Source organism: Bufo bufo, chromosome 5 (assembly GCF_905171765.1).
Source record: "Bufo bufo chromosome 5, aBufBuf1.1, whole genome shotgun sequence".
Classification (NCBI taxonomy): domain Eukaryota; kingdom Metazoa; phylum Chordata; class Amphibia; order Anura; family Bufonidae; genus Bufo; species Bufo bufo.
The window spans coordinates 529,314,368-529,375,315 of NC_053393.1; the positions used below are offsets into that span (position 1 = coordinate 529,314,368).

The window sequence follows — 60,948 nt, forward strand, 5'->3', positions numbered from 1 at the left end:
CCCTCTCCAGCTCTGCTATGTCTGCCTTGTTTACAGGAGCCCAGAACTGTACACAGTACTCCATGTGTGGTCTGACTAGCGATTTGTAAAGTGGTAGGACTATGTTCTTATCACGGGCATCTATGCCCCTTCTGATGCAACCCATTATCTTATTGGCCTTGGCAGCAGCTGCCTGACACTGGTTTTTGCAGCTTAGTTTGCTGTTTATTAAAATTCCTAGATCCTTTTCCATGTCAGTGTTACCGAGTGTTTTATCATTTAGTATGTACGGGTGACTTGCATTATTCCTTCCCATGTGCATAACTTTACATTTGTCAGTGTTAAACCTCATCTGCCACTTATCTGCCCAAGCATCCAATCTATCCAGATCGCTCTGTAGTAGTATACTGTCCTCTTCAGTGTTAATTACTTTACACAGTTTAGTGTCATCTGCGAAAATTGATACTTTACTATGCAAGCCTTCACCAAGATCATTAATAAATATATTGAAGAGAATAGGGCACAATACTGACCCCTGAGGTACCCCACTAGTGACAGTGACCCAATCTGAGTGTGTACCGTTAATAACCACCCTCTGTTTTCTATCATTGAGCAAGTTACTTACCCACATATGTTTTCTCCCAGTCCGAGCATTCTCATTCTATATACTAACCTTTTATGTGGTACAGTGTCAAATGCTTTGGAGAAGTCCAGATACACGACATCCATTGATTCGCCGCTGTCAAGTCTAGAACTTACCTCCTCTTAGAAACTGATTAAATTAGTTTGCATGACTGGTCCCTCACGAAGCCATGCTGATATGGCGTTATTGGCTTATTTCCGTTGAGATGCTCTAAGATAGCATCTCTCAGAAAACCTTCAAACAGTTTACCCACGACAGATGTTAAACTTACCTGCCTATAGTTTCCAGGCTCTGTTTTTGGACCCTTTTTGAATATTGGCACCACATTTGCCATGCGCCAATCCTGTGGAACATTCTCTGTCAGTATAGAGTCCGCAAATATCAGAAATAAGGGTCTAGCTATGACATTACTTAATTCCCTTAGGATACGGGGGTGTATGCCATCTGGTCCTGGCGATTTGTCTATTTTAATCTTTTTAAGTCGCTGATGTACTTCTTCCTGGGTCAGACAGGATACTTTTAATGGGCAATTTATTTTTACATTCTGCATGTCATCTGACAGTTTATTTTCCTCAGTGAATACATTGGAGAAAAAAATATTTAACAGCTTTGCTTTCTCCTCGTCGCTCTCTGCGACTCCCCCCTCATTACTCTTTAAAGGGCCGACATCTTCAGATTTATACTTTTTTAACATTTATATAATTGAAGAACATGGTAACATTTAATTCTTTGTGTGTTATTAGTTTAAGCAGACTGTGATTGTCTATTGTTGTGACTTAGATGAAGATCAGATCACATTTTATGACCAATTTGTGCAGAAATCCATATCATTCCAAAGGGTTCACATACTTTTTCTTGCAACTGTATATATATATATATATATATATATATATATATATATATATGTTTAAAGGGGTTCTGTGGGAACATACAAAATCTTAAAACATCATCTAAAGATCATACAATCTGCTAAGAATTATAACCTTGGAACTGTCAAGCAATTTTGTTTCCAAAATTTATACTTCATGCTCCAAGTAAATCCTGTTGTTTACAGCCTGGAGTTCCTGGAGTGGATCAGTTTAGACCAAAACAATTCCCATAGTTCTGTGCGCCTCCAGTTCAAGACAGTTTGTAAACGCCCACTACACCTTTCATGTTAGTAAAGCCTCAGCCACTACACGCTCTGTTCATCAGCCCGGGCTGTTTCTTCCTGTTTCCTCCCACACAGCTTCAGAGAAAGTGGACTCCGCCCACCCCTGCTTCTGGAACCAGAGTAGGGGAAAAAGCAGCGCAATCGCAGAAGTGTCCTATGCGCACTTGCGCTATTCATGCTGAAGTCCGGCCCTCCCACCGCTTGTCACGTCACAACTTATATCCGGTGCCTCCGCATGCCGGGATAGCTAGTCGTAACATCAGAACGTGAAATTCTTCCTGGATGAGGAAGGTCACGTGACCGCTATCTGAATCGGTGGCTAGAGATAAGATTGGCACAGCAAGTAAATTGGTAAGTAGCAGGGCATGGCTGGGAAGAGTGAATGGAACATGAAATAGTGAAAGTGTAGAACCCCTTTAAATTAAATTTAGCCTCTATTTCTGAAATATTTCTGCCAGGATTTGAACTCACAACCTTCTACATTAGAGCCAAGAACCTTAACCACTACGCTATAGAGCTGCATGATAACCTGCAGTTAAATATACAATGATACTTCTGCTATATAGGAATGCTTACTACATGAGAAACTACTATGAGGTTTTTCTGACACAGTGGTTAAGGTTCTTGCCTCTAATGTATAAGGTTGTGAGTTCAAATCCCGGCAGAAACTTTTCAGAAATAGAGGCTAAATTAGATTTAAATACACTGGGTGTCCCCAAGCACTGACTCCATATATGGACATAGCTATATATGGAGTCAGAGCAGGGACTCCTAAGTGCGGACTCACACTGGGGGATTCCCCCACTGTACAGCGATCTTCTGCATAGACCTCAGTGGGACCCGGCACCCTCCCCTCTTCAGAGCAGGGGGTGCCTGATTTGATGCTCGGGTTCTCCAATTAACTTCCATCCCAAAGTGTTCTAATAGAGCACCAGAGCACCTGACCACTTTGGTGCTCGATCAACACTAATGATGATAGAAATCAAAGGAAAATCCTCTCTCTAGCTCTGTGATGAATGTTTGACAAACAGGAAAAGACTGCAGGACACAGGATGTGAAGTTACAGAAGAGGAGACATAATGAATAACAACCATAAAAAACTTAATGGAACCAAAAATAACAATGGGCACAAGGTGGCTGCAAGTATATTAGATAACAGATATAACACAAAATACACTGAAATGAACTCTACTTCAAAGCCATAGCTTGGACAGCACAGCCTTTTGTCCGGAGCCATGTTTGCAACCACCTTGCTATGCTGATATTTTTTTTGAAAGAATAAAATAAAGAATATGCTGTTTTAAGGACTGGTGCCATGTGATATTGCCAAACTGCCAGACAAGTGTTCCACAAAAGCAATGCCAGCCTCCTCAAGGGCGGGCACACCACCTGTACAGCTGCACAGAGTACAGAGGAGAGAGGGGCCCCTCTCTGCCACAGTAGTACTAGTATCAGGACCCAACCGTTGCTGACGGGTGTTGATGTGGCAGAGGGGGCAGGGCATTACTGTATCATGTCTTGGCTTTTTCACTTTAGGAGATGGCACTGATCAGCAGAATGCTTCAATATATAATGCAAGCAATGTCTCCCACAAAAATAGTGCCAACAGAACACCCTCGAATAATACTGCCGAGAGAGTCTCCAAAAAAGATTGTCAGCAGAGTGCTCCCCAAACAATAACACATGAATAGTGCCAGCAGAGCAAACCCTACTGCCAGCCGCATGCCCTGCATAGCCACTGCGCAGATGTCAGCAAATAGAGATGAATGTATAATGAAAAGTTTTAGCAATTTTTTATATTCTTTTTAATAGTAACGTCTCAAGATCTCTGCTTGCTGTCATTCAACAGCATTTTTGTTACTTACTTAGAGTAGATAAAAATCTGTCCTGGTCATGTGTTGGAGTACAGTTATCAGATGTCTAGTAACAAGCCATGGAAATATATATCCATCATATACAGGGACGGATTTTACCAGCATACAAACCAAGCAAATGCCTGGGGCCCCAGAGATCAAGGGGCTCCCTGCTGGTTACAAAAAAATAAAATAAATCAACTAAAGAGGCAGACATAAAACTTTTGCAGTAGGTTTAGCTGCACAGGGGCCCGAGGGTGTCCTGACAAGTTATAGAGCTAAGATCCGTCAAAGTGCAAATATATATATTGGTCACAAAGCAGCCTAAAAAAATACTGACCGATAATTTCAAGCAATACTTTAGACACTGCCAACCTCTGGACAGAATTGGTATAAGGCCTCATGCACACGACCGTTCCGTTTTTTTGCGGTCCGCAAACCGCGGATCCGCAAAAAATGGAAGCCGCTCGCGTGCCTTACGCAATTTGCGTTACGGAACGGGCGGCCCATTGTAGAAATGCCTATTCTTGTCCGCAAAACGAACAAGAATAGGACATGCTATATTTTTTTTGCAGGGTCACGCAATGGAGCAACGGATGCGGACAGTGAATGGGTCCGCATCCGTTGTAAATGGGTCTGCACCCGAGCCGCAAAAAATGCGGCTCGGATACGGACCACAACAACGGTCGTGTGCATGAGGCCTTACTCTGGTTTTGTTTCGTAACCACCCAGTAGATTTGTTTTTAAATGGCACAGATTGGTTATATCATGCACATGTATAGTGATTTATGCCGTTGTTTGCACTTATACTGTTTCATACTGTTGAATTGCATTTTATATCCTACTCATTTGCACTGTTATTGCACTGTATTTGCACAGAATTTATTTCAATGGGTCCGCAAAAAATGCAGACAGCACACCGCGTGCTGTCCGCATCAGTATGTCCGTTCTGTAGCCCCGCAAAGAAAATTTGAACATGTCCTATTTTTGTCCTTTTTGGGCATTGTTACAATGGATCCGCAAAAAAAAAAAATAGATGTCATCTGTTTTTTTTTTTTGCAGATCTGCAAATTGTGGACCGCAAAACACATACAGAGACTTTAGGAATTTCCAGTCTGTGCATCGAGGAGCTAGTAATTTTCCATTGCATAAGGGACATGCGTTTTGTATGGAAAAGCCAAACACAGTGAACTTTCGACCACTTGGTTTAGCTCTATCAGACAGTTGTTTACAACTGAAAACTAATTAGTCATTCCCATTGACTTGTATTGAGGGCCAATACAAGTCTATGGCAGCCTGAAACTGCAACATTGCTTCTGTTAGGATGTGCTTCTCCCACTAGAAGGTTCTATATCAATTAGAAACTGAATAAAAGTAGAGCAGTCAGATCCCCTAACTGTCTGAAAATAGGAACCAGTGTTTAGTAGGAGAGTCTCTGCCAGACTGCACGAGCGATCAGAAGAAGATACTGAGATGGCAACCCTTTGACTGGAGAGCCAGCTGAACCACTGAGTCACACACCCTGTGCCACCAGTCCTTTAGCCAAGGTACCAACCTTATAAGAAAGAAATGGACAGCTAGCTCATGCTTTTCCTGAGCACAGAACCTTCTTCCAGTGTCGGACTGGGGTTCCTAGGGCCCACCAGTAACATTTATTTTGGGGGCCCACCATGTGGATACATTCAAATATAATAAATACTCTAACAAGTTTTTTATATGAACATAGTCTGGTGGAGGTGCTGTACACTAAATATATGTATGTAGTGCAGTAAGTCTACTGTGTTATGTGCCACTTGTGCAGGGGGTGGGAGACTAGGGGCCCACCTTGCTCAGGGGCCCACCGGGGGATTCCCCTGTACCCCTGTGGGCCAGTCCGAGCCTGCCTTCTTCTGCCCGAGAGGAGACTGGAGAAATAAGCCTTATGCCTCGCCTGTATTGTTTTGGACTTGAGCTCCTCCAGTAAAGAAGCACACTGGTTTACTGCAGACTCTGATTCTCTGGACTTATTTCCCATTGGGGTGCATCACGTCTTACCATGCCTTCCGGAGAGCAGCAACACGTGGGGTTACACCTAAATGGTGTTCGGGGACCCAGCATAGCATTTGGGGCCACCTCAAACCGGGCCACTGCAGATCCATAAATTTAGTGCGTGCACCTGAGCTAAACTAACCAGTCACATCTTATGTCCATATTAAAATATTATCTGGACTATGATGTCTCTAGGTCCTTATCATGGTCACATGGGCTGTGTTACTATACATAGAAGAGGATTCTTTACGGTAAGAGCAGTGAGACTATGGAACTCTCTGCCTTAGGGAGGTGGTGATGGTGAGTACAATAAAAGAGTTCAGGAGGGGCCTGGATGTATTTCTGGAGTGTAATAATATTACAGGCTATAGCTACTAGAGAGGGGTCGTTGATCCAGGGAGTTATTATGATGCCTGATTGGAGTCAGGAAGGTTTTTTGTCCCCTAAAGTGGTGGAAATTGGCTTCTACCTCACAGGATTTTTTGCCTTCCTCTGGATCAACGTGCAGGATTACAGGCCAATCTGGATGGACAGAAGGCTTTTTTCAGCCTTATAAACTGTTACTATGTTACTTTTTCATTTGAGTCATGTCCAGTTATTCTTACTTAGAATATAGACTGCTAAGAATGGATGCAAATAAGCTCTTAACAAGCTCTGCCTCTAATCCCTCCAGAGGTAAGGCAGCTGTCCTGTAAGTCAATGTTCGTCCAATTAAAGGAAATCTGTCACCAGGATAATCGCTATTGAAGTAAAGCCATAGCCTAATAGCACTTAGTACCCTATTTCCAGATGTGCCTTTGTTCCAGCAATAGACGTTTTTTTATTCTCTGAAAATCCAGTTTATTTGGTATGCAAATGAGCCAGTAAGGTGCCCAGAGGGGCGTCAGTCTTGCAGGAAGCAGCCCAGGCACGCCTCCTGCCACAATGTGTCCACCCACCCCTTCTACTTCAAGCCATAACTCTGCCCCCCTTTTCCCTGCTCCCATCATGAGGGCGGGCCTGGGCACTAGCATGAGGCGTGCCTGGGCCCCTTCCTGCAAGAGTGACGCCCCTTTGGGCACCTTACTGGCTCATTTGCATACCAAATAAACTGGATTTTCAGAAGATAGAAAGCACCTATTGCTGAAACAAAGTCACATCTAGAAATAAGGTACTAAGTGCTATATTAGGCCATGGCTTTACTTCAATAGCGATTATCTTAAATAGGCCTTGAGACATGACTTGGATAATCACCCTGAAACAGCTGTCTGCAGATGAGATGCTGGCTTATTTATTACCCAAGTCATGTCTCAAGGCTTGTTTAAAGGGCGGAACAATGACTTATAGGATAGCTGCCTTACATGTGGTGGCTTTAGAGGCAGAGCTTGTTAACGGCTCATTTGTATCCCTTTCTTCCCAGAATTTCAGAGGAGCATGTATGGCCTATAAGCCAAACTATAGACTGCCATTAATTCTCCAGCCATTTGCTCATCCATGTACTGAACATAAGAACATTCCAGAATTAGAAATACTGAGTAAATTTTAGCGGCTCACCTGTCTGTAGCTATGTATATGGTGCCCCCCCTCCCTCCCCTGTAGTTAACTCATTGGTGGCCAGTGGGCCCCCCCTCCCTCCCCTGTAGTTAACTCTTTGTTGTCCAGTGCGGCCGCCCCCCCCCTCCCTCCCCTGTAGTTAACTCGTTGGTGGCCAGTGGGCCCTCCCCCCTCCCTCCCCCTCCTAATTAAAATCTCCCCCCCGATCATTGGTGGCAGCGGAGAGTACCGATTGGAGTCCCAGTTTAATCTCTGGGGCTCCGATCGGTAACCATGGCAACCAGGACGCTACTGCAGTCCCGGTTGCCATGGTTACTTAGCAATTTGTAGAAGCATTATACTTACCTGCGAGCTGCGATGTCTGTGTCCGGCCGGGAGCTCCTCCTACTGGTAAGTGACAGATCATTAAGCAATGCGCCGCACAGACCTGTCACTTACCAGTAGGAGGAGCTCCCGGCCGGACACAAACATCGCAGCTCGCAGGTAAGTATAATGCTTCTACAAATTGCTAAGTAACCATGGCAACCGGGACTGCAGTAGCGTCCTGGTTGCCATGGTTACCGATCGGAGCCCCAGAGATTAAACTGGGACTCTGATCGGTAATCTCCGCTGCCACCAATGATAGGGGGGGGGATTTTAATTAGGAGGGGGAGGGCCCACTGGCCACCAACGAGTTAGTTACAGGGGAGGGAGGGGGGGCCGGCCGCACTGGACAACAAAGAGTTAACTACAGGGGGGGAGGGGGGGGCGGCCGCACTGGCCACCAATGAGTTAAAAACAGTCGTGTGCATGAGGCCTAATGATTATGCATCACTTTCTATCTGGTAAGTGCATCCACCATTAGATATCGCTATAGTCATTCAGATGTAGATTAGGCCTCCTGCACACGACCGTTTTTTTTTTTACGGTCTGCAAAAACGGGGTCTGTAGGTCCGTGATCCGTGACCGTTTTTTCGTCCGTGGGTCTTCCTTGATTTTTGGAGGATCCACGGACATGAAAAAAAAGTCGTTTTGGTGTCCGCCAGGCCGTGCGGAGCCAAACGGATCCGTCCTGAATTACAATGCAAGTCAATGAGGACGGATCCGTTTGACGTTGACATAATATGGTGCAATTGCAAACGGATCCGTCCCCCGTTGACTTTCAATGTAAAGTCAGGAGTCCCTTTTATACCATCGGATCAGAGTTTTCTCCAATCCGATGGTATATTTTAACTTGAAGCGTCCCCATCACCATGGGAACACCTCTATGTTAGAATATACTGTCGGATATGAGTTAGATCGTGAAACTCAAATCCAACAGTATATTCTAACACAGAGGCGTTCCCATGGTGATGGGTGCGCTTCAGGTTAGAATATACTAAAAGAACTGTGTACATGACTGCCCCCTGCTGCCTGGCAGGTGCTGCCAGGCAGCAGGGGGCAGACCCCCCCTGTTTTTAACTCATTGGTGGCCAGTGCGGCCGGCCCCCCCTCCCCCCTGTAGTGCACTCTTTGTTGTCCAGTGCGGCCAGCCCCCCTCCTTCCCCTGTAGTTAACTCGTAGGTGGCCAGTGGGCCCCCCTCCCTCCCCTGTAGTTAACTCTTTGTTGTCCAGTGCAGCCGGCCCCCCTCCCTCCCCTGTAGTTAACTCATTGGTGGCCAGTGGGCCCCCCCTCCCCTGTAGTTAACTCATTGGTGGCCAGTGGGCCCCCCTCCCTCTCCTGTAGTTAACTCATTGGTGGCCAGTCGGCCCCCCCTCCCTCCCCTGTAGTTAACTCATTGGTGGCCAGTCGGCCCTCCCCCCTCCCTCCCCCTCCTAATTAAAATCTCCCCCCTTATCATTGGTGGCAGCGGAGAGTACCGATCGGAGTCCCAGTTTAATCGATGGGGCTCCGATCGGTAACCATGGCAACCAGGACGCTACTGCAGTCCCGGTTGCCATGGTTACTTAGCAATTTGTAGAAGCATTATACTTACCTGCGAGCTGCGATGTCTGTGTCCGGCCGGGAGCTCCTCCTACTGGTAAGTGACAGATCATTAAGCAATGCGCCGCACAGACCTGTCACTTACCAGTAGGAGGAGCTCCCGGCCGGACAGAGACATCGCAGCTCGCAGGTAAGTATAATGCTTCTACAAATTGCTAAGTAACCATGGCAACCGGGACTGCAGTAGCGTCCTGGTTGCCATGGTTACCGATCGGAGCCCCAGCGATTAAACTGGGACTCCGATCAGTACTCTCCGCTGCCACCAATAATAGGGGGGGAGATTTTAATTAGGAGGGGGAGGGAGGGGGGAGGGCCCACTGGCCACCAACGAGTTAACTACAGGGGAGGGAGGGGGGGCCGGCCGCACTGGACAACAAAGAGTTAATTACAGGGGAGAGAGGGGGGGCCGGCCACACTGGACAACAAAGAGTTAACTACAGGGGAGGGAGTGGGGGGCGGCCGCACTGGCCACCAATGAGTTAACTACAGGGGAGGGAGGGGGGGGGGCGGCCGCACTGGCCACCAATGTGTTAACTACAGGGGCGGGGGCCTGCCCCCTGCTGCCCCCTGCCTGGCAGCAGGGGGCAGTCATGTACACAGTTCTTTTAGTATATTCTAACTAGAAGCGTCCCCATCACTATGGGAACGCTTCTGTGTTAGAATATACTGTCGGATCTGAGTTTTCACGAAGTGAAAACTCAGCTCTGAAAAAGCTTTTATGCAGACGGATCTTCGGATCCGTCTGTATGAAAGTAACCTACGGCCACGGATCACGGACGCGGATGCCAATCTTGTGTGCATCCGTGTTCTTTCACGGACCCATTGACTTGAATGGGTCCGTGAACCGTTGTCCGTCAAAAAAATAGGACAGGTCATATTTTTTTGACAAAACGGCACAACGGCCACGGGTGCACACAACGGTCGTGTGCAGGAGGCCTTATAGTGATAATATCACTTACTTACTATTAGTAGATATCTTCCATAAGACGTGGCGTCCCACGTAATGGATATTAAAGTAGAAACACCGCTCGTTGGTGGTAGAGCAGGTATTGATACCTATCTGGCACGGTCCGATCTCTGCGTCTCACGTGTTCCTGGTGTGTCACGTGGTCAGACCCGCTGATATTAATCCATCAGAGTCTTCATGAAGTGCGGATTTACAATGTGTATGGAGCGCTCCACCTTTCTTTCACAGGAATAATCTTCTTGTGTGGGTAGTAGATTCTGTAAACATGTTTTAATATTATCCAGACGCGTTTCGGAGTAAACATAACTCCTTCTTCAGTGGCCATGTTTGTCAGAGTCTCTTACCCACTTGTATATACACCCCCACGGCTATTACAAAACACCGGTTCTGGATTCTTACTAAATATTATTAAAAAATCATTCTATTTCACATTATTGATGAGGTTATAACAATTCTTCTTCGTTAGGCATAATCATTTTTGTTCTATCCCCTTATTGGGCATTCTTATTTCTTCAAAAATCGCAGTGCGATTGCAATGCGTTTCCCATGCGGTTTTGTATGTGCTTATGCGTTTTTTTTGCCTGTAGTGCTCTTCGATGCTATATTACAACAAACCAAGTTTAGTTTTTGAAAAAAAACTTGCAATCCTTCAAAAAGCAACATATAATCGCAAAAACTAAAATAATTCAATAGATCTAAAAGCACATTCCATCAGATCATACGAGAGAATATAACTATAATTAATAAACTGCTATAAAAACTTCTACAAATAGCTACTTATATACCTTATGTTCATAAGTATAGATATCCCCCTATGATGTATATAATTTTCAATGTTTACTTTTATTTTATGATTTTGTACAATTTTCCTTTCTCGGCGCCACTAGGGGTTATTTTTACCTTGTTACATTTATTTTTATTATATTTTATATTTTGCCTTGATTTTTATTAATCAATATGTAAATGGTTGCAATGGTTGCACAATAAATGTTTGTATAGAAAGCGTGTGTGTTCTGGACATTTTCAGATGAGGAGTGCCTGTCTTTGTTATACAGGGTGGGCCATTTATATGGATACACCTTAATAAAATGGGAATGGTTGGTGATATTAACTTCCTGTTTGTGGCACATTAGTATATGTGAGGGGGGAAACTTTTCAAGATGGGTGGTGACCATGGCGACCATTTTGAAGTCGGCCATTTTGAATCCAACTTTTGTTTTTTCAATAGGAAGAGGGTCATGTGACACATCAAACTTATTTGGAATTTCACACGAAAAACAATGGTGTGCTTGGTTTTAACGTAACTTTATTCTTTCACGAGTTATTTACAAGTTTCTCTTTGTTTACAGCCATTGACATGTCGCCGAGGTTAACACGTGAGGAGCGGATAGAAATTGTGTTGATGTCTGGTGAACGCAGTAACCGGGTCATTGCAGCAGATTTCAATGCAAGACACCCTACGAGACCACCCATCTCCCATGCTACAGTTAGCAAACTGCTTGCTAAGTTTCGTGAAACTGGTTCAGTGTTGGATTTGCCAAAATGTGGACGCATGAAATCTGTCTCTAATGAAGAAACATCAGTGACTGTCCTAGCTTCATTCAGCAAGAGCCCACAGCGTAGCACTCGCCGCATGTCACTGGAGAGTGGCATTAGTCGAACATCCCTTCGGCGGATATTAGCTACTCACAAATGGCACCCTTACAAACTCCAGCTTCTGCAGCATCTCAACGAGGATGACCCAGATCGGCGCACTGAATTTTCAGAATGGGCAAAACAAAAATTGCAACAGGACCCTCAGTTTACGCAGAAGATTTTGTTCAGTGATAAGGCAAACTTTTATGTGAATGGTGAAGTTAACAAACAAACCCACCGCTATTGGTCTGACACTAACCCATATTGGATAGATCCCTTCAAGACTGTTGGAACAAAAAAATTGATGGTATGGTGTGGTATATGGGGTACAAAGATAGTGGGGCCATTCTTCATCAATGGAAACCTCAAGGCCACTGGATATGTGAAATTGCTACATGATGTGTTTCCCTCTTTATGCACTGAAGCTGGAACGTTCCCTGAGTTTTTCCAGCAAGATGGTGCATCACCACATTATGGGTGTCAGGTCCGAGCATTCGTAGATGAACAGTTTCCTGGAAAGTGGATTGGTCATCGTGGGCCAGTTGAATGGCCCCCAAGGTCTCCCGATCTGACCCCCTTAGACTTTTATCTTTGGGGTCATCTGAAGGCAATTGTCTATGCTGTGAAGATACGAGATGTGCAGCACCTGAAACTACGGATACTGGAAGCCTGTGCTAGCATTTCTCCTGCGGTGTTGCTATCAGTGTGTGAAGAGTGGGAGAAGAGGGTTGCATTGACAATCCAACACAATGGGCAGCACATTGAACACATTTTATAAGTGGTCAGAAACTTGTAAATAACTCATGAAAGAATAAAGTTACGTTAAAACCAAGCACACCATTGTTTTTCGTGTGAAATTCCCAATAAGTTTGATGTGTCACATGACCCTCTTCCTATTGAAAAAACAAAAGTTGGATTCAAAATGGCCGACTTCAAAATGGCCGCCATGGTCACCACCCATCTTGAAAAGTTTCCCCCTCACATATACTAATGTACCACAAACAGGAAGTTAATATCACCAACCATTCCCATTTTATTAAGGTGTATCCATATAAATGGCCCACACTGTATATGCAGAATTAGAGATGTCACAGGATAATTTGGGAGCCGCTGGACGAAACCAATCCTGGCCCTAAGGCCTCTTTCACACAGGCGTCGTGGATTTGGGCCGGATAAGATCCGGGTGCGTCGTGGGAAAATGTGCGATTTTTCTGCGCGAGTGCAAAACATTTTAATGCGTCTTACACGCGCGTGAGAAAAATCGTCATGTTTGGACCCAATCATTATTATTTTCCCTTGTAACTTGGTTATAAGGGAAAAAAATAGCATTCTTAATACAGAATGCTTAGTACAATAGGGCTGGAGGGGTTAAAATTATTTTTAAAATAATTTAACTCACCTTAATCCACTTGTTCGCGCAGCCCGGCTTCTCTTCTTTCTTCTTTCTTCAGGACCTGGGTAAAGGACCTTTGATGACATCACTGCACTCATCACATGATCCATCACCATGGTGATGGATCATGTGACGGACCATGTGATGAGCGCAGTGATGTCACCACAGGTCCTTTTCCTCCTGCACAGCAAAGAAGAAGAAAGAAGAGAAGCCAGGCTGCGCGATCAAGTGGATTAAGGTGAGTTAAAAATGTATTTTATTTTTTTTAACCCCTCCAGCCCTATTTTACTAAGCATTCTGTATTAAGAATGCTATTATTTTCCCTTATAACCATGTTACAAGGGAAAATAATAATGATCGGGTCCCCATCCCGATCATCTCCTAGCAACCACTTGCTTGCGGATGCTTGCGATTTTCACGCAGCCCCATTCACTTGTATGGGGCCTGTGTTGTGTGAAAAACGCACAACATAGAGCATGCTGTGATTTTCACGCAACGCACAAGTGATGCGTGAAAATCACTGCTTATGTGCACAGCCCCATAGAAATGAATGGGTCCGGATTCAGTGCGGGTGCAGTGTGTTCACCTCACGCATTGCACCCGCACAGAAATCTCCCCCATGCGCGATTTTTCAGCGCGAGTGCAAAACATTGTAATGCGTTTTGCACTTGCGTGAGAAAAATCACGCATGTTTGGTACCCAAACCCGAACTTCTTCACAGAAGTTCGGGCTTGGGATCGGTGTTCTGTAGATTGTATTATTTTCCCTTATAACATGGTTATAAGGGAAAATAATAGCATTCTGAATACAGAATGCATAGTACAATAGCGCTGGAGGGGTTAAAAAAAATTAAAAATATTTGAACTCACCTTAATCCACTTGCTCGCGCAGCCGGCATCTCTTCTGTCTTCATCTGTGCTGTGAGCAATAGGACCTTTGATGACGTCACTGCGTTCATCACATGGTCCGTCACATGATCCATCACCATGGTGATGGATCATGTGATGAGCGTAGTGACGTCATCAAAGGTCCTATTGCTCACAGATGAAGACAGAAGAGATGCCGGCTGCGCGAAAAAGTGGATTAAGGTGAGTTAATTTTTTATTTTTATTTATTTTTTTAACCCCTCCAGCGCTGTTTTACTATGCATTCTGTATTCAGAATGCTATTATTTTCCCTTATAACCATGTTATAAGGGAAAATAATAATGATCGGGTCTCCATCCCGATCGTCTCCTAGCAACCGTGCGTAAAAATCGCACCGCATCCGCACTTGCTTGCGGATGCTTGTGATTTTCACGCAACCCTATTCATTTATATGGGGCCTGCGTCACGTGAAAAATGCACAAAGAGGAGCATGCTGCGATTTTCACGCAACGCTCAAGTGATGCGTGAAAATCACCGCTCGTGTGCACAGCCCCATAGAAATGAATGGGTCGGGATTCAGTGCGGGTGCAATGCGTTCAACTCACGCATCGCATCCGCGCGGAATACTCGCCCGTGTGAAAGGGGCCTAAGAGTCTGATTATCTGCAAAAGAAAGTCCTTTAGAGGCCCCTCATACCCTTTATGCCCTCTACTGCAGCAGCTCTCCACTTTGTAGCAGTGGAGAGCCGCTGCAAAGAGCAGGACCCACATCAACAGTGGTGCAAATAGTGAGGATCCAGAAAAAGCAGTTGCACCTGAAGTGACCAAATGGCACAATATAAGGACGGGGTCCTACTATAGATTTTTCCACCGGGAATATGTTTCTGCACAGCAATCAGGCAATCAATTTGCAGAAGGTCCTCATTTAGTACGGTCCGGATAGAAAATAACCACCGATTCCTATTTGCAAAACTGCAAAAATGTTACACCTAGGTTTCTCACAGCATAGTGCACCACTACTTTCTATTAGCCATTTAGTATACTTCAGAGCAGCATTCACAATTCTGCTGATTGTTATTGGAAACAGTCAGCCAGCTTGTTGTCAGACACACCCATAAATGCTTAGCAAATCTCCGTTAACAGCTAACTTTCCTACGCCACATTCTCCTGTGTAAAGAGGAATGCAAATCAGCAGAACTGTCGGGTGTCTGGCATAGATGATATAAGATTGTATTACAGGATCTAATATTTAATAATGACATTAGTGTTTGTTCTACTTCTCTCTGTAAATTGAATCTGGAACAATCCCGAGCAGATGACAAAGGCAGACAGGCTTCTTTCCATTATCATTTATTTAGAAGAATTGCGAACCCTCGGGAGAAACCAAATCATACCTCAGACTGAAATGACAATGGCAGACGCTGCGGAGAGAAGGAAGGGTACGTTCAGAAACCAGTGTATCGCCGCTCCTGCTAATTGATGTGACAGTGCATGGACCATGGAGAGGAGGAACACTCCAGAAGACGGGCACGCTACGTGAAGTGCATTCAGTCAATGTTTTCTAAAGACAGACAGTTACATAAACCATATGAAAGACGATTTCCTAAAATTAGGACCTATGAACACAAGTTCCAGGGAGCTGCCAGTGTCTTACGAGGCTACGTGACTTATTTTGCTTCTGTCAGCCACGTTCTTCCCATACCTGTCCACCAATGGAATCAATTACCAAATAGCTAGAGATGAGTGAATTGTTCAAAAATTCTATTAGACTGCTTCACCGAATTTTACAAGAAAAATTTGCTTTGTGACAAATTACTTCATCACGAAGCGTATTTCATTGTAAGTAGTGGGTGCAATGAGCCGCGTTCATATATTGACGCAGCATCTGATATAAATGAATAAAAAAACTGAAAAAAAAATCATACCTACCTCACCCATTTGCTCGCAACGGGCCGGTCACCGCCGTCTTGCTTGAAGATCTGGCGCAAAATCTTGCGCAGCCTGTGATAACATCATCGTGCAGGCAGGGTGACGTCCTACATCACAGCGCACGGGATTTCGTGCAAGACCTTCAACCAAGATGGCGACAGCCGGTCCATCGTGAGCAAATGGAAAAGGTAAGTATGACTTTTTTTTTTACACTATTTCAGGTTAAATTGATCCTAACTCAAGCCCCACCCTAGATCTGCCCAGAAACACCATGAACACGCTCCCAGAAACACCTACTTTAGGGTACATTTTCCTAAACCCTACCCAAAATCCCAAATCATGGGAGAAGGGGTGAAATGTGCAACTCAGTTTCATTCTTTGTGCTTATAATAAAATTCTTATTTTGGGCAAATGATGAACCCCAGCTAATTAGCATATTAAACAGGTGCAGGCTAAACTACAGAGGTCTCCTCCGTTACCCTTCCCCTTGGCTGGACATATTCCGAAAAGTGCAGTGCGAGAGGAACAACTTTGGAAAAAATCATGATACTCTGTCAGGAGTTATTTATGCTGTGTGTCTATGTGCTGCCACCCAGTGGCTGTATTGTGAATTGCAATAGTCTGTCAAAGGTTTTGCTTGTATGTCAATGTATTGAATTTGCAATGTGAGAAATTAGGGTCCTTAAAAGGTTTGTCCCACAAACAATATTCTACAGTTTTCAAACCAGCACCTGGATCTGAATACTTTTGTAATTGCATGTAATTAAAAATGTATTATAGCTAATGAGTTATTCAATGAAATCTATCTGTATAGCGCCACCTGCTGTTTGCTCTTTTTCAAATTTTTGCTCATGGAGATGTAAGCACATGCTCAGTTCCATTTATCAACTGCCACCAGCGGCAGCATACAGGACAGGCCCCTTGAGAAAGGACATGCCATCTGTGCTGCCAGCTTAAAATTAATTGGAGCAATGAATAGGGAGTAGTGTTGATCGAGCACCGTAGTGCTCGGGGGCTCGGGCCGAACACCCGAGTATAATAGAAGTCAATGGGAGAACCCGAGCATTAAACCAGGTACCGCCTGCTCTGAAGAGGGGAGGGAGCCTGGTTCATAATAAAAATTATGATTGATGGCCTGCTGGTGACCCTCAAAAACATTAGGAGCAAGGGCCTGCTGATCTGACCATCTAAAACATTATGGGTGGTGGCCTGCTGCCGCTTTGGTGACTCTAGTTAACCTGGGACCGATGGCACGTCCCCGTGACGGCGACGATCCATTCGGATGTCTGGCCTATCAACTTTCGATGTAATTGTCAGCTCAAAACCATTGTAAACTAGGGATAACGGGGAATCAGTGTTTGATTGCGGAGAGGGAGCCTGAGAAACGGCTACCACATCCAAGGAAGGCAAGCGGGTGGCACGCAGATCACAGACTCCCGACTCTTGGAGGTAGTGATGATAAATAACAATACAGGACTCTTAAGATGCCCTGTTATTGGAATGAGTAATAAAAAATTACAGGGAATGTCACTGCGGTATTTTGGTTGAGGAAACATTATACAGGAGAGGCCCTGCTGCCGCTTTGTTGAATCTAGATAACTTCTGCCTGATCGCACGTCCCCGTGACATCCACGATCCATTTGGATATCTTCCCTATCAACTTTCGATGTAACAGTCAGCTCAAAACCATTGTAACTATGGGTAATGGGGAATTAGTGTTTGATTCCGGAGGGGGAGCCTGAGAAACGGCTACGGTTACCACATCCAAGCAAGGCAGCATGCGCTCAAATTACCTATTAAGTATAATTAGCTGAGGGCCTGCAGGTGAGCTGACCCTCAAAAAGATTGTAGGTGAGGGCCTGCAGGTGAGCTGACCCTTTAAAAGATTTGAGTTGCGGGCCTGCTGGTGAGCTAAGGTGGAACTGACAAACTGCAATTATCTGCAGGTGACCGTCATACAGCTCTACAGATTTGTTTCCATCTGCATCTTTCTCAACAATCTGTGGCCTCAGTCTTTTATCCAGACTGTCTTTGTGCCACTATGTGGCCTCCTCATGCTGCTATCTCCACACCATGTCACCTTGCCACTCATTTTTATCACCATACTGCTGCTGCTGCTTAAAAGGCCTTAAACTGATCACCAGGCCCACAATTTAATTAAAGTTTTGGAATCGATAAACCCAACTTGCTTTTGTGGGCGGCATCAGTGGCGTAGCTAGAAATGACTGGGCCCCACAGCAAATTTTTGAATGGGGCTCCATCCCACAGTAATTTTTTAGTGACTCATACCTTTCATGCCACCCCCATTCCTGTGGCTAGTAAAGATCGCTCTCTTAGACCAGGCCCGGCAGCTGTTCCATCCGTTTTATACACTGTCTATACTGTCACTGTATATCATTTCATTGTGTAATACTGTTGAGGGGGCCCTGACCAAATGCTTTAATCCTCCTCCTCCTGGATGGGCCCCTTCTGAGTCAGGGACCCAAAGCTGCAGCTTCCCCTGCTTCCCTATAGCTACACCCCTGGTCTGCATTAATCTGCAGGTGATCGTGATACAGCTCCACAGATTGTTTCCATCTGCATCTTTCTAAACAATCTGTGGCCTTAGTCTTTTATCCAGACTCAGTCATTGTGCCACAATGTGGCCTCCTCGTGCTGCCATCTCCACAGTATGTCACCTTGCTGACCCTGTAAAAGATTTGACCCTGTAAAAGATTTGAGTTGCTGGCCTGCAGATAAGCTGACCCTGTAAAAGATTTGAGTTGCGGGCCTGCAGATGAGATGACCCTGTAAAAGATTTTAGGTTTGGGCCTGCAGATAAGCTGACCCTGTAAAAGATTTGAGTTGCTGGCCTGCAGGTGAGTGGACCCTGTAAAAAATTATATGTGAGGGCCTGCTGGTGAGCGGACCCTGTAAAAAATAATATGTGAGGGCCTGTTGGTGAGCGGACCCTGTAAAAAATTATATGTGAGGGCCTGCTGGTGAGCGGACCCTCTAAAAAATTTGATGTGAGGGCCTGCTGGTGAGCGGACCCTCTAAAAAATTATATTCGAAGGCCATATATGCGAGGGCATTATATGTGACGAATAAGCAATGCATGTTGATATGACAGAAGAGGAGGATGAGAAAAGGAAGATTCAACCAGGTCTTTTAATGTTAATTACTTCTCCACACACCTGTGTGGGCACTATATAGGGGAGGTGTTGTCTCATGATTCCATATCCCCGGAAGAAGCCAGGTTACTGGCAAAACGGCGTTGGGTCAGGAGGTGGCTGAGAGATCGACACACCATTCAGGGTATGCTTATTCTGTTCATTCACCAAGCCTTATTGTCCTCACATTTGCCTCCATTGCAGCCTGTCTGGGGCTTTTCGTCTAGAGGCGCCTTGGTGTTTTTTATTTTCTATACTCCTTCCCTGTTTTCTGGTGTGCTGACCTCCCGGCCCCTCCTTGGGTCCTGTTTCTTATCTGTGTGTCCCACCTTTGTGCTGCCTTTTATTATTATGTATGTATTGTATATCATTAATAAAGATTTTTGATTTTCATAACCGTGAAAGTCATGGTCCATTTTTTGGCGACAGTAATCCGTGTTGTTTAAAATGCATATAATGCGCGGGTCGTGGGAAAGGCAGCCTAAGATGAAGTCAGCCATGTGTGCCAGGGTACCAACAGGCGAGACATCGCTGTCATCATCAAGAGGATCACTCCCAATCTCCTCTTCCTCCTCTTCTGCCCACCCACGCAGAACATATGGAATTAAACTTCGATGGGTACTACCCTCTGTAGCGGAGGCAACCGTCTTCTGCTCCTCCTCCTCTTCAGCCTCCAATTCGCGCTGAGAAGACAAACTGAGGGTGGTCTGGCTATCATCAACCTGTGTAATGTCTTCCCCCATTTCCACCTCTTCCACATGCAAAGCGTTGTCCTTAATTGTGAGCAGCTAGCATTTGAGAAGACACAGAAGTGGGATGGTAACGCTGATAATAGCGTTAACGACCCTCACCATCTGTGTTGATTCCTCAAAGTTGCGTAAAACCTCACAGAGGTCAGACATCCATGCCCACTAGTCGCTTGTGAAGAGCGGAAGCTGACTGGAAAGGCGACAATTAGGTTGCAGCTGGTATTCCACAACTGCCCTCTGCTGCTCACAAAGTCTGGCCAACATGTGGAACTTGGTGTTCCAGCGCGTGCTCACGTCGCATAACAGCCGGTGAGTTGGCAATTTCAAGCACTGCTGCAGCGCTGACAGACCGGCTGAAGCTGTTGGTGACTTGTGGAAATGTGCACACACGCGGCACTCCTTCACCAGTAGCTCAGGCATATTCGGGTAGGTTTCTAGAAACCGCTGAACCACAAGGTTGAATATGTGAGCAAGGCATTGGATGTGTCTAAGGTTGCCGAGCTCCAAAGCCGCCACCAAGTTACGGCCATTATCAGACACAACCATGCCTGGTTCTCAGTCTGGTCCCTTATCCCCTGCCACAGCTCTGCGGCGGTGTGCTGTATGTCCCCTAAGCAGATCAGCTTCAGCACGACCTGTTGCCGCCTTCCCACTGCATTGCTACACTGCTTCCAGCTACCGACTGATGACTGACTAGTGCTGCACGCGGATAATTCAGAGGTGGAAGTGGAGGAGGAGGCAGAGGAGGAGAAGTGGGGGTTGGAGCCACTAACGTAGGTGGTGGCGGAAACCCTGATGGAATTGGGGACCGCAATCCTTGGCGTCGGTAGCACCTGTGCCATCCCAGAGTATGAGTCGCTCCTGGCCTCCACAACATTCACCCAGTGTGCCATCAGGAAAATGTAGCATCCCTGGCCGAAATCACTTCTCCATGTGTCAGTGGTTAAGTGGACCTTCCCAGTAACTGAGTTGGTCAGGGCACGTGTGATGTTATGGGACACATGTTGGTGTAAGGCTGGCATGGCACACCTTGAAAAATAGTGGCGGCTTGGAACTGCGTAAAGAGGGACAGCCGCCGACATCAGGCTGCGGAAGGCCTCAGTGTCCACAAGCCTAAATGGCAACATTTCCAGGGCCAGTAATTTGGAAAGCTGCGCATTTAGTGCTATGGCCTGAGGGTGGGTGGCTGGGTATTTGCGCTTGCGTTCAAATGCCTGGGGTAAGGACATTTGGATGCTGCCCTGGGACAGGAAAGTGGATGTGGTCGCTGATGGTGCTTGCGAAGGTCCAGGTGCAGGGCGGGAGGAATCTGAGCCTGCGTCTTGGACAGGGGATTGGCCAGCACATAACACAGGGGAAGAGGAGGCAGCGGTGTGACCCGCAGACACAGATTGTGGACCCAGGCGTTCGGCCCATCTATTACGGTGCTTTGATGCCATGTGGCGGATCATGCTGGTGGTGGTGAAGTGGCATTACAGTGATGGCAGTACTTACCTGCACATTTATTGGCTGCTTAGCAGCCGCGAAACGTGCGGGAAGGAGACTCGAGCATGGCGCTCGAGCACATGAGTTACTTGGCCGAGTACAGCCATGTGCCAAGCATAGCGACCAGGGGAGCACCCAGGAATTTTCTTTAGGGGGGGTCCGAAAGGCAAAAAAATACGGCATGTGTAGTGCGCTATGTGAATTGAATTTTTCAAAGCCCCCTTTATATTTAAAAATGCAGGGAAAGGGTGTAGTGTGTTGTGCTGATTCTTTTACTTGGCGATTCTAAAAGGCCCGTATGAAAATAACAATGTGGCGCGCGAAGCGCGCCGCAAATTTTTTGGCCCCGCCCATTATTAAAAGCCCCTCCTACATATAATAGGCCACTCCCAACAAACACTGTACAGCTGACATTCTATAGTTGAGGCCTCTACACATCATACGGAGAGGGGGGTCTGTCCTGGCTGCACTGCCTGCTTATATAACAAGCTACAGCCAGGAAGCTCCTCCGCTCTCCTCCCTCCCCAGATCCTGCTCATTGCCTGTGGTTCCCCCCCACCATCTGCCACCCGCCCGTGGCCTGCTGCCCCCCTTGACCGTCCTCACCCAGCTCTGAATCCTCCTTCTGCAAATGGCAGGGGGAGGAGCCGGAGCATCTCCTCTCCTACATAGCGCCCCATACCTCTTCCATCCAGTGATGTCACCTTTGTTGTAGACGTTCTCTTTCCTCATCTTCTCCATTCAGACCAGACCGCCATGATGATTTTTCAGCCATCTCCCATCTCTGCAGAGATTAACAAACAGACATTAGTTTCCCACATTTCCATCATCTTCACATCTTCTGAACACCCTTTCCTGCCACCCCCAATACTGTGCCCGCTGTGCCCCCAATACTATACTACAGAAACAGTCCCCCTGGAAATACTACTACCACACAGATAGTGCCCCCCTCAACAATTATTGGCACACAGTGCTCTAAAAAAATAACTGCGCCCAGACACTAATAGTATAAAGATAATGTCCCCCAAAAATTATTGTGCTAAGCTGATACTGTGGCAGGGTGCCCCCCAAAATAACAGGGCTCCCCAAAATAGAAATAATTCTCTGCCAGAGCACACTTAGTAGTAATAACGCCCCTATAGTGCCCATACTAGTAATCATGTTCCTCATAGCCCCCCAGTATTAGCAAAGCTCCGCATAATACCTCCTAGTACTAATAATTCTCCCTACAATATGACAGTACATGAAATACCCCCGCTTAGTGCCCGCTGTTGAGCTAATGTCCCCATAATGTATGCCAGTATAAAATACCCCTATATAGTGCCACCATATGCCCCAATAGTGCTCCACTCCCCCATAGTGCCGCTCTCCCCTATAGTGCCTACCATAATGTGCCAGTAAAAAAATGCCCCCTTAGTGACACCAGATGCCATAATGCCCCCATAATGTGCCAATAAGAATAAAGGCCCCTTTAGAGCCCCCACTTCCCCTTAGTGCCCCCAAATAATGCCCCTATAGTGCCATTCTCCCCTATAGTGCCCCCATAATATGTCAATTAAAAAAAAGCCCCTTTAGACCCCCCAGATGCCCCCATAGTGCTCCTCTCCCCCATGGTGCCGCCCCATAAAGTTCCACCATATGCCCCAATAGTGCTCCACTCCTCCATAGTGCCGCCCTCCCCTATAGTGCCTCCCATAATGTGCCAGTAAAAAATGCCCCCTTAGTGCCACCAGATGCCATAATGCCCCCATGTGCCAATAAGAAAAAAAGGCCCTTTTAGTACCCCCACTTCCCCATAGTGCCCCCAAATAATGCCCCTATAGTGCCACCAGATGCCCCATAGTGCTGTTCTCCCCTGTAGTGCCTCCCATAATGTGTAAAAAAAAAAAAGCCCCTTTAGAGCCCCCATAGTGCTCCTCTCCCCCATGGTGCCCCCCAAATAATGCCCCTATAGTGCCACCAGATGCCCCCTTGTGCCGTTCTCCCCATAATGTGTAAAAAAAAAAAGCCCCTTTAGAACCCCCATAGTGCTCCTCTCCCCCATGCCCCCCCCCCCCCCCCCCATAATGTGCCAGTAAGAAGTGCCACCTAAAAAAAAAAGTACCACCAGATGCCCCAGAGTGCCGTTCTCCCCTTTAGTCTCCCCTTTAGTGCCCCCATAGTGCCAGCTCCACCCCTCCAAAAAAAACAAAACAACAAAAATAAAGCAAAAAATACACTGATACTTACCTCCATCAGCAGCGATGCGATGCAGGCTCTTCCGGCCTGTGTCCCTGCTCTGCTGTGTGCTGCCCGGCTCAGGCGCGTGATGATGACGTCATCTTGCCTGAGCCGGCCTCTGATAGGCTGCAGGCATTAGTGCCTGCGGCCTATCAGAAGAACAGGGGAGGGACACGCCCCTCCCTCCCCTGCCACAGCACAGCACAGGCATCTGTATCGCTGTCCTAAGGACGGCGATACAGATGGATTAGATATGGAGATGAAGCGCTCATCTCCTAGTACTCCCACTGTCCCCCCGGCCCCCCCCCACCGCCGCGGCCGAAATTACATCCAGGGCCGCGCCGCCTGTGGTGATCGGCGGTGCGGCCCTGAAGGATTAAAAAAAAAAAAATTCGGTTGGTTGTTCTAGGGGGGGTCCGGACCCCCCCTGTAGGTGCGCCACTGATAGCGACGCTCGAGCCGAACTGATATTTATGCTCGCTCAACACTAATGGGGAGATCTTTGGATCCATGTGAGGCACAGGACTGGTTCTGGCTTTCTTAAAAAGAGATTATTCTGTATTAGACTATGTATGATTTAAATTTGTCATGGGATGACCCTGTCAGCAACTTTGACAGTTGGCAAATATTAAGTATTTTTTTTTGCTATTGCCCAGAAATAACAAATAACTTACACTGGATCGAGTGCTGCCCAGTTTGCCGTATGTTGTCAGATCACAGCAGATTTTTATCAGACGCACTCCCAATGTAATGGCTTCTGTTTATTCACCATCCAACAGGTGAGACGTCTCTTTCCAGCTAAAACATATTTCATTATTTCAACTTCCTTATGACTGCTTTCCCTTTAAATCAGGAATGCTGAAAACCATTGGGAAGAAACACTGCCCTCTTTTGGACACAAGCTGCAACTTCATACAAATATATATGCTAATCTTATGGACAGTATTACTATGTAATGAATAGGGCATTTCAAATGAAGTATTGTTGTCATATACATGAGATTAAACATAATCAGTTTTTTTATGCATGTTATTTTTTTTTCCATAGAGCCCCATGCTGTCTATCCCTATAGTCCACCTTCTCCTACATGTACAGGTGGACTGACATGCTCAGTAGATTCTCTCTTCTTAGTGCCGAGGTAGAGATCTCATAGTGAATGGGCCAATATATCTTTTATTCATTCATCTAAATTCCCAGAAATACTGTGTATAGCTCTATGTTTCTCTAGACAGTGGAGAAGGAGATTGATGGGGAAGTCATTACTAGTGTTGATCACGAATATTCTAATCGTGAATTATTATCGCGAATATTAGCACTTTGAGAATTCGCGAATATCTAGAATATAGTGCTATATCTTCGTAATGGCGAATATTCTAGTTTTTTTTTCATCAGTACCCATGATCCCTCACTGCTTCTTGCTTGTAGGCCAATGAGAAGGCTGCAATATCCTTGACTTTAGGAGTAATGTTGATTGCGAATTTCCGTATTGTGAATTTCTATCACAAATTTAACGATTGCCGATTTGCGCATTCAAGAAAATAATGACCGGAGATCATGAATTCTCGAATTCGCGAATATATAACAAATATTCGCCCAAATTTTTGCAAAATATTGCAAATTTGAATATTTCCCCTGCCGCTCATCACTGGTCATTACATAGCATAGTGCTATTTCATTCCTCCCAACCGTCCCAGATCTGACGAAACAGTCACAGATTTCAGTGTCCTGCGGTCCCGGTAGAGGGGAGATATGTCCCGCTCTCTGGTAGCTGTCCCTGCTTCCATAGGAATGTATGACACGTTGTGCTATGGGGGGGAGAGACTCACAGTATAATGCTACTGCAGTATTCACCGCTAAGGCTACTTTCACACTTGCGGCAGGACAGATCCGACAGGCTGTTCACCGTGTCGGATCCGTCCTGCGGCTATTTCGCCGTGCCGCCGGACCGCCGCTCCGTCCCCATTGACTATAATGGGGGCGGAGCTCCGACGCAGCACGGCGGGGCACGGCGAAAGGCCGCCGGACTAAAATTACTGCATGTCAGGCTTTTTAGTCCGGGCGGCTTTCGCCGTGCACCGCCGTGCTGCGCCGGAGCTCCGCCCCCGTCCCCATTATAGTCAATGGGGACGGAGCGGCGGTCCGGCGGCACGGCGAAATAGCCGCAGGACGGATCCGACTTGGTGAACAGCCTGTCGGATCCGTCCTGCCGCAAGTGTGCTGTTACACGCGCACTGATCGTACACTCTGCTCGTTCACATGTGGATTGTGATTTCGAGCACTGAGCGGATTGGTCACATACCCAGTTCACTACACACACAACAGTCTATCCATCCAAATTTTCCCTATCAATTCCAATTGGTGCCCTCTGCTATTCCCTGTCTAAAATACAACAGCAAACACTAGCCCTGCTGACATGTTTCACCGCTGCTTGCAGCTTCGTCAGGGGAGTGGGGTAATAGCGTTTGCGCGCCTTTTGATGCGCCCTATTAAATAGCCTACCTCCCCTCCCTCTTAGACATTCTCCTCCGATGTGCGCTCCCCATTGGTGTTAGATACGGGCCGTGCATCATCAATGCTCGCGCACCCTGTCTCCTCCCCCCTGTGTCACTCCACTTCTCTCCCGCGCCTGTCTCCTTCCCTCTCAGCGGGCTAGACGCGCCGTATATTCGTGAGAGGGGAGAGAGATCGCGATCACATGACCAAGCATGCTATAAACATTGCATTGTCGCCTGTATGCCCTATGTCATTAGATGCTTTGTAACAGTTGGCCATGTCATTATCAATGGTATGGGGACATGGGGGGTGCATAAATGTATTGGCATAACTCTACCGAGCACAATGGAAGTCAATGGGAGAACCCGAGCATTAAACCAGGCACCCCCTGCTCTGAAGAGGGGAGGGTGTCTGGTTCATAGGAAAAAGTCAGAAATTGATGGAAACACCACTGAAATGGTTCGGGAACAGCATGGGGAGGATGTCTGGATGCATCTTGGACTCCCAGGTTGCTGCTGGGAACGATGTTGTCCGAGTAGTACGCCACTTTTACAGACTGACAATAATACGCACAAAACCGAAGATAAAATCGATTTTAGAGGTAAAATATATATTGCTGCTGCCACACACAACAATAGTCCTTCCCAAAAAAAAATATCTCTCCCTGCACTATCTATAGTTTTTAATTTGGTAATTCCTTGTTTTAGTTTCCTTTTTTCATTTATGTATCTGAAGAATGCCTTATCACCTTTTTTCCCTGACTGTGCAGTTATATGTTCTAAAGCCCTCTTTGCCGTGTATTAGTGGCAAAAATAAAATATATTTGCCGTTCAGCGATGCAGTTATTTGTTCTAAAGCCTTCTGTGGCATGTATAAGTGGAAAAAAAATAAGGGCCTATTTGCCGTTCAGCGGTACAGTTATATTTTCTAAAGCCCTTTTGTCGAGTGTATGAGTGGAAAAAATAAAAATATATTTGCCATTCAGCGCTGCAGTTATATGTTCTAAAGCCCTTTTTGCCGTGTATTAGTGGCAAAAGTAAAATATATTTGCCGTTCAGCGGTGCAGTTATATGTTCCAAAGCCCTTTTTGGCATGTATAAGTGGCAAAAGTAAAATATATTTGCCGTTCAGCGGTGCAGTTATATGTTCCAAAGCCCTTTTTGGCATGTATAAGTGGCAAAAGTAAAATATATTTGCCGTTCAGCGGTGCAGTTATATGTTCTAAAGCCCTTTTTGTCATGTATTAGACACAAAAGAAAAATATATTTGCCGTTTAGCGGTGCAGTTATGTTCTAAATCCCTTTGTGGCATGTATAAGTGGAAAAAAAATAAGGGCCTATTTGCCGTTCAGCGGTACAGTTATATTTTCTAAAGCCCTTTTGTCGAGTGTATGAGTGGAAAAAATAAAAATATATTTGCCATTCAGCGCTGCAGTTATATGTTCTAAAGCCCTTTTTGCCGTGTATTAGTGGCAAAAGTAAAATATATTTGCCGTTCAGCGGTGCAGTTATATGTTCCAAAGCCCTTTTTGGCATGTATAAGTGGCAAAAGTAAAATATATTTGCCGTTCAGCGGTGCAGTTATATGTTCCAAAGCCCTTTTTGGCATGTATAAGTGGCAAAAGTAAAATATATTTGCCGTTCAGCGGTGCAGTTATATGTTCTAAAGCCCTTTTTGTCATGTATTAGACACAAAAGAAAAATATATTTGCCGTTTAGCGGTGCAGTTATGTTCTAAATCCCTTTGTGGCGTGTATAAGTGGAAAAAAATAAGGGCCTATTTGCCGTTCAGCGGTGCATTTATATGTTCTAAAGCCCTTTTTTATGTGTATTAGTGGGGAAAAAAGGGCTTATTAGCCGTTGTGTGGTGAAGTGAGAAAATTACAGACTTTTTTTTAATTTCCTTTTTATTTATTTATTTGATCTAACAGTATGTCAGACAGAGAAGTGCCAGGCCCTGCACAGGGGAGTGGCAGATACCTAAATGTTTCTGGTGTAGGCACAGGTCGCAGCATAGTAAGGGGCCGTGGCAGCAGGGGTCACTTCAAGAGGCCAGAGCTCCCAGTGTCAGCTAGCGGTCGTGTATTGACCAGCAACCCAGCAGTTCTTGAATGGTTGACTCGATCTTCGACTTCGTCGCAAGAGACATCAGACTCCCCCAGCCAAGAGTCGGTGGGTTTGTCAGACACAACCCTTAGTTGGCATGGCTCAGGAGCAGGTTGTGTGCCCTCACCTGTCTTCAACCTGCCTCTGTCCTTTTCTGTTCCCTCAGCCAGAGAAGTAGTGTAGGCTGTGGGCTCAGCTCCACTATACAGAGAGGACGAGCTACTAGAGGACAGTCAGTAGCTACTGCCCAGCCAAAATGTAGAGGAGACATCTGCCGCTTCCTCCACTAGGCGGGCAAGTAGTGATGAGGGGAGGGGCGTGGGAGCTGATTTTTCGAGCGGTCAGGTTCCTGACCCAGAGACAGTTGAGGAGGACATCAGTGACTTGCAGACAGTACTCGATGATGATGATGTAGCTGATCGCACTTGGGAGCCGGGTGATGAAGGGGCTTCATCATCGGTAGAAAAGGGTGGCAGTTTGCCCGTGAGGCAGCAGCAGGGCCAGCAAGTCGCTAGCGTGGCTGGGAGTTAGCAGGGTGGCAGCAGTGAGAGGTCAGTAGCCAAACGTGCCCGGGGTAGACGAGCCGCTTCGCAGGAGCCTACCTGCCCAGGAAGTAGCGGTGCACGGGTTCACGGAGACAGTGGCAGTAGCAGTCAGTCAGTGCGTAGTGTTGGCAGTTTTTTGTTAAGCCACTGTAGGAGGTGAACATGGCCATATGTAGAATCTGTGGACAGAAGGTGAAGCGTGGCCAGGGTGCCAATGCATCAACCAGTGGCACGCACCCGATTTCAGGCAGTCAAGGCTCCACCACCTCAGCTGAAGAGAACTGTCTGTCCTTCCCATCATCTGCTGGTCATGATGCTCCGGCTCCTCCTCCTCCTTGTCAGTAATTCCCTCAGCAATCGATCACTGAAGCGATTGCCAAGAGACAACAGTATGCATGCACTCATCCAATGGCGCAGAAGCTGAATGTGCTCCTGTCCAAGTTGCTGGTGCTGCAGTCCCTCCCTTTCCAAGTGGTGGACTCTGAACCTTTCAGAGAACTGATGGCTTGTGCCGAGCCGAGGTGGAGAGTCCCAAGCCGTGATTTCTTTGCCAAAAAGGCAGTACCAGACCTGCACACACATGTAGAATAGAAGGTGATCCACTCCTTGAGCCTATCAGTGTCTGCCAAAGTGCACAGCAGCACTGACATATGGAACCCGTTGGAATTCCACCCTCCTTATGTTGGACCGACTGTACGAACCGAGAAAGGCCATAAACTATTTCTTGACGATCCAAGCGGACAGGAATACTCTTTTGTGTAACTTCAATGTCAGCCAGTGGCAGCCTATGCGTCAAACCTGCTGTTTGCTCAGGCCCTTTGAGGAGGCCACGTTATTTGTCAGTCACCAGGACTACGGGATGAACAATGTCATTCCACTGCTTCATGTCCGGGAACAGAATCTGGTAAATCTGGCTGGTCAGGGCACTGGAGACGTGGTGCCTACATCTCATGGCCACATGAGCCTTGTGGGGGCTGAACTGGAGGAGAAGGAAGAGGACATTGGAGCATAAGCAATGTGTAGCAAGATGGGTGGTTTTTTTTCACAGGTGACAGGAGAGGAGGAGCAGGAGCAGCCAGATGAGGAAGATGAGGCAGAGGACCCAGACACACCGTGGCATAATGCAGTGGAGATGGAGTCCCTCCGAGTCACTTGCGCAAATGGCCCAATGCATGCTCACTTGCTTGCGTAGTGACAGCCGAATTGTCACCATTCGGCAAAGGGATAACTTCTGGCTCTCCACCTTATTGGACCCTCGCTACCCGTCCAAAATGGGGGCCTTTTTTTGCACCCGCTGTGAGGAAGGACAAACTGAACTACTATAGAGACATCCTATGTAGTCAGTTGGCCACCGCCTATCTGCGCCATCATCCATCCTCTCGCAGGTCTGACCGGGGAGGCCCTCTGCGCTCACGTTCCACTGCCATGGCTGCTGGAGAAGGGTGGGGTGGCAGGAGCAGTACCAGCTCCATCAGCAGCAGCCTGAGTCTAGTCGCTGATGAGCAGCTTTCTTAACCTGCCTAGTGAAGAAACTACTCACCAGCAGCAGTAGCATCTAGGCCTGGAGCAGAACCTGAACCAGCAGGTGGTGGCATACTTGGACAGCACCCTGCCACCCCACATTGAAGATCTGGACTACTGGGCAGATAAACTGGATTTGTGGCCGCAACTGGCAGAGTTTACCCTGGAAAAGCTGTCCTGCCCGGCCAGTAGTGTGGCATCAGAGTGGGTGTTTAGTGCGGTGGGGTCCATAGTTACTACAAGAAGAACTTGCCTGTCCACCTAAAATGTGGAGAGACTGACCTTTGTCAAGATGAATCAGGTGTGGATCAGCCAGGATTTCCACCCACAAATGCCTGATGCATCAGACTAGATCATCCATGGTGCCACACCAACAATTTGACAAAAGAGACCGGTTTCTTCTGGCTACCTGCCTCTGCTACTATTCTGATGCTGCCACCCCCCTGATGCCACACAGTGCTCCTTCTTTCACCCATCATCTTCAGCTGGTACTGGTATTGCCACCCACGTCCCCACTCTGTCACTAGGTCACTCTGTGGTCTCCTGATGTTGCTGCCACTTCCACACTATGTCACCTTGCCATTCTGTGGTCTCCTCATGCTGCTGACACCTCCACACTATGTCACTTTGCCACTCTGTGGCCTCCAGATGCTGCTGCCACCTCCACACTATGTCACCTTGCCACTCTGTGGTCTTCTGATGCTGCTGCCACCTCCACACTGTCACCTTGCCACTCTGTGGTCTCCTAATGTTGCAGCCACCTCCACACTCTGTCATTGTGCCACTCTGTGGCCTCCTGATGCTGCTGCAACCTCCACACTGTCATTGTGCCATTCTGTGGCCTCCTGCTGATGCTGCCACCACCTCCAGACTGTCATTGGGTCACTCTATGGTCTTCTCATGCTGCTTCTACCTCACCACTATGTCATAGGGCTACTCTGTGGACTTCTCATGCTGTTCCCATCCTCCCCACTTCATGACTGGGCCACAATTTGCCTTTCGACCTGGCTGACATCATCATTTATTTGACCTTTCTTCTGATCTGTCAGAAGGAAGGAAAAATGAGACTCACAACGGATCCTGTTTGTGTAGCAGCTGTAAGGCCTGTATGGTCCCATTAGAATTGGCTTTTGATTTGGTAGCCAAAAGCAGGAGTGGGTACAAAACACAGAAGATCTTCTGCATGTCATACTGACTCACAGTATTATTTCACTACCACAGCAGACTCCCTTTGTGTGTTACTGCAAGGCACAGTGTTCTACACCACTATAGTGGTGTTCTACACTACTATAAAGGCTCTCTGCATCCAGGAAATAGCGTTTTTTAAAGGCGATACGCCACGAATAAATTCGGATCAAACCAAATTTTTTCAAGAAATTCGGTGAACCGGCCGAATCGAATTTTTGAAGAATTCCCTCATCTCTAATGACGATGAGAAGGAAACAGTACTTCACGTGGATGTGGCCTGGCCGCCGCAAACGAGACCAGGAGGTTCCACTAGCTGGTGGCAACTTTTATTTTCCCACAGGATCTGTTGATGCCGCATAATGTTCTTCAATAAAGCCATGGTTTGTGTTTGAACGTCCACAGTTTATTTAAATCCTGCTGATTTTGTCTTCCGACACTGTGGAGAAAAACTGCCAGTCAAGAGGTACTTGCACAGAGCTAGCATCTGCCGAGCTTGGATTAGGTCTGTCACGTTTTGAGGATGGACCCACAGATTTGGCTCTGGCAGTTCTCGCCATATGTTGCTTCTGCTCTTTATTGCTGCCACTACCCTTGATCTAATTTAACCTCCTCAGCTCAGGTCCCCCGCCCCGAAACCTGATCGTCATTGCAGCCAAAATGCTGACTGCTCTCACACAACTCATCAACAGGTAGACTCTCTTGAGCATCTTCCATAGCACATGGATAGGTTTTTTGCCTATTCTTAGTAAAAAGAAGTTGCCCCACTAGAAGGGGACAGTGGGCCCTTTCAGTGGTAGTGCCCTCCATATTGTGTCCGATAATAATAGCCCCATCAAACACCCAGTAGTCAAAAGGCCCCAGAGTGCCGAGTAGTGATAATGCCCCTCCATAAGGCCCCCGTGTAGAACGTCCAGTAGTTATAATGCCCCTTATAGTGTTCCCAGTAGATATAACCCTAAAGTACTCCCAGTAGTTCTAATACTCCCATCTAGTACCCCCAGTAGGTATAATGTCCCCTATAGTGCCCCAGTAATTATAATGGTCACCTGTAGTACCCTCAGTGGTTATAATTCCCCCCTGAAGTTCTCTGAGTAGTTGCCCCATGTAGAGCCCCTAGTAGGTATAATGCACCTTATAGTGTCCTAAGTAGTTAGATTGCCCCCTCTATAGTACCCAAACTAGTTACAGTACCCCCTCTAGTACCCCTGTATTTATAATGCCCCCCCTGTAATGATCCCCATAGTTTTAATGCCCCTGTAATACCGCTAGTAAGCATAATACTCCCTGTGGTTTGCCCAGTTTGTATAATTCCCCCTATAGTGCCCCCAGTAGAACTGATGTAGTGTTCCAGTACTATTATGAACCCTGTAATGCCCTGAGGACTTATAAGGCCAACTGTTGTCCCCATAGTACTTATAGTTTTGCCTATGGTACCCCTGTACTTATAGTGCCCCCTATTAAACCCTATTACTTATATTGCCCCCCTGTAGTGCCCCCAGTACTAATAGTGCCCCCTGTAGTGACCCCAATAATCACAGTGCCTCCCTGTAGTTATAATGCCCCCATAATAATTTAGTACTGTCTTCCCCCCAAAGTGATGAAGAAAAAGCCAAAATACTCACCTGACTCCCCGCCACTGTCTGTGATGCAGGCCACAGGACTCTTCTGGTCTACAGCCTGAGTTATATGATTCTCAATGTCATCATACTGCCTGCGACCGGGCGCAGGTAGTCACAAGGATATCATTGCTTCACGACTGCCTGCGTTGTTTTAATGTCTTATAGGCTTCAGGCCCAAAGACCTGTGGTCTGTGAGAGAGAACGGCAGGGCAGTGACCCCTTGGATCCCATGTCCCGCTGCAGAAATTCAACTGTATGGTTGTCCACCCTGAGGAATGATGGGCGTAAAATCTACTATTAAATATAGGGGGGGGGGGGGGGGAATATTATAAATAAAAAAAATCACAATCAACTTAGGAATGTTTGATGTTAAAATATGTTTGATTTGGGAGGAGTTTTCCCTGTCATTTTTAAACAGACATTGGTAAAAAATATTTTATTTTTTAATATACAAAACATAGAGACATTACAATGAATGTGAATCCACCCAAGAGCCTCATCTTCTGCATCGGTCCCTTTGTGTGTAGTATATATACAGATGTACAAATATATGTAAAAACATTTAAAAAAAACTAGAAGTGCCGTTATTTTTGGTTATGTAAAATAAAAAAAAGTGAAGTACATTGCATTTCATCCAAATTGTAAAATATGAGTATGTTACGAAATATAACTATGTACAAAAATGGCTCATAGTCAACTGGTTGGTCCTAGAACCTGAATACTCGAGTCGAGTAGTAGATATTATTGCCCTATTGGTCCATCCAGACTTTGGTACAACTATGTGGTGTATTATGATAGTATTAGAGATAAATTATCAGTCACCTTCTGGAGACACTTTGGAATTTTCATCTCTGGATTTTTTTTTTACTTTTCTGACAACAAAAGTCCATCAAATTTGCAAGTATTTAACTTGTGTATTGTTTCAAAGGCCCTGAGGTCTATGCTGCCCCACAGTGTAAGTGGAACTATGCGTTTAGGCAAGGAGATGTACTATTAATATCGGCCTCTAGTGGCACATGTGATGTATGTCAAACCGCAGAAAAGGATTCACTTGCCTTTTTAATTCACATTGTAAATTACATTGGGATGAAGGCGTGATTTAGCTTATGTAAAATCATAGCAAAAATTGGTGGCAAAAAGCTACTGCATGGTATAAGCTGGAAGTACGGCATTCCAATTTTTTGCATATTGCAACAATAGGCAAGCTCTTCTCCACCGGCTGTATCCCGCTTGTCCCAAGCAAGACATTAATGTGAACCTATAAATGTGTATCTTCCCCACTGGTCGCTCAAGATTGTGTCTTCGGCTTGCGAATACGATTCTTAGGCCTTGGCTTTTTATTTCCTAAAAATCAATAATAATTGACAACATTAGGGAACCAATTTTTTTTTTTTTTTTTTTTTTTACACATGCACGTGGTCAGACATTATAAATAATTTCAAAATTGCTATTAAATAATGTAAAAAATTATAATCTTAATAATTTTTAATGAAACAATATTTTTGGGCCTGGATCTATGGGTTAGAAACATTGGACTTGGCATTTCAGTCATTGGGAATATTAGTAGTAAGAATTCTAAAATTGCGTCTATTATTTAAATGTTATGTTTTTAGATCCTTCTCACAATGATTTGCAATCAAACCAAGTTATTTAGAAATGTTTCAGCTTTTTTTTTTTTTAACCTAAACGATTTTTGTTAGATCTCCGCACACACCTTTCTTGCACACTTTATTACAATCTTCCATCCTGACAAAGTTGTTAGAGTTTCCTCCACAACCAGTGTATGTAAACTCTTCACAGGCTTTGGATTCAGTGTTGAAATAATAGCGGGTTACAGAAGCAGAGCATGATCCCTCATCCCGTGGGTTATAGCAGAAGCTGGGAGCATCTATAACACAAAACCAAACAGCTGCTATAATGTAACGTAGGAGTGCAAAAGATCAGAGAATAGAGTTACCTATCTATCTATCTATCTATCTATCTATCTATCTATCTATCTTCCATCTGGATATCTATCTATCTGAAAAAATGTCTATCTATCTAGTATATATCTTATCTATTTATCTATCTATCTATCTATCTATCTATCTATCTATCTATCTATCTATCTATCTATCTTTCAAAAAAAATATCCATCTAATATATAGCTATTATCTATCTATCTTTTTTCTATCTATCTCGTATATATCTCTTCTATCTATCTATCAAATAAATCTCTATCTAATATAAAGCTATTATCTATCTAGCTATCTAATGTCTATCTATCTCGTATATATCTCTTCTATCTATCTAAACATTTCTGAAGAAATTTATCTCATATGTAGATGGGGGCCCCTATGAAAATGGATTTTGAAAACTGGGCAAGGACTTAGAAGACAAAGAAAATTTTCAATTAGTGATTAAGTAGACTGAACTATCATTTCAAAAACCAAAAGATGTGGTTAGTATCCCTTTAAATAACTTTGATATGTTTTATAAGTGATTGAAATCTATATTTTCTGCCATTGTCCTTCCTACTCTGTGGGTAGTGACTGCAGAGTGAGTAATGCCTTCTTCAGGCACATACAGTATTACTCATGCATAATAAATTTTACTACCACCAAACGAGTCAATAACAGTGTACAAGGGTAAGTGAAACATAGTGAAAGTGTGTCGCAAGTCAGAGTTCTTCTTCTGTAAACATCAATCTAGATAACACAATTCTGCCTACGAACTGCCTACAAGACTACCGGAGAATTCATTAAAGGGCCCACAATGAAGCAGGACCTGTGTGATAATAAGGATATATGCCAGCTTCCATAAAAGGGTTGTCTGGCTGGCAATAATTGGTGATCAGTTGACTCCTCAGTCACATGGGTCACCACTCTGGGCAGTGATTGGCTGAGCGCTCATTTCCTGTGTGTCGAGGGAAAGCAGGAAGTAGAAACCAGTAGGGACCCAGGAAGCATCAGAAAGGGAGTGATGGGGGATGAAAGAGTATCATTGCTTTGTTTTTTAGTTTTTCTGGTGACATTAGGACCTTTAAATGTACCAAGTCCATTACAGTGAAACTCCAGTCATTTCAGGGACTACCTACTATACTTCACTTACCCGTAGCTGAAGCCTGTACTGGCCAAGTCAACTGGCATGGCAGCATAGCAAATACTAAAAGTGCCTACTGCAGAGGTTGGTAGCATTCTCTATGCTGCCTCCTTCTAGTGTTCTTTGGTTGCCATATTGCTGTGGCCAGCACAGGTTTCATCTATGGACCCAAGAGAGGCTAGTAGGTGATGTAGGAAAAGACAGCATTTAGGTAATCGGGGACATAGAAAACAGGGGGCCCCATAACAAAAATCAACATGAACCCTAAGAAAGAAGGTATTTGTATTTGCTTTTATCTCTATTATTGCTTGAGTCAATCCATTCACTTTCCACCCAGTAACAAGTGAGATGTTACTCACTAGGTCTTAGTCCCCCCTTCCGAGGGCATGGTCTAAAGCTGAATTTTTAGTGTTTGTTAGGAGTTTCCCTTTACCCTAGTAATTTTTCCCAGTCCTTCAGTTCTGCCAAGAGGTGGTGGGGGAGAGTTCAAATATATTACTCTAAAGTCCAAAGCAGTATAGACTCTTTTGAACTTCAGAATAGGCACAAAGTATGCCCTTGATCTCAAATAGAAGTAAGTCCCCCTCGTCACTCATTGAGTTATAATACACTATTTTGTATCATCATTAACCTGCATTTTTGGAGGGTGCATTTTGAGGGTTTTCATTATAGCACCTTACTGATATACTGGTCTTAGGGAGGCTTTTTTTTGTAGTGACCAACTAAATTATATGAACATTACAGTGTATATCAAAGGTTCCTGCCGATCTTGGAAGTCAAGAAGAATAGCTTTTGGCCAAAGAAGGCTTAACCGGTGTGAATGCATAAAGGAGAGCCAGGCAGAATAGTTTTTGGCTGTCAGATAATGTAGATGTATGATCGCATTAAGGCTTCAGATGAATTCAACTTCCTGTGCAACACGACAAGTATGGATATAATCTACAGAGGATGGAAGCTGTCACCATGGCTTGCCCCCTTAGACAGTTTTCTATCATAAATATGAGTGCTTTCTGGAGTCTAATGGAGCTTGTGAGATAAATTGGGGTGAGTATTGACTACAACCATGAGACTGTATTGTGTAAATGTTTGATGACTCCCTGAACGATGATACATGGGCCCCATGGTCTCCAGTAACTAATTAACTGTCATGGAAGTACTCATTATAGATCACCTCCTTCATGGTCCCTATGCTGAAATCAATACAAAAATGTTTGCCACCATGGAGCTGGGCAGAGACCAAGCATAGCTTGTCCCTAGTCATGACAATGAGCAGTATTTCCCTCAAGGTTCCTGTGCAGCTGGATGCTTAGGTGGTATGTAGACCCTAATCTCCTTAATAGTAGCTATATATGTGACACATAGACTCAATGCCAACTGCCTATACTAGATTAGCGTTAAGCCTTAACAGCACCCAATAATAAAATATACTTTTATTTATATATTTTTTTTATTTATTAAATATTACAGTAAATAATCTCAAGTTGAGTACCAATGAATATGAACATTATGATCTTTCAGCAAGTATACAAATTATTCGGAACCTGGTGGAAGTGGTCTTGGGCTGCTTATTTTCCCTGCAGTGGCCACTACAGGGGAAACACGGTATTACATACAGCCATTCAAATGAATGGCAATCCATATAAGATACGGCAGGACTAGGACTGTGATGGCTAACCTCCGGCACTCCAGCTGTGGTAAAACTACAACTCCCAAGATGTACACTTGCTTGGCTGTTCTCAGAACGCCATAGAAATGAATGGAGCATGCTGGGAGTCGTAGTTTCACCACAGGTAGATGCCGGAGGTTAGCCATCACTGGACTAGGTCTATTAAAGTAAAAGCATCTGCTATGGGTCATAAAGGTGGCACACCCCTATGATGTCCACAGAAGTGGACCACCTCTATTAGACCCAAGGAAATCTGCATGGAGTTTGCATGTTCTCCCCGTGTTTGGGTGGGTTTCATCCCGGTTCTCCGGTTTCCTCCCACACTCCAAAGACATACTGATAGGGACTTAGAATGTGAGCCCCACTGGGGACAGTGTGATGCTAATGTCTGTAAAGAGCTGCTGAATATTGCAGCGCTATATAAGTGCGTAAAAAAAAAAAAAATTAGAACAATTATTAATGATACCACGACCGTGTGCAAATTAGCTTATTTCAGTTCCATCTTTACAGAGCAGGATATCGGTTGGGATTGGGATATTGGATGGGATTTCTTAGTCGCAGCTACAGATGGGTTGTCCTTCCTTTTGGAGGAGTCTCTGGTATGTCTGACATAAGCTAATTTGCATAATTTGTGCCCAGTAGAGGAATGCCTGAAAATAATTCTCCATATGCCAACTGAGTCTCTTCAAGGAGAACCCCCTGAGGTACTGATTGCTTCCCATTATTAGATGATAATATCACCACTGTAAACCTGCTCCAAAATATAACCCTACATGACTGTAGATGTATACGTAGCTGTAGTATTTCTTGCCCCCAAATCAAGAGGATAGAAGGGCGCCATGTAATAACGCCAAGTTCCCCTCTTCACAGGCCACAGAGCACCTACATGGGTTGCCTCTATGGCAGCTTCTTATAAAATATCATATTTATTTTTACTTTTTTTTGTACTTTTTTGGAAAATACCATTAACATTTTAAGGTAATATTTTGCATTCTTTTATTTTTTATTTCTTTTAAACATTTTTTTTCTTCATTTTAACAGATGTGTATTATTTTTACCATTGTATTAGTTTGTAGATGTTTTACATTTTATTAATGTTACGTAGAGTGACCCCGGCTCATGAGGCAGCAGGAGACCATTGAATGACGTCACTTACTTCGTTTGGGAGCGCAGGTCTCGAGGCAAGAAGCTTCGTCTCTGAAATTATTATCATTTCCATAGCAACCGCTATAAATGAATTTTTCACACTTCATGGTAATCAGGTTGAAAGCATAGCGCTTCAGAAAGGCTCGGCAATGTCCCGGCTCGGGCTCCATTCTGCAAATTTTGGGGACTTCTGTAAAATGTAAGGAAAAATGTTATAGTCAATAGATTTTTTGCAAACCAAATAAAGTAATAAAAAACATAACATAAAAATATGTTATAAGGCCAATGTGGAAGCATGCCTACAAGCGGAAGTGCTGTTAGGAGGTCACTTGACATCTGGGATATTTAGTAGGACCCTACTACTGGAATATTATTTATGGTGGCAGCTCCACCATGACGTCTTGGACCACTGGCCAACTATTCCTTTAAGTTTTTTGCTCTCCTAATGCTTTAACTTTTGCAGTGAGAAGTTGCCTCACATACAGCGCTCTAGACCTTACCCGACGTGTCCACTTTTTCAGCTGTCAACTTAAAGATTTTTTCAGAAACTGAACTGTTCGAATCATCTGAAAGAAACCCAACGTAACCAATCAATATTCACCCCAGGTACATTCAGCTGGACTTGTCTACTGTGTTCTGTAGACGGGAAAGCTATTGACTGATCCAGCCGAATGTCCCTAATGTCTATAAGTAGTGGAAAGAGTTCAAGTTTAAATGCCCCATTCAGGGCATGTTTAGTAATAGGGTCCATTATTGTCAGTTGACCTTGATCTTGAATGAAGAAAGGGAGGAACTCTTGGGGTCCTACAACCGATCAACCCCACTGCCCCCCCAAAAAATAGCTTCTGGTAAGTATATTGGCCAAAACCTGCCTATCTATATCGTCTATCAGGGATTGTCTGTGAAATCTATCAGGGATTGTCTGTGAAATTGTAGAGAGTTGGCAACCTTCAGCATACAAAGGGGCAAAATTTGATTGGCAAAAGTTGAAAGAAGAAAGAAAATTTCAAGTTTATGCAAGAGTGTCCCGTTCATCAATTGAGGTCCTTGCTTAACTGTATTACCCTTTAGGCATGATACCCAGCCCATTCCCACAAATTCCCATGTCCAAATTTTTTCTTGGGGGGCAGTAAGGCATCATTTTACTTTTAATCTTAGGCACCTAGAGGCATTCCCCTAGGTCACACCACCTGGGGACCACCAGAAGAAATGATTCCTGTGGCCCACAGCCCAGCCTTATGGAAGAGAGTGCTTAAAATGTATTTGCTTTCAAAAAGTGAACCCCTGCAGGGAGTGACTTGCTCCACTCATAGCTTAGGTTGGATTTCATGGTTTCTGACGCGAACCTAGGATGGTTTGACTAGTCCAACCCTGTATAATAGAACAGGAAAACTAACATACCCAGCATAATTCAAAAAATCCCTGAGGATTCCAGTCTATGGACAGCATTGGGAGCATTTTTTATATTATTGCATTTTACTTATTTTGGGCTAAAAATCCATTTCTCCATTGGTCTTTATTAAACATTTTAACTGTTTGTCTTCTACAGCCTTTACGTTCAGTGAATCTGCAAGCGGTTGTGTCTACTTCTCAATGAATCCGCCAGAGAGCTGCTCTGATGGCTTGATCTGGAGAACTTTTCTATACTTTTCTAGCGGCTCATAAACACTCGTTTAAGCTAAATTTGTATCCAACTGAAATTAATTTAGCTTAAATGAGTGTTTATGAGCTGTCAGGATTTCAGAGACAAGGGCTACAGATCCAGGCATCAGGGCAGGTATATGATGGATCCACTGAGAAGGAGAAGTAACATTCTGCCAATGCAGTCAAAGTGACCGTGAAAGCAGTGGAGGAAAAACTGTTTAAAATTTGTAGCAAAAAAAAACAATTCAAAAGATATTTACCCCAAAATAGGTAAAATGCAATAATATATATCCATAACCTTTAGATATAAAACCAGAGGATCAATTGTGTCCAGAATTCCAGTGGTAGGTGAGTAAAGATGGGATAACTTCTGTAGAAGTTCTGTAGACATATAGACAGATTGTGCTGTTTCGTTAGTTGTATTGCTCTCCTGGTTTGTAGGTGGTTCTGCATGGGACTGAGCAATGCCTCCTATATCATGCAGCGTCATTATGCAATCAGTAGCATAAAGGCTAGATCATGTATGGTACGGTACACTACCGGAGAACTCACTTTTGATTTTCCAGCAGGTTTTTTCACAGTCCTCCAAGGTCTCAAAATTGTTAGCATTTCCACCGCAACCTCCATATAAGAACTCTAGGCACGTCTGGGCGTATCGGTCGTAGTAATACTGGGGTAGTAGGGCTTTGCAAGGTCCTTCATCCATGGGAAGGAGACAAGAGGTGGCATCTGCAAGGAGATCACATGTTCTTAGGGCGAGATAAGGTCATAGTACATAGACAGGGTCAGCTGCTTAACATTCTCAGACAGAAAGCAAATAAGGGTCCATGGTGCAGACCTGCAATATTACCAGCAGGATCCTGGAGCCACCATGCATTTAAATTCCAGGACAAGTAATCCTACACATGTAGCAGAGCAGAGTCCATCACCTAACTCTTTGGCCCTGCATGGTTTGTGGATCATTATAACCTGTAGTGGGTGCAGTATGGCAGTCCTCCTAGTTGAGTATACCTTTCTAATATAATATCCTATGGAACATGCTACAATTTGGTTTTCTCATGGATTTCCCATAAATCAACGAGAAACTAACTTTTTCATGTCCTGTATAACATCATAGGCACATGGAGGTGTAGTACAGCCCAATGGCAGCTACATATACTATATCTCAGACCCAGATAACACATAATACAACCATGTGCATGAAGCCTTAAAGGGATATTTACGATCTATCCTCTGTCGATATCAGACTGTTGACACCCGCCACCCCCACCAATCAGATGTCTCCATGACACTGAGCGAACGGAGAAGAAAAAGAAAGCTCCGTACATGGTTTCATTTTTGGCTCCGACGAACTGAAGATCAGCTCCCATTCACTTAAATAGCTGCAGTACGCAATATGGCCACTACACAGTGGATGGCGTTGTCTGTCTCCAACTCCGTACACTATTTAGTTTCTGGAGCCGCAGCGATCCAAAGCGGTCTGGTTGCCGGATGTCAGACCCCCACTGATCTGATATGGACGACCTATCTGGAGGATAAGTCATCAATATCTGAAGCGTAATAATATTACAGGCTATAGCTACTAGAGAGGGGTCGTTGATCCGGGGAGTTATTCTGATTGGAGTCGGGAAGGAATTTTTTATTCCCCTAAAGTGGGGAAAATTGGCTTCTACCTCACAGGGTTTTTTTGCCTTCCTCTGGATCAACTTGCAGGATAACAGGCCGAACTTGATGGACAAATGTCTTTTTTCGGCCTTATGTACTATGTTACTATGTTACTATGTTACTATAGCCCAGAGAATCCTTTTAAGCTGGCCACAAACATACCATGAAAGTTGGGTAAACCTGACCATTTCGGCAGGCCTGACCAGGTAGGCTATGTGCATGGGATTGTCCCAACTCTCACCGGACACAGATGCCGGGGAACCAAATTGACCTGACAGTGGCTTGCTTCCCATTGAGAAGACATACATGTCAGGCTGAGCCAATGTGCGTTCGGCCAAAAGCTATTGAAGGTCCATGGCCATTCTGAGACAAAAAAAACAGAACCGCAAAGGAAGCCATTACGCCCCCAGATTTCTGTAAGCGCATCACAGTGAGATCCCGGACTTAAAAAATAATGCAGCCAAAATCAGTAACAACTGTCTTCTTCATTTCCATGACTTGAACCAATTATCCCATCCCCCCCCCCACCCCCTCCCCTTGAGTATTGAGAAACATTCCAAGATAGGAATGTGCAACCTCATATTTACAGAGCTCTGGGGAAGAGCAGCAAAGATGGACTCACTGTGCTTGTTACAGATGTAGCAGAGTTGAGTCATTTGACACATTGTAACAGTATGATGGGTTGATTGTAAACTATTGCATAGTGTAACTATATCACTGTGCAAAAGGGATGTAACCAGTTAAGCTCTGCTACTTCTATACATGCACTTGCAGGAGGTTGTAGAATCCTGCACCTGGAAGCGTAAAAGGGAAAGGGAAAGTAACAAAAATAACCCAAAACTTCCTTTTGTTCAGAGGCGGAGAAATGTGGCTGCACAACGCTCCATGAATGAATGCCCCCATCCCTCTTACTTCTTGCTGTAGATGCTTCATCCTGGGGTAGGGCGATGGCTTGCACCAACAGGGTGGCAGCGGCTAGGACCCGGGCTGCATAGACTTGCATGGTTATAGAGGAAGAAGCTTGCACTCTGAACTTCAGGCTGAGCCTCACCAAGGCTTGTACACAGAGTGGTGGACACACTCAACTTCCCAGGGAACTTTTATACACAAAGAGTGGAAGCCTGAAGCAGAGCAGAAGGAGTGGCCATGGTGACTCACATCAGACATCATCCTTATCCCTGCACACAACACGTCACATAAGGGAGGGGAGTTTTGCAACTGTTAAATTTTGTTGGAAAATTATCCCTCAGACACCACTCACTGAGGAAATGCAGAGAGGATTCCTCATAGGTTAAAGTCCATGCAATGTTTTTTTTTTTTATTCTAGTTATAATATTAGCTTTATTTCACAGGTTCGTGATGTGAGTAAAAAATGTGGAGGATTTCATGGGACAAAAATTAGGAAATGGAAGGGTGAGAGGTTACAGACTTTGGAAGTGTGATATAAACTGGGTCTTTGGGCAGGGCAGCAAGGTGAAGGGTGTAAATATTTCATAATCCCACAATGGATCATCAAATTTACCGTAATTATTATTATTATTATTATTATTATTATTATTAGTAGTAGTAGTAGTAGTAGTAGTAGTAGTAATAAGAGTAGTAGTAGGACTAGTGGCAGTAGTAGTAATAGTAGTAGTAGAAGTAGTAGTAGTAGTATTGGCAGTAGTAGTGGCTATAGTAGTAGAGGCAAAAGTAGTAGTAGTAGCACTGGGAGTAGTGACAGTAGTAGTAGCAGCAGTACTGTAGTAGTAGAATAGTAGTAGTAGTATTGGCAGTAGTAGTGGCCGTAGTAGTAGTAGCAGTAGTAGCAGCAGTAGTAGTAGTAGTAGTATTGGCAGTAGTAGTGGCTGTAGTATTAGAAGTATTGGCAGTAGTAGTGGCTGTAGTAGTAGTAGCGGCAGTAGTAGTAGTAGAAGTATTGGCAGTAGTAGTGGCAGTAGTAGCGGCAGTAGTAGTAGTATTGGCAGTAGTAGTGGCTGTACTAGTAGTGGCAGTAGTAGTAGTAGTATTGGCAGTAGTAGTGGCTGTAGTAGTAGAAGTATTGGCAGTAGTAGAAGCTGTAGTAGTAGTAGCGGCAGTAGTAGTAGTAGCAGTAGTAGTAGTAGTGGCAGTAGTAGTAGTAGTAGTAGTAGTATTGGCAGTAGTAGTGGCTGTAGTAGTAGAAGTATTGGCAGTAGTAGTGGCTGTAGTAGTAGTAGTGGCAGTAGTAGTAGTAGCAGTAGTAGAAGTATTGGCAGTAGTAGTGGCTGTAGTAGTAGTAGCGGCAGTAGTAGTAGTAGCAGTACAGTTGTGTTCCAAATTATTCAACCCCCAATGCTGTAAAGGGTTTTAGGGAATTTAGTGTACATTTGTAATTGTGTTCAGAATGAAATCTTACAAGGACTTTTTAAAGAACCAAATGCAACTAAAATAACATCAATTGTTTTTGTAATACAGTATTAAATGTTTTTTTTGTGATTTCTTCATAGACACAATTATTCAACCCCTTAAAGACTACCACTCTTAAGAACAGAGGTTCATTCAAGTGTTTTCGATCAGGTATTGAAAACACCTGTGGATGTCAAGGAGCAGCAATCAAGCATAATAAGCACCAATTAGGCAGATTTAAAAGGACTGTGATACTCAGCTCCTTCTAGACATTTACTGGTGTGTTTACAAACATGGTGAAGTCAAGAGAATGGTCCAGGAAGACAAGAGAAGAGGTGATTTCTCTTTGCAGGAAGGGAAATGGCTATAAGAAGATTGCAAAGATGTTAACCGCCTCCGGACCGCCTAACGCAGGATCGCGTTCCGGAGGCGGCTCACTCAGGCAGAGTCACGCATATACGCGTCATCTCGCGAGACGCGAGACTTCCTGTGAACGAGCGCACATAGGCACGCGCGTTCACAGGAACTGCAGGTAAGCGAGTGGATCTACAGCCTGCCAGCGGCGATCGTTCTCTGGCAGGCTGTAGATGCGATTTTTTTTAACCCCTAACAGGTATATTAGACGCTGTTTTGATAACAGCGTCTAATATACCTGCTACCTGGTCCTCTGGTGGTCCCTTTTGCTTGGATCGACCACCAGAGGACACAGGCAGCTCTGTAATAAGTAGCACCAAGCACCAAACTACACTACACCCCCCTGTCACTTATTAACCCCTTATTAACCCCTGATCACCCCATATAGACTCCCTGATCATCCCCTGTCACTGATCACCCCCCTGTAAGGCTCCATTCAGACGTCCGTATGTGTTTAACGGATGCACGGATCCATGGATCGGATCCGTAAAACACATACGGACATCTGAATGGAGCCTTACAGGGGGGTGATCAATGACAGGGGGGTGATCACCCAATATAGACTCCCTGATCATCCCCCTGTCATTGATCACCCCCCTGTCATTAATCACCCCCCTGTAAGGCTCCATTCAGATGTCCGTATGTGTTTTACGGATCCATGGATCGGATACGCAAAACACATACGGACGTCTGAATGTAGCCTTACAGGGGGGTGATCAATGACAGGGGGGTGATCACCCAATATAGACTCCCTGATCACCCCCCTGTCATTGATCACCCCCCTGCCATTGATCACCCCCCTGTAAGGCTCCATTCAGACGTCCGTATGTGTTTTACGGATCCACGGATCCATGGATCGGATCTGCAAAACACATACGGACGTCTGAATGGAGCTTTACAGGGGGGTGATCAATGACAGGGGGGTGATCACCCCATATAGACTCCCTGATCACCCCCCTGTCATTGATCACCCCCCTGTAAGGCTCCATTCAGACGTCCGTATGTGTTTTACGGATCCATGGACCGGATCCGCAAAACACATACGGACGTCTGAATTGAGCCTTACAGGGAGGGTGATCACCCAATATAGACTCCCTGATCATCCCCCTGTCATTGATCACCCCCCTGTCATTAATCACCCCCCTGTAAGGCTCCATTCAGATGTCTGTATGTGTTTTACGGATCCATGGATCGGATACGCAAAACACATACGGACGTCTGAATGTAGCCTTACGGGGGGTGATCAATGACAGGGGGGTGATCACCCAATAAAGACTCCCTGATCACCCCCCCTGTCATTGATCACCCCCCTGTCATTGATCACCCCCCTGTAAGGCTCCATTCGGACGTCCGTATGTGTTTTACGGATCCACGGATTGGATCCGCAAAAAACATACGACGTCTGAATGGAGCCTTACAGGGGGGTGATCAATGACAGGGGGGTGATCACCCAATATAGACTCCCTGATCACCCCCCTGTCATTGATCACCCCCCTGCCATTGATCACCCCCCTGTAAGGCTCCATTCAGACGTCCGTATGTGTTTTACGGATCCACGGATCCATGGATCGGATCTGCAAAACACATACGGACGTCTGAATGGAGCCTTACAGGGGGGTGATCAATGACAGGGGGGTGATCACCCCATATAGACTCCCTGATCACCCCCCTGTCATTGATCACCCCCCTGTAAGGCTCCATTCAGACGTCCGTATGTGTTTTACGGATCCATGGATCGGATCTGCAAAACACATACGGACGTCTGAATGGAGCCTTACAGGGAGGGTGATCACCCCATATAGACTCCCTGATCACCCCCCTGTCATTGATCACCCCCCTGTAAGGCTCCATTCAGACATTTTTTTGGCACAAGTTAGCGGAAATTGATTATTATTTTTTTGTTTTTTGTTTTTTCTTACAAAGTCTCATATTCCACTAACTTGTGACAAAAAATAAAATCTCACATGAACTCACCATACCCCTCACGGAATCCAAATGCGTAAAAATTTTTAGACATTTATATTCCAGACTTCTCACGCTTTAGGGCCCCTAAAATGCCAGGGCAGTATAAATACCCCACATGTGACCCCATTTCGGAAAGAAGACACCCCAAGGTATTCGCTGAGGGGTATATTGAGTCCATGAAAGATTGAACTTTTTGTCCCAAGTTAACGGAAAGGGCAATTTTTTTATTTTTATTTTTTTCCTTACAAAGTCTCATATTCCACTAACTTGTGACAAAAAATAAAAACTTCCATGAACTCACTATGCCCATCACGAAATACCTTGGGGTGTCTTCTTTCCAAAATGATGTCACTTGTGGGGTAGTTATACTGCCCTGGCATTTTAGGGGCCCTAATGCGTGAGAAGTAGTTTGAAATCAAAATGTGTAAAAAATGCCCTGTGAAATCCTAAAGGTGCTCTTTGGAATGTGGGCCCCTTTGCCCACCTAGGCTGCAAAAAAGTGTCTAACATGTGGTATCGCCGTACTCAGGAGAAGTTGGGCAATGTGTTTTGGGGTGTCATTTTACATATACCCATGCTGGGTGAGATAAATCTCTCGGTCAAATGCCAACTTTGTATAAAAAAATGGGAAAAGTTGTCTTTTGCCGAGATATTTCTCTCACCCAGCATGGGTATATGTAAAAAGACACCCCAAAACACATTGCCCAACTTCTCCTGAGTACGGCGATACCACATGTGTGACACTTTTTTGCAGCCTAGGTGGGCAAAGGGGCCCACATTCCAAAGAGCACCTTTAGGATTTCACAGGGCATTTTTTACACATTTTGATTTCAAACTACTTCTCACGCATTAGGGCCCCTAAAATGCCAGGGCAGTATGACTACCCCACAAGTGAACCCATTTTGGAAAGAAGACACCCCGAGGTATTTCGTGATGGGCATAGTGAGTTCATGGAAGTTTTTATTTTTTGTCACAAGTTAGTGGAATATGAAACTTTGTAAGGAAAAAAATAAAAATAAAAAAATCATCATTTTCCGCTAACTTGTGACAAAAAATAAAAAGTTCTATGAACTCACTATGCCCATCAGCGAATACCTTAGGGTGTCTACTTTCCGAAATGGGGTCATTTGTGGGGTTTTTCTACTGTCTGGGCATTGTAGAACCTCAGGAAACATGACAGGTGCTCAGAAAGTCAGAGCTGCTTCAAAAAGCGGAAATTCACATTTTTGTACCATAGTTTGTAAACGCTATAACTTTTACCAAAACCATTTTTTTTTACCAAAACATTTTTTTTTATCAAAGACATGTAGAACAATAAATTTAGAGAAAAATTAAAATAGAGATGTAGTTTTATTTGAAAAATTTTACAACTGAAAGTGAAAAATGACATTTTTTTGCAAAGAAATCGGTAAATTTCGATTAATAACAAAAAAAGTAAAAATGTCAGCAGCAATGAAATACCACTAAATGAAAGCTCTATTAGTGAGAAGAAATAGAGGTAAAATTCATTTGGGTGGTAAGTTGCATGACCGAGCAATAAACCGTGAAAGTAGTGTAGGTCAGAAGTGTAAAAAGTGGCCTGGTCTTTCAGGGTGTTTAAGCACTGGGGGCTGAGGTGGTTAAACATACCAAGAGACACCATACCCTGCTTCCCCGAAAATAAGACAGTGTCTTATATAAATTTTTGCTCCCAAAGGTTCGCTAGGTCTTATTTTCAGGGGATGTCTTATTTTTCCATGAAGAAAAATACGGTACACATTTATTGTTGAACAAAAAAAAAGGAAATCAGGGTGGGGAGGGGGATCACTTAAAATGACACAGGGGGATCAGAGAAGGGAATCAAAATGGTACAGGAGAATCAGAGGTGGGGGATTACTATAGCATTTTAGTACCCCCTTCTGATCCTCCTGTGTCATTTTGATTCCCCCCTCTGATCCCCCTGTGCCATTTGAAATGATCCCCCTCCCCACCCTGATACCCCTGTGTCATTTTGATTCCCTTCTCTGATCACCCTGTGTCATTTTAATTACCGTTTTAAGTCTCCCTCCCCCATCTTCACCAGACATCCCCCACCTTCCATCAGATATTCCCCCCCTACCTGTCACCCCGTCCCCTGTGTGTCCGTGCCAGCCAAGTTGTGAGACTCCATCAGGGCAGAGCGAGCTGCGAGCGGAAGGCGGCGGCAGCTTGTCCTGGCGGCGGCTGCGGCTAATCAGTGAGCTCCTTACATTCTGGGGTGGCTTGCTTTATAATCGGGGAGGCATTATGTCCAGCCGATGCTTTATAATCGGGGAGGCCTTATTTTCGGGGGGATGCCTTATATTACAGCGATAGGCAAAACTAGAGGTAGGTCTTATTTTTGGGGGATGTCTTATTTTCGGGGAAACAGGGTAGGAAGCATCATTCGCAAATTCAAGGCAAAGGGCACTGTTGAAACGCTATCTGGTCGTGGCAGAAAGAAGATGCTGACTTCGACTGCTGTGCGCTACCTGAAGCGCAAAGTGGAGAAAAGTCCCCGTGTGACTGCTGAGGAACTGAAAAAAGATTTGTCAGATGTGGGTACTGAAGTTTCAGCTCCGACAATAAGCAGGGATCTCAAGTCTCCCGGAGGTTCAGGGAGTCTCCCGCTATTAAATATATAGCATGTCAAACAATATATCCCGGAAAGGTTTACTGATAGCAGAGCAGAGAGATAAGAGAAGTGACAGGACAGAGTTTAGATTACAGGTTGAATTAACCCTTTAGGATCAAATTGGCTTCTCAAGGAGATATATACAGTATGTTAAAGGCATCCCTTCTTCTGTCTCATTCAGTAGCTATAGAACTATTGAGAGAGATGTATTTTTTTTAAAATACATTTACCCCTCCATTTTAATTATATTATTTACCCCAGTGTTAAATTCACCCGCCCCTGGATGCTTGTTTTTTTCCCTACAGTGGGGTAGATAATTACACACAGGGTTTTATAGAATAAACTTCCTGACTCAGACCAAGAGCCGACTCAGCGAGTCAGCAAGTGAATCGAAGCATCCGCGCATGTGCATCTCGCAACCTAAGCTTCGGTTCACTTGCTTCTTGTCAGCTCAGCGAATGAACCGATTCATGTGAAAGATCCGAACTTCCCATCTCTAGTTTATTCACAGTAAACCTTTCCGGCAACCTGAAGCAGTGTCCCCTTCTCGGCGCGTGCGCACAGTGCAAGAAGAAGCGGATGCCAGAAGTCCGCAACGGTGAGGTACACGATATAATAGATGCAGTGTGTACAGATATACAGGGAGTGCAGAATTATTAGGCAAATGAGTATTTTGACCACATCATCCTCTTTATGCATGTTGTCTTACTCCAAGCTGTATAGGCTCGAAAGCCTACTACCAATTAAGCATATTAGGTGATGTGCATCTCTGTAATGAGAAGGGGTGTGGTCTAATGACATCAACACCCTATATTAGGTGTGCATAATTATTAGGCAACTTCCTTTCCTTTGGCAAAATGGGTCAAAAGAAGGACTTGACAGGCTCAGAAAAGTCAAAAATAGTGAGATATCTTGCAGAGGGATGCAGCACTCTTAAAATTGCAAAGCTTCTGAAGCGTGATCATCGAACAATCAAGCGTTTCATTCAAAATAGTCAACAGGGTCGCAAGAAGCGTGTGGAAAAACCAAGGCGCAAAATAACTGCCCATGAACTGAGAAAAGTCAAGCGTGCAGCTGCCAAGATGCCACTTGCCACCAGTTTGGCCATATTTCAGAGCTGCAACATCACTGGAGTGCCCAAAAGCACAAGGTGTGCAATACTCAGAGACATGGCCAAGGTAAGAAAGGCTGAAAGACGACCACCACTGAACAAGACACACAAGCTGAAACGTCAAGACTGGGCCAAGAAATATCTCAAGACTGATTTTTCTAAGGTTTTATGGACTGATGAAATGAGAGTGAGTCTTGATGGGCCAGATGGATGGGCCTGTGGCTGGATTGGTAAAGGGCAGAGAGCTCCAGTCCGACTCAGACGCCAGCAAAGTTGAGGTGGAGTACTGGTTTGGGCTGGTATCATCAAAGATGAGCTTGTGGGGCCTTTTCGGGTTGAGGATGGAGTCAAGCTCAACTCCCAGTCCTACCGCCAGTTTCTGGAAGACACCTTCTTCAAGCAGTGGTACAGGAAGAAGTCTGCATCCTTCAAGAAAAACATGATTTTCATGCAGGACAATGCTCCATCACACGCGTCCAAGTACTCCACAGCGTGGCTGGCAAGAAAGGGTATAAAAGAAGAAAATCTAATGACATGGCCTCCTTGTTCAACTGATCTGAACCCCATTGAGAACCTGTGGTCCATCATCAAATGTGAGATTTACAAGGAGGGAAAACAGTACACCTCTCTGAACAGTGTCTGGGAGGCTGTGGTTGCTGCTGCACGCAATGTTGATGGTGAACAGATCAAAACACTGACAGAATCCATGGATGGCAGGCTTTTGAGTGTCCTTGCAAAGAAAGGTGGCTATATTGGTCACTGATTTGTTTTTGTTTTGTTTTTGAATGTCAGAAATGTATATTTGTGAATGTTGAGATGTTATATTGGTTTCACTGGTAAAAATAAATAATTGAAATGGGTATATATTTGTTTTTTGTTAAGTTGCCTAATAATTATGCACAGTAATAGTCACCTGCACACACAGATATCCCCCTAAAATAGCTAAAACTAAAACAAACTAAAAACTACTTCCAAAAATATTCAGCTTTGATATTAATGAGTTTTTTGGGTTCATTGAGAACATGGTTGTTGTTCAATAATAAAATTAATCCTCAAAAATACAACTTGCCTAATAATTCTGCACTCCCTGTATAGTATATACAGCAGTGGACTGATATGTGAGGTATGAGGTATAATAGATGCAGTGTACAGGTATATAGTATATACAGCAGTGTACTGATATGTGATGTACAAGCTGTAATTTATACCTTATACCTCACATCAATACACTGCTGTATTTACTAAATACCTATTTACACTGCATCTATTGTACCTCGTACCGACATATCAGTCCACTGCTGTATATACTATATATCTGTACACACTGCTTCTATTATACCTCACATATCAGTACACTGCTGTATATACTATATACCTGTACAAACTGCATCTATTATACCTCTTTTGTGTGCCAGGGCTGTTTTGTAATCCCAATACTGCCCTGATGGCATACATTATAAAATGCAGCAGCAAGCATAGTTCATGGAACAAAGGGAGAGGCCTGGAATGGGTAATGGGATGTGCTATAAAAGGGGAATTTATATTTTTGCTATGGGGCCCAGTGATTTCCATGTATGCTCCTGGGGCCCAGTGATTTCTATGTACGCCCCTGGCTCGACTACTTATCCATGGCCATGAAGACTGAAATTTTACATTGCATCTAATCGCATTGTGGCGATGCAACAAGTCAGATACCGTAAACACAACTGTAGGATTCTTTGCATGCAACTTTGTCATCATAGACCATAATGCAAGTTTTGTGAGTCTTGCCTGCACATTTTTACAGCCCCAGATAGTCATACAACAGTTGCAAACAAGTCACACAAATGTTTTTGGTTGCTCGACCTTTCTGAGATGTCGTCATGTACCTTGCAGCAGACTTCTATCACGTGCAGTCAGAACTGCCGTGGAGGTCACATTGGTGATAGTCTAGGAAATGGGACTTCCCCAAGTGTCAGGAATTAATGGTCATCTATGTGGGAAATGGGGCTTCCCCAAGCGTTAGGAATGAATGGTCACTTATCTGGGAAATCGGGCTTGCCCAAGTGTCAGGAACAAATGGTCATCTATGACCTCATGTCCAAATCTGTCTCTGAATAAAAAACGCTGAAACACTATAGGGGTGTTATGATGGCGGCCCGTGCCCTCCTCTACCCTGCTCTTGTGTATCGCTCTCTCTGGCCTATAGTTCTCTCCTGCTACTCCTTGGCATCTTGTAGGTCCGCACTCACCTGTTTTCTTCAGCTTTACTCCGTGCCCCTAGCAGTGAAGTCCAAAGGCCAATTCCCAATTCCAAAGTAATGCAAGATGGTTATAGCTTTATCCTGACCACTTACCCAATACTGCTGCAGTGTCTCAATGCATGCAGTGGTTCCCTTCTTAAAAGGGTTAAACATGTGCTTTTGCATGTGGTATATGTAGGTTCCTGTCTATAGGCTCCAAAGAGGTTAATTGGCCTTAGAGATTCAGTTGTTGGGTGGGGCTGCTTACAACCTCCCAATAGAGATTGACTTAGATTGGCTGAGGCAATCAGTTGGAGCTGAGAAAGTGAACTGTGAGGAAGCACAGAAAGCAGCCCAGGGGGGAAATTAAAAAGCCAGCTTGAGACAAAATCCCTACTGCCCGGGTCCCTCACACTGATTCTACTTACCTTGCTCCCCAGCTTCCACGTCGCTTCTGACGCCTGCACCGCCGCCGTTTCATCCACGCGACGGGGGGAGCAGCCACGATGCTAGGGAGGCTCGTCCCTGTCGCGGCCTGCTATTGGCTGCTCCCTCTGTCACCAGATGTTTTCATCCGCATGATAGGTATATGCAACGGCGGCCGTGCCAGTATAAGAGGCGAAGCAGGAGCCCGGGAGCAAGATTAGTAGAATCAGTGTGAGGGGCCCGGTCAGTAGAGGGGGCATTTTAGGGGTTGGATAACCCCTTTAATCAACCTCTGAGGAAGCACCTGAGTCATTTTGGAGCATGACAGCCTGTGTGAGAAGAGGTGCGTGACTAAAGACTGTGGAGTGAAATCTGCCCCTAGCTGCTACACTCCATAGCACTTTGCTGGAAGAGCAGGAACCCTGGCCTACTGTATGATGAAACTACATCTCTCAGAGGAAACCTGAAGTACTATTTAATATGAGTACAACAACCCAAAAAAAGAACAGAACTTAGTCTGTCAGAGAGGGGGCTGCCCCATGTTTGAACAGTGTGTAGTACAGAAAATCTACAAGAGATATTGCACCTATGTGACTGAATCAGAGAGAGAAAGCTCAAATACTGGACAATTGACTCAGAGAGGAAACATCTAGTAACATAGTAACATAGTATATAAGGCCAAAAAAAGACATTTGTTGATTCAGTTCGGCCTGTTATCCTGCAAGTTGATTCAGAGGAAGGCAAAAAAAAAAACTGTGAGATAGAAGCCAATTTTCCCCACTTAAGGGGAGAAAATTCCTTCCCGACTCCAATCAGTCAATCAGATAACTCCCTGGATCAACGACCCCTCTCTAGTAGCTATAGCCTGTAACATTATTACACTCCAGAAATACATCCAGGACCCTCTTGAACTCTTTTAGTGAACTCAACATGAACTCACCATCACCACCTCCTCAGGCAGAGAGTTCCATAGTCTCACTACTCTTACCGTAAAGAATCCTCTTCTATGTTTGTGTACAAACCTTATTTCCTCCAGGCACAGAGGATGTCCCCTTGTCACAGTCACAGTCTTGGGGATAAATAGATGATGGGAGAGATCTCTGTACTGTCCCCTGATATATTTATACATAGTAATTAAATCTCCCCTCAGTCGTCTTTTTTCTAAAGTGAATAACCCTAATTTTGATAATCTTTCAGGGTACTGTAGTTGCCCCATTCCAGTTATTAATTTAGTTGCCCTGCTCTGAACCCTCTCCAGCTCTGCTATGTCTGCCTTGTTTACAGGAGCCCAGAACTGTACACGGTACTCCATGTGTGGTCTGACTAGTGATTTGTAAAGTGGTAGGACTATGTTCTCATCACGTTCATCTATTCCCCTTTTGCTGTTCACTAAAATTCCTAGGTCCTTTTCTATGTCAGTGTTACCCAGTGTTTTACCATTTAGTACGTACGGGTGACTTGCATTATTCCTTTCCATCTGCATAACGAGGATAGGGCCCAGTACTGACCCCTGAGGTACTCCACTAGTGACAGTGACCCAATCTAAGTGTGTACCATTAATAACCACCCTCTGTTTTCTATTACTGAGCCAGTTACTTACCCACATACAGACATTTTCTCCCAGTCTGAGCATTCTCATTTTATATACTAACCTTTTATGTGGTACAGTGTCAAATGCTTTGGAGAAGTCCAGATATACGACATCCATTGATTCGCCGCTGTCAAGTCTAGAATTACCTCCTCATAGAAACTGATTAAATTAGTTTGACATGACCTATCCCTCATGAAGCCATGCTGATATGGCGTTATTTGCTTATTTTCATTGAGGCGCTCTAAGATAGCATCTCTTAGAAAACCTTCAAACAGTTTACCCACAACAGATGTTAAACTTACCGGCCTATAGTTTCCGGGCTCTGTTTTTTGACCTTTTTTGAATATTTGCTATACGCCAATCCTGTGGAACACTCCCTGTCAGTATAGTCCTTAAATATCAGAAATAAGGGTCTGGCTATGACATTACTTAATTCTCTTAGGATACGGGGGGTGTATGCCATCTGGTCCTGGCGATTTGACTTCTTCCTGGGTCAGACAGGACACTTTTAATGGGGAATTTACTTTTACATTCTGCAATAAATCTGACAGTTTATTTTCTTCAGTGAATACAGTGGAGAAAAAAATATTTAATAGCTTTGCTTTCTCCTCATCGCTCTCTGCAACTCTCCCCTCATCACTCTGTAAAGGGCCGACACCTTCAGATTTATACTTTTTACCATTTATATAATTGAAGAACATTTTAGGGTTAGTTTTACTCTCTTTGGCAATTAATCTTAAGCATTTGACACTGTACCACATTAGTCTCTAGTTTGGCCGCTTTTATTAGTTTTTTACATATTCTTTTTTTTCCCTTATAGTTTTTCGGTGCTTCCTCGCTACTCTCCTGTTTTAGTGATTTAAATGCTTTCTTTTTGTCATTTATTGCTTTCTTTACAGTTCTATTTATCCACATTGGTTTCTTCTTGTTCCTTAACCTTTTATTCCCATACGGTATGTACCTCTCACAATGAGATTTTAGGATGCTTTTAAAAATATCTAATTTTTTGGCTGTATTTTTAATTTTTGAGGACTTTGTCCCAGTTAGTTAGGCCTATGGCCTCTCTTAGTTGGCTAGATTTAGCTTTTTTGAAGTTTGGTATTTTTGTTCCTTCCTGAAGAAACGCTCTTTTGAATAAAAATTGGAAGGTTATTACTTTATGGTCACTATTTCCCAGGTTTCCCCCAACCTGCACATCTGTTGTTCTGTCAGGTCTATTGGTTAATACTAAGTCCAGTGTGGCAGTCCCTCTAGTCGGGTCCTGAACCAGTTGGGAGAGGTAATTGTCTTTGGTTATTGCCAAGAACTTGTTTTCTTTATGAGATGTACAGGTTTCAGTTTCCAAGTCTATATCTGGGTAGTTGAAGTCCCCCATAATAACGACCTCATTATGATTTGCCGCCTTGTCTATCTCGTTTAGTAGTAGATTTTCTGTGGACTCTGGTATATTAGGTGGTTTATAATAAACTCCTATTAGTAATTTATTATTGTTTTTGCCTCCATGTATTTCTACCCACAGTGACTCCACATGTTCATGTCCCTCACTTATATCTTCTCGGACTGTGGGCTTTAGACAGTACTTTACATAAATGCAGACCCCTCCCCCTCTCCGGTTTTGACGATCCTTTCTAAACAGACTGTAACCTTGTACATTAACTGCCCAGTCATAGCTATCATCCAGCCATGTCTCAGTTATTCCCACTGTCATAGCTATCATCCAGCCATGTCTCAGTTATTCCCACTATGTCATAGTCCTCCTCACACATCACTAATTCCAGTTCTCCAGTTTTATTAGTCAGGCTTCTGGCATTAGTATACATACATTTAAGAGGTTTATGTATATTTTTTACCCTACACCTTTCCTTCTGAACTGTTCTAGTCCCTCCTTCCATTCCTCCCCTAGTCCCACTACCTTGCCCCCGGTCTCTATCTGCACTATCTTCCCCTCCTATAATGTAATTTCCCTCCCCCCCAGTCCCTAGTTTAAACACTCCTCCAACCTTCTAGCCATCTTCTTCCCCAACACAGCTGCCCCTTCCCCATTTGAGGTGCAGCCCGTCCCTACGATAGAGCCTGTAGCCGATAGAGAAGTCGGCCCAGTTCTCCAGGAACCCAAACCCCTCCTTCCTACACTAGTTCTTGAGCCACTTGTTAATTTCCCTAATCTCCCGCTGCCTTTCTTGTGTGGCCTGTGGTACAGGCAGTATTTCGGAAAATACTACCTTTGAGGTCCTTGCCCTAAGCTTTTGACCTAAATCCCTAAAATCATTTTTAAGGACTCTCCACCTACCTCTAACTTTGTCATTGGTTCCGATATGGACCATGACCGCTGGATCTTCTCCAGCCCCTCCCAGTAATCTGTCAACCCGATCCGCGATGTGCCGAACTCGAGCGCCAGGAAGACAACACACTGTCTATGGATAATGGAGTCTCCCACTACCAGCACCTGTCTGGCCTGCCCTGCTCTCCTGGTTCCCTGCTTACTGGAGCTGACATTCCCCTGACTGGCAGAGGAAGTGTCCTGCTGCAGCTGTGCCGTCCCTGAACCGACATCCCCCTCATCTGCCAACCTTGCAAACTCGTTGGGGTGTGTCAGATCAGGGCTAGCCTCCCTGGCACTCTTCCCTCGACCCCGCTTTCTAACTGTTACCCAGCTAGCTACCTCACTTTCCTCAGCCTCCTCTCTGTCACCCTCCCCCTCATCCACCCCAAAGAGTGAGCAGCAAACTCTTTTCCAAATTGTCAGTGCATCTTATTGTTGAAACTCGCCCGTTTAGATACTCGATGTGCGATTCCAAACGGGCAATTTGCTCACATTTTAAACAAGTATATGCACCCTCAAACGGCTGTTCCAGGCCTGCATACATCAGACAAGATGTGCACTGGCCTGCGCTGTCAATAATGGAACACATACTAATGGGGATTACGCAAGAAAGAGAAAAATATATATCTGAGCCTGTTGACTCTATCTTTGCAGCTGTGTAAGATCTGCTCGTCCATGCATGATACAGACCCTGTCTGCTGTATTTGAACTTTGGAGTCAGTAAAGAATTATAAAACGCAGCCTTAGTATCCCCACAGCATTGCACTGTCCTCTGCAAGCCTCATTGGGTTCCTGCCTTGCACTTTAAAACTTATCTACATCAAGGCCCCCCCCCCCCCTCCCGGCTACCTAACACGAGGCAGGAGCCCCAAAGCCAGTGAGTGCCCCCAAGGGAAGAGTGAGTAACTGTGTCAGAGTGAGTAACTACAACCTGTATTACTGCTACTACTACTCCTCCCATCCTCTCTCCTCTCCTGCGCTTGCTGCACTGCTTCCATGGAAATCTGCTAGGGAAGTCCTAATTTATACATTTGTACATACTACATGCTATGTACGCGTATTAATCATTTCCCATAAAATAACATACCATGCACAATACCCTGATCACCACTGGGAGTGTCCCACAGTATGGATGAGATCAGAGTTTTAACCCCTAGTGCACCAGTCAGCAGGCACCTTGCCCTCAGCATGACAACCACAGCCCTACAATGTAAGAAAGACCCCCAGGGTCTAGTCCCATTGACTGTTAGACCTTACATATATCAAACGCCTGCACAGGCAATAATGACCTGTCATACAGAATGCAAAAAGTAAATACTTGCATTTCCATAATATAAAAAATTCTGCAGCATCTATTCTTAGAACTCTGCATTGTGAAGTTCCTTTGTTTTTCCTCCTGGAAATGTATGATGACTACATTGACAACTGAGTGTTAACAGTTAGGGGCGTGTCCCTACACAATATCCCACTGTCCAATCAGGATGGACAATTTTCAGATTGTATAGGGACACACACCTAGCATGCCTAGCTGCCAATTTATTTGTAACTTTTCGAGGAGTAATAATAGACGAACTGCACAAAATGAAGGTTTAAAAAAAGCTAAGTTATTGGGAATACACATAAAAGTGTCTTAAAAAAAAAAAAGATATAAAACAAATGTTAAAATAAATTGGATTCAATTAGGGATCAAGAGCAAGAGCAAAAAAATGAAACTTTTTTTATTTAATAAATCCTATTTATTTCATGAAAGTCATATAGATATCTGATAATCGTGTAGCCTGATCCTGTGAATAGACTCCCCTCTGGGTTTTCCCTCCATCATCTTAGCATACAAGAAATAGGAGACAGCAGAAGAAGTAATGAATCAGGTTGTTCTTTGTTACCATGGAGATGCATAGATCTGTCTACGAGCTGTAGTCCCAAAAAGGTGGGACATTTCTAACAAAGACTATTTGCAAAATTGTTTCATTTAAGATAAACTTTAATGAAAATTCTGGTTGCGATGGTGGACGTGACCTTAAAGTCCAAAATTGGCTCATTCCTTCATGATGTATCACATGCTCCCTTTTAGCCAATCAACTAGTCTGTCATAGCGAAAGATTCTATTTAAAAAAAAAAAAAAAAACTTAAAAATTTAAATTAGCCAGAAATAAGTTAGGTTAAAGCAGTAGCCAAAGTTTGCTAAAGTGGGGGACAATTAGGGACCTGAGAGCATCTCCCTCTAAACCGGGCAAAAAATATTAACACACGGCACCCTAATAATTAATTATAAGGCCACCAGATATGCAGAACTACATAACATGAGGCAACTAGTAGCAAACAGTATCCAAGTCTGGTACAGTGATGGTTAGTGTGTACATCCTTGGTGGTCAAATGCAGTGAAATGGTTAATTTCTGTATCCCTGGTGGTCTAGGGCAGTGGAAGGTTTAACTCCTGTATCTCTGGTGGCCCAGGGCAGTGAAGGGGTTTAAGTCTGTGTGCTTGGTGCTATACAGCAGTAAAGGTGATCTAGGGCAGTGAAAGGCTTAATATCCTTGGTGGTCTTAGCCAGGGAAGGGGTTAATTTTAGAATCTCAGGTGGTCTAGGTGGGACCATACCAGTATCCTTGGGGGTCTTGTGCAGTGAAAGGGTTACTGTAAGGATTCCTGTTAGTCTAGTTAAGTGAAGGGGTTAATGTCAGCATACCTGTGTGCAGTGCAGGTCCCGACAACGCCATTCCACCTGGAAGTGGAGACCTCCGCGGCTTCAGAGACAGAGGTCCAACACTTCCATGTAGAATGAAATTATCAGCGCCTGTGCACTGTGAATCTGCGTTGCCCGGCAAGCAGCAGCAAAAGGAGAGCACAGAAACTGAGTTTGTGCACAAAAGCGCAGGCGCCAGAAGTCAGCTCTAGATGTGATGTCTAGTGCTGTCAATCAAAGGGCAGGGTAAGTGTAGTGAGCGCAAGGGGCACAACTGTAGCAGTGCTTGAAGCTTTACAGTCTGCCCCAAACTGCCTATTTTCAATATAGATAAAAGTTCACATAACTCAGCAACCCCGAATAATCAGCATGATCAACCCTACCAGGCAATGTGCCTGGTTTTATAGGGTCGATCCTGCCGACAGAGGGCTCTTTAAAAGTAGCAGCCAAAAATGGGCATAAGCAAATTCAATGCCGCAGGTTTGCTTTACAGCAGGCATCTGAAGATAGGAAAACTAAGTCAAATGAACAACTAAAGACAACTAATTGGCTTGACTGTGGAAGAGTGGAGTGAGCATGCTCTGTGAGATGCGCTGAGAGAGGGAGGAGGAGCTGTACCCACTACAAACTGGCAATAGTGTGATCCTGTGGTTAAAAATTTAGAGGGTCGAGGGTTATCTTCAGAAAAACAAGGGCGTTACAGAGCAGTTGATGGCAACATGGGGTAAGTAAATGGGGTACCTGTTGCCGATTTTACACTGGGGACGAAGAACTTCAAATTATGCATCTGGGTGAGAAGTTAAGGTCTTCACAGATTCCTAAATTGATTCACAGTCCAATATCCCACAAGCAGATTAAATAAAGTCAACCTGAAATGTATTATTGGCTCCAAGGGCAACCAAATTCCTGGTGCTCCAGGTGAGGACGTGCAGATTCCACATTCAGACTGCAGCAGATATACTGTACTTTTTTGTCAGATTTTCAAAATTTTTG

The 60,948-nt window shown here is 44.6% G+C and overlaps 1 protein-coding gene across 3 annotated transcripts; it reads right to left on the reverse strand.

Annotated features, from left to right (window-relative positions):
• Positions 1 to 33,950: 33,950 nt before the first annotated feature.
• On the reverse strand, positions 33,951 to 43,359 carry TFPI2 (tissue factor pathway inhibitor 2). Of its 3 annotated transcripts, XM_040431200.1 has the most exons (6): positions 43,133 to 43,359; positions 41,108 to 41,284; positions 39,412 to 39,477; positions 38,922 to 39,101; positions 34,733 to 34,906; positions 33,951 to 34,362 (listed from the first exon to the last, which is right to left on the reverse strand). In XM_040431200.1, the coding sequence occupies exons 1-6, from the start codon at positions 43,221 to 43,223 to the stop codon at positions 34,307 to 34,309; spliced, it is 744 nt and encodes a 247-aa protein (XP_040287134.1). In that variant the 5' UTR covers positions 43,224 to 43,359; the 3' UTR covers positions 33,951 to 34,306. The 3 variants fall into 3 exon arrangements, with proteins under 3 accessions (XP_040287134.1, XP_040287136.1, XP_040287135.1); XM_040431202.1 differs by lacking the exon at positions 34,733 to 34,906 and having other exon boundaries at positions 43,133 to 43,357; XM_040431201.1 differs by lacking the exon at positions 39,412 to 39,477 and having other exon boundaries at positions 43,133 to 43,352.
• Positions 43,360 to 60,948: the final 17,589 nt, after the last annotated feature.

Bases quoted from the DNA above. Each gene is read 5' to 3' on its own strand.
- TFPI2 (XM_040431200.1), bottom strand. From the start codon at position 43,223: ATGCAAGTCTATGCAGCCCGGGTCCTAGCCGCTGCCACCCTGTTGGTG. The intron at 39,102-39,411 runs GTAAGGTCTAGA...TACATTTTACAG, and splicing joins TGAAAAAGTGGACACGTCGG to AAGTCCCCAAAATTTGCAGA. The intron at 34,363-34,732 runs GTGTGTGCGGAG...ATTGATTTTTAG, and splicing joins TAATAAAGTGTGCAAGAAAG to GAAATAAAAAGCCAAGGCCT.